Source organism: Hevea brasiliensis, chromosome 3 (assembly GCF_030052815.1).
Source record: "Hevea brasiliensis isolate MT/VB/25A 57/8 chromosome 3, ASM3005281v1, whole genome shotgun sequence".
Taxonomy (NCBI): Eukaryota; Viridiplantae; Streptophyta; class Magnoliopsida; order Malpighiales; family Euphorbiaceae; genus Hevea; species Hevea brasiliensis.
Genome location: NC_079495.1, coordinates 84,037,926 through 84,110,014, shown reverse-complemented (window position 1 = coordinate 84,110,014; position 72,089 = coordinate 84,037,926). Strand labels below are relative to the sequence as shown.

At 34.7% G+C, this 72,089-nt stretch overlaps 1 protein-coding gene and 1 long non-coding RNA gene across 5 annotated transcripts; one reads left to right on the top strand and one right to left on the bottom strand.

The window, feature by feature from the left end:
* The first annotated feature begins 25,157 nt into the window (after positions 1-25,157).
* LOC110632500 (cytochrome P450 97B2, chloroplastic) lies at positions 25,158-52,866 on the top strand. 4 transcript variants are annotated; one of them, XM_021780753.2, is made up of 14 exons: positions 25,171-25,638; positions 26,341-26,518; positions 26,873-26,980; positions 27,798-27,882; positions 28,115-28,353; positions 32,263-32,436; positions 32,991-33,038; positions 48,740-48,799; positions 49,272-49,358; positions 49,497-49,585; positions 50,061-50,152; positions 51,993-52,054; positions 52,283-52,432; positions 52,524-52,866. In XM_021780753.2, exons 1-14 carry the CDS (start codon positions 25,472-25,474, stop codon positions 52,746-52,748), a joined length of 1,764 nt encoding a protein of 587 aa, XP_021636445.1. In that variant the 5' UTR covers positions 25,171-25,471; the 3' UTR covers positions 52,749-52,866. The 4 variants fall into 4 exon arrangements, 3 of the variants coding, with proteins under 3 accessions (XP_021636447.1, XP_021636446.1, XP_021636445.1); XR_002490672.2 differs by lacking the exon at positions 52,524-52,866 and having other exon boundaries at positions 25,158-25,638; positions 51,787-52,054; positions 52,283-52,378; XM_021780755.2 differs by lacking the exon at positions 32,263-32,436 and having other exon boundaries at positions 25,165-25,638.
* On the bottom strand, positions 52,283-53,930 carry LOC131178677 (uncharacterized). Its single transcript, XR_009147621.1, has 2 exons — positions 52,947-53,930; positions 52,283-52,769 (listed from the first exon to the last, which is right to left on the bottom strand). It is a non-coding gene; the product is annotated as an uncharacterized LOC131178677 (long non-coding RNA).
* Positions 53,931-72,089: the final 18,159 nt, after the last annotated feature.

The window sequence follows — 72,089 nt, the reverse complement described above, 5'->3', positions numbered from 1 at the left end:
TCTCTCTAGAAAACTCTGATTTAGGCAACTCTTGGTGGTGGTGGTGCTGGCATTACCCCGGCCATTTGTCTAAAGAAATCGGCCATTTGCTGGAACATGGCCTGTGGAGGCCGAGGTGCTCGCTTGAGTGGCGGAGCGTGTTCTCCCTACCCCCGCCTCAGTGCCGCAGTGGAGCATGACTCTCCACTTCCTCCTCGACTGCTCTCTGAGATGAAGGGTCCATATCCTATTCAAAATAAGAAAGATAAACAGATCTGCATTAGTGTCACCTCGACTCTTACAAATGCAATGCATGGTATGGACTCAATCTAGGCCCAGAAACGCCTAAACCGTGCTCTGATACCACTAAATGTGACACCCCTTACCCGTGTACAGTATACCCGAGTAAGTATTGCCACACGGTGTACTGGCACACTCTAATATACCTTACTTAATTTATATCATGCTTTTGAATATAATTTATGAAATATAATTTATTTAAGCCATTTATCGAAATTATTATTTATTTGAGGTTCCGAAAATTTTAAAGAAAATCCGGCGGAGTACCGGCTAAAAATGGAGAAAACCATTCTTCGGAACCTGTGAAAAATACTTCCAATATTCATGTCTCATCATCTCAAACTCCAATATCAAAATCTCAACACTTTTCAATTTCAGTTCTCAATCATCATTTCTCAGGGTACTCATATATAAACAACAATTAAATACTCAAATTACTTCCATACATAACCATAAATCTTTATTATTTACATGAACCTCAAAATACATTACATAAATCCAAATACATATGAGAAAATAAAAATTTAGTTACAAAATGACAAAATGACACCTAGTGCCCTACCAATGCACTGCAGGTGGTGAGGTGACACAGACACTGTGCAGAACTGCAGGATGGACTCACCTAGTCTGCGGTCTACTGGGCTCACGATCAGTATCTTCAGTACCTATGCGTGGCAAAAGTAACGCGCTAAGCAATAATGCTTAGTGGTGCAATAATAAAATAAAAGAAAATAGCAAAAAAATAAATATGTAGCGACTGTATATGTTTTATTTGTTTGGTATTTGTATATCATTTACTTTGTCCACTTTTATTTATTTGGTTGCCCAAGTAACCTACACTAGATGACTGGACTGGATAAACGGGTAAACTGGCATTGGGTATCAAGTACCTTAGGCCGTCACACCATCGGTCACATATGCATCTCCGGCAAATGTAAACGCCTAATAAGTCAGTAAATACATCGTGCACAAGGCCAAATCTCAATACAAGGTCGAATGGCTAAAAGCCATGAAATCGCTGAATGGCATATTGCCATGTGCGATCGCTAATCGAACCCTATTGGCATGCCAAACTATCCAAACCAATCTTGTTAGGTATACTAGGGCATTTGAAACTTTTAAATTCTTCAATTTGTGCATTTCAAGTTTTGGTGTCACTATTCACCTCATTGGTCTACAAAAATGTTGACTTTTGGATAGAAAATATGTACATTGACTTTGGCACTCCCAACATACCACATTTGGCATTCAAAACTTGTTGGCATTAAGCATTTATACCATTTCAAAGTTTAAACCAAGGGAAGCAGAATTTTCAGTTTTTGTAACTCAATTTTACTGTTCCATTGGACATTGTTGCAGTGGGATTTTGAAGAAATGGCAAACATGAAAGTTGTTCCTTATTTTGTCTAGTTCAATTTCCTTTTTTGAATCACTCTATTTGGAGTTTTGTAGCTCCAGATATGGTCCAAAAATCACAGCTGGCCGGATTGCCAAAACTGCAGAATTACCAAATCTACAGTAACATGAACAGTGACTGTGACTGCCATTTGGGTTAGGTTCTGGACATAATTTGGGGTAGGTTTCTTCATGAAAGTTGTTTTTCTATGTCTTAACTTGTTTCTGTAAAAATTTCAGGTCAATCGACCATTGCTACAGTGAGTTATGGCCAAATGAACAGTTACTGTTCATTTGGTCATTTCTGCAGGTGCTGTTGCAGGGTATCCGGATTGGGGCCAACTTTTGGTCCTCTTGCTTTGGTCTTTTGGGCATGGTTTCTTCAGCAAAAATGTGCCATTATAAGTCTAGTTTCATGTCCAATTGGCCAAACACCAATTGGACCAACACAGCCAAAGATATGGCAGTCCAAGTGGGCTGGAATCACAGCCTCATTGCTGCTGTCACTAGGCAGCCTACCAATTGGGTTTGTAACTCTTTAGTTCACTTCAAATTATGACTAACTTACCTTAAATGGTCACTAATTGACCATTAGAATGTTCACTAATCATTTCATAAGCAAACCCTAATTTTGGTCAAGTCTCCAAGTTCTCAAAGTTTAAGTTATGCAATAAACTTACAATTTCAACTTAAATCATGTCCCTAAACATGAATTGAGTGAGAGAGAATAAATTGGGCACTAACCTTAGGAAGGCAGAATTTTCCCTTCAATTTCCTTCACTTTCTTTAATTTTCTTGGCAGCCAAACACTTTCCCAAGAGGTAAAATCAAGTTTTTGTGAAGAAGACTAAAGGTTTTATGGTGATTTTTCAAGAGAATTTCTAGTGAGAAGTTTGGAATAACAATGGTGAAGGGAGAGGGAAGAGAGAAACGGCTGAAGAAGATGTGGAATTGCAGAAATTGTTTTCATTTTTTTGTCATTTTATCACTTTTTAATTTGGCTTGTTGAGTTGTGATTGGTGGAAGCCTTCCAAATGACATCATGTGATGTCATATTTAGGTTTTTCTTTCATTTTCTTTTCTTCTTTTCTCTACTCATTTTCAATTTAATTTTTAGCAATATTTATTCATATTTTAGATCATAATAATTATTTACTTAACTGGACAAGTCGGCCAAAAATCGTCTCTGAAGGCGAAATGACCAAAATGCCCTCCGTTTGGCTTAACGGGTCAAAATTGTCTGTACCGATTGAAAATTTTTTCTAAATATTTTCTTGGCATTCTAATGCCATAGGAACCTCAATGACCCTTCTCTGGAGTCCCAAAAATTATTTTATGAATTTTTCCCCGGGTCTAGAGCTCCTAGTTGCGAGAACCGCAACTTCTCACTAGGTTACCCATCGCTAGGGCACCAGCTCATTTAACTTAGTTGTATTTTATTTCTAAAATTTTTTCTAAATTTTTATTATTAATATTTGAGTTAATTATGGTCCCTCACTTTAATTTAAATATTTTTCCGGACGTTCTAGCTGTCCGGACCGACACTGGTCACCGGAACAGTAGAATGTACGGAGTTGCTACCGGGAGGGTGTTACATCTATATCCACCAACCATACACCCACAACTCAATCATATCACACAGCCCCTCCTGGGCCCATCCAAACAGTCATCAATCACAATATGTAAAATTACAGTTTAGTCCTTATAATTGACCCTTTTTGCAAAAACTACCGAAATAAACTCTAAAAATTCTAAAACTTTGCCCTACAATCCTTAGCAATATTACTAAGCTAATGCCAAAAGAATCATAATTTTTTGAGCTATCATGAATATTTTATAGATTTTTAATCCCACTCAAGCACTAGAAAATTACGAAAAAGCAAGGTTCGGGTTTACCTATGCCGATTCCGATCTCAGGAACGCACTCGGGACATCTGACAACAGTGGAGTAGCTAAAATCTTGGCCCAATTCAGAGACTTTTTCGGTAGCCTGCCTGTCTGGCTAGAAATTTACAGACCCGAGCAACTGCCACCTGGGATGACGGCCGGCCGTGGGGAGGCACCGGGGCGGCGCCCCGGCAAGGTGGGGAGGCTGTAGTGTGGCCTGGCGGTGAGGAAGGAGAGAGAAAATGGGAGAGAGAGAGAAGAAGAGGAAACGCGCGCAGGAAGAAAAAGAAGAAGAAGAAGGACCTGGCCCGATTCGGCTGGTCCGATCTGGTCTGGTTCGATTCGACCGGTTCGATTCAGGATACCCAAAATTAAATTTTTACTCTGCCTTGGGACAAAAAATGAGGCCCAAAAATTTCGAAAAAATTCTAGAAAACTCAGAAAAATTCGTAGACTCCAAATATATTTTTAGTTTTTCCACGTGGTCTTTAAATTAATTTTTAAAAATCATCAAAGTTTTATATTTTCGGGAAATCAAACCCGATTTCTAAAATCAGAAAAATTTCAAATAATTTTCTAAAATTTAAATAAAATTAAAATATCAATATTTTTCCAAAAATAATAAATTTAAAAATTAGGGGTGTTACAGTTGTACATCACTACAAAGCAATCTATAACCTCACTAATTATTATTAATGAGGGAGGTGGCTAGCTAGCTATATGAGTACTCATCGAACTCGACCTCGACTGGTAAACCAGAGAGGGAGGATCACATAATCGAACTCAACCCCATAAAAAGAGGAGGAACACAGTAAGAGACTGTCATGCTAACTGTGTAACACCCTAGGCAAATCCCACATCGGCAAAACACGGGAGAGATGCTGGGTTTATAAGTTGGCGGTTCGTAATCTCTATTGATGCCTTTTAAAACCGTGAGGGCTTCGGCCTAGAGCGAACAATATCACTAGTGGGCTGAGCCATTACATTTGTGGTATCAGAGCCGCTCCGCGTGCAACCTTGAGCGATGGTGGGGCAAACCTCAGCGAGGACACTGAGTCCCATAAGGGGGGTGGATTGTAACACCCTAGGCAAATCCCATATTGGCAAAACACAGAAGAGATGCTGGGTTTATAAGTTGACGGTTTGTAATCCCTATTAACGCGTTTTAAAACTGTGAGGGCTTCGACCCAGAGTGGACAATATCACTAGTGGGCCAGGCCGTTACAAACTGTGGTTTAAAAACAATTTTCAAAAGTTTCCCAACCAATAATCACATTTGCAAAACAATAATCACATTAAAATTATCATAAAACCCAAAAAGGGTTGACAACACTCAAATTTCTCAAACACTTCAAAAATCATTCAAAATCGGCCCACCCCCTTGCTACAATGATATAAAAGGGCCAACATCCATCTTTCCATATTCACAAATTCATTTCATAAAATTTAAGTTCACAAATGCAAGGGAAAATCATAAGTCATTCATATAAATCCATTCAAATCAATTTCGAGGTTTAAAACATAGAAAAAGGGTTAGTTGTGCACAAACCTCAATAGATTTCCATTCTCTAGATTTACTTTTCCTTATCTTCCAAATTCTCCTTTTTTACTGAAACACACAAATAAAATGTCTCAATACTAATCTCAATTATCTCTAAAAGTTATTCAATGAATGCCTAATGAATTCCCTAAGTTGGCTATGAAATTTCAAAAATTTCTAGTTCTAGGCCGTTTGAAACCTTGACTTTTCAACCGTATTTTAGCCTAGTTCCAATCATAATTTGGTAAAGTGTTCGTCATGAAAATTGTTCCTCTATGTTTTATTTTTATTTTCCAATTAGAATCACTCAACTTGAAGTTCTGAATCTCAAGTTATGACCAAATTACTAAACATTGTTCTAGGTGCCATATCCTGAGATTCCAGTTTTTTCCAGATTTGTATCCCAAATTTTCATTGTATATCCGGGTATCTTAAGCTCAAAATTTGGCCCTAGTCCCTAAAGAAATATTTTAGGGCTTTATCTTAGGTTTCCAAATCATTTTAGATCACTTCAATTGGAGTTTTGTAGAGGAAGTTATGGCTTGATAATCATTCGAAGGTCACAGAGCCAATTTGCAAAGGAGCAGAAATTTCAAATTTAGGATTCCTGAATTATCCCAACAATTCCTCTACCTTGCCCTAAGAACCGGGTTTTGGTCAAAACATAAAATTTTTAGTTCTATATCTTATGAGAATTTTAGCTTTAGAATCACCTAATTTTCATTTTTGTAGCCCAAGTTATGGCAGTTTTTCCAAAACTGGTCAGATGGCTCATTGTTCAGGATTTCCAGATTAGTCCAGAATCAGGGCAGATTTGCTAGACCAAATTTGTCTAGCAATTTGATCAACTTAAAGTCATAATTTGGCTTTATGTTCTCCATAAGAATTGTTCTCCTATGTCTAAGGTTTCCATTGGATTGAGAATCACCTAATTTGGCGTTTTCTAGAGTAAGTTATGCCTAATTTACTAAGTACTATTCATTTAGTCATTTTTTGTCAGGTCCAGAATTGTAATCCGAATTCAAGGCTCATTTAGGGTAACTTATGGTCATTTTTTAGGCATGGTGTCTTCATGAAAAATTTATCTCTATGTCTTATGTTTCATTTTCAATTAGTTTCACACCAATTGGAGCTGTGTAGCTTAACTTATAGGCTATTAAGCACACTAGACTCAAGTGTCTAGATTCCAACAATTCAACACACTACCAATCCATTCATCCCTTTCATCAATTCAACAACAATTCTCAACCAAAGCATGCGAAATGACGATAATTAGCTCTTATAACATCAATTGCATAACATACCACAAAAGCCCTAATTTCCTATAAACCCTAATTCTTCATCTCCTCAAATTTATACACATTATGCAATCCAAACACACCAATCAAACATACATCACTACCCAAGCTTGAATTCAAGTTTAATTTTATTAACTTACTCAAAACCTTAATTTACCTAGGTTGGCCGAAAAACCAAATATATTTTTAGTTTTTCCACATGGTCTTTAAATTAATTTTTAAAAATCATCAAAGTTTTATATTTTCGGGAAATCAAACCCGATTTCTAAAATCAGAAAAATTTCAAATAATTTTCTAAAATTTAAATAAAATTAAAATTTCAATATTTTTTCAAAAATAATAAATTTAAAAATTAGGGGTGTTACAGTTGTACATCACTACAAAGCAATCTATAACCTCACTAATTATTATTAATGAGGGAGGTGGCTAGCTAGCTATATGAGTACTCATCGAAACTCGACCTCAACTGGTAAACCAGAGAGGGAGGATCACATAATCGAACTCAACCCCATAAAAAGAGGAGGAACACAGTAAGAGACTGTCATGCTAACTGTGTAACACCCTAGGCAAATCCCACATAGACAAAACACGGGAGAGATGCTGGGTTTATAAGTTGGCAGTTCGTAATCCCTATTAACGCATTTTAAAACCGTGAGGGCTTCGGCCCAGAGCGAACAATATCACTAGTGAGCCGAGCCATTACATTTGTGGTATCAGAGCCGCTCCGCGTGCAACCTTGAGCGATGGTGGGGCAAACCTCAGCGAGGACACTGAGTCCCATAAGGGAGGTGGATTGTAACACCCTAGGCAAATCCCACATCGGCAAAACACGAAAGAGATGCTGGGTTTATAAGTTAGCGGTTTGTAATCCTTATTGACGCATTTTAAAACTGTGAGGGCTTCGGCCCAGAGCGGACAATATCACTAGTGGGCCGGGCCGTTACAAACTGTGGTTTAAAAACAAATTTCAAAAGTTTCCCAACCAATAATCACATTTGCAAAACAACAATCACATTAAAATTATCATAAAACCCAAAAAGGGTTGACAACACTCAAATTTCTCAAACACTTCAAAAATCATTCAAAATCGGCCCACCCCCTTGCTACAATGATATAAAAGGGCCAACATCCGTCTTTCCACATTCACAAATTCATTTCATAAAATTTAAGTTCACAAATGCAAGGGGAAATCATAAGTCATTCATATAAATCCATTCAAATCAATTTCGAGGTTTAAAACATAGAAAAAGGGTTAGTTGTGCACAAACCTCAATAGATTTCCATTCTCTAGATTTACTTTTCCTTATCTTCCAAATTCTCCTTTTCTAGTGAAACACACAAATAAAATGTCTCAATACTAATCTCAATTATCTCTAAAAGTTATTCAATGAATGCCTAATGAATTCCCTAAGTTGGCTATGAAATTTCAAAAATTTCTGGTTCTAGGCTGTTTGAAACCTTGACTTTTCAACCGTATTTTAGGCTAGTTCCAATCATAATTTGGTAAAGTGTTCTTCATGAAAATTGTTCCTCTATGTTTTATTTTTATTTTCCAATTAGAATCACTCAACTTGAAGTTCTGAATCTCAAGTTATGACCAAATTACTAAACACTATTCTAGGTGTCATATCCTGAGATTCCAATTTTTTCCAGATTTGTATCCCAAATTTTCATTGTATATCCGGGTATCTTAAGCTCAAAATTTGGCCCTGGTCCCTAAAGAAATATTTTAGGTCTTTATCTTAGGTTTCCAAATCATTTTAGATCACTTCAATTGGAGTTTTGTAGAGGAAGTTATGGCCTGATAATCATTCGGAGGTCACAGAGCCAATTTGCCAAGGAGCAGAAATTCCAGATTTAGGATTCCTGAATTATCCCAACAATTCCTCTACCTTGCCCTAAGAACCGGGTTTTGGTCAAAACATAAAATTTTTAGTTCTATGTCTTATGAGAATTTTAGCTTTAGAATCACCTAATTTTCATTTTTGTAGCCCAAGTTATGGCAGTTTTTCCAAAACTGGTCAGATGGCTCATTGTTCAGGATTTCCAGATTAGTCCAGAATCAGGGCAGATTTGCTAGACCAAATTTATCTAGCAATTTGATCAACTTAAGGTCATAATTTAGCTTTATATTCTCCATAAGAATTGTTCTCCTATGTCTAAGGTTTCCATTGGATTAAGAATCACCTAATTTGGAGTTTTCTAGAGTAAATTATGCCTAATTTACTAAGTACTATTCATTTAGTCATTTTTTGTCAGGTCCAGAATTATAATCCAAATTCAAGGCTCATTTAGGGTAACTTATGGTCATTTTCTAGGCATGGTGTCTTCATGAAAAACTTATCTCTATGTCTTATGTTTCATTTTCAATTAGTTTCACACCAATTGGAGCTGTGTAGCTTAACTTATAGGCTATTAAGCACACTAGACTCAAGTGTCTAGATTCCAATAATTCAACACACTACCAATCCATTCATCCCTTTCATCAATTCAACAACAATTCTCAACCAAAGCATGAGAAATGACGATAATTAGCTCTTATAACATCAATTGCATAACATACCACAAAAGCCCTAATTTCCTATAAACCCTAATTCTTCATCTCCTCAAATTTATACACATTATGCAATCCAAACACACCAATCAAACATACATCACTACCCAAGCTTGAATTCAAGTTTAATTTTATTAACTTACTTAAAACCTTAATTTACCTAGGTTGGCCGAAAATCCACTCTCAAGGTTCATGCATGGTTTTCATCTTTTCTTAAGTTATTACTACGTATTTGAACTTAAATTCAATAAATACATAAGAAAGAAGCTTAGGAAGCAACTCACCTCAATTGACCACTTTTCTATCTTCCCAAAACTCTTCAATTTTCTTGGTTCTTTGGCTTCCAATCTTCCACTCAAGCTTAATTATCAAGTTTTTTTTGAAGTGGCTATGAAATTTATGGAATAAAACTAGGGTTTTATGAGCTTTGAATTTTTCATCAATTGGGAAAGAAAGAAAATGAGAAGAGAAAGAGTGAGGAGTTCGGCCAACTAAGGAAGAAGGAAAAATTATTTTGATTTTTATTGAAATTTGTCCTCTTATACTTAGAATTATCCATAACAAAAATTGAATTTAGTTTTAATTTTTTTATTATGCTATGCTAATGTCATTATGATGTCATAAATGTAAATGAAATTTGAATTCTCATTTCTTTCCTTTCTTTTCCACACACCATTCCTTATTTTTAATTCCTTTTCAATATTTTGATCTCATACAATTTAATGGACATTTAGGTCAAAAGTCACCTCTTGAAGTGAATTGACCAAGCTGCCCCTCATCGGGTTATAGTATTTTTTTTTCCATAATACTGTTTAAGTCCTAAGGTTCTGATTCACTTAATTGTACTTGTTCCCTTTTTATTTCTATGATTTTCTAGTTCCCAATAGTTTCACAATTAACCTTAAATTATGGATTCCATGGGGTCCCACATAATTCTAGGGTAGCTACTGAGCTCGCAGTCGCTTCCTGGGTCGGTCACCCATCATTAGAACTCTAGGCTCATTTAACCTAATGGTGCTCCATTTCTTTTATTTTTATCCAAATTCATTTGATCTATATCAATTTTATTTGTGGCTTTTCTATGTGATTTAAGTATAATTCTAGACATTCTAACTGTCCGAACAAACATTAGTCATCAGAACAGTAGAATGTACAGAACTACTGAGGGTGTTATAAAATAGATTTTGCATCTTGGCCAAATTGCTAGGGAAAGTTACAACCCCAATTCTGAAAATTTTGAATCTTTCCTAAATGGCTTGAAATATGAAAATAACTTGATGTAAACGGTCTAACGATCACATGAACTACATGAACAAGTCATTGGGACTTACGTTCCCACCATGAATAATGTACTAATGCTATGAGCATGAATAACACATGAAATGAAATAATAAGTATAAAGATGTTAAAATTGCCCTTGTATGCCTATACTTATGTGTATGAGTTAGATTGATTGACATGTCAATTATGGACTACAGATGCAGTACTGCCCTTGGCTTTTGAGCCTACTTCATGAGTGATCATTGATAGACAATGTATGTCTGATATGATTATTCTTCTGGCTTTTGCACCTACCCGTTGGCTTTATGCCCTACATGATTTTACTAGCTTCATGCCTGCCCGCTGGCTTTATGCCTGACAGATGTATACATGATAGGCACATGGATGTCTAACAAGTATACTCCCGTGAATCCAGTTTAAACAGTCTATTATAGGTTGCTTGGGCAATGAAATGAATTAATTTGATTGAATATCATACAAATAAGTGGAAAAGATCAATAAACTGTAAAATACTAATAAATCCTGAAATACGTTTCTATTGTGGTATTATACATATGAAATATGTACTTTTATTTATTTAGTTTATTTTTATTATATTATTGCACCACTAAGTAATATGCTTAGCGTATTGGTTTTCCACGCATAGGTACTGGAGACGGAGCTCAGTAGTGATCAGATCTGTAGTAGGAGAGTGGTCACCTCAACTGTTCATTTTGGTAGGGCCCATGGATATCAGATATATGTATTCATTTTGAGCATTATAAATAGGAAAGTTTGTAATTAATTTTGAGATTGTAAATGAGTCATGTAACTTGTATACTTGAACTCTAAAAATGAAATGAGTTGATTTCTACATGAATGATTTTGAAAAGTTTATATGAGTGGATGAAGACATGATATGATATTGATATGATGACATATGAGTTGAAATGATTGAAATTTATGATGAGATTTATAAATAGGAAATTGATTTTAACAGATCAAATATTAATAAACAGGGAAAACTCCGTCAGTTTCTCCATAAAAATATGGTAATTTAAAATAAAATGACATTAAAACTAATAATGAATAAGACAAGATAAAATAAAGTGCTCCGGCACAGAATGTGACATTTCTTGCTCGGTTACATTATAGACCGGGTGAGGGGTGTTACATTTAGTGTAAAGCTCTCACCGTAGGTAGTCCGTATATTCTAATGTTCCAATGACTAATGTCTATTCGAACAGTCAAGATGTCTGGAACTACACTTAAACTATAATGAGGAGACATAAATTGATGGAATAAATATTAAGAAAATATAGGAAAAATTTTGAGAAAATAAGATAAAATTAAGAGAATTTATTAATTGGTACAAAAATAATAAAAATAACCCGATATGCACTATGAATGGCATTTTAGTCATTTCACTCCCAGAGTTGAATTTTGACCTAAATGTTAAAAAAAAAAATTTGAGAGAATGGAATAATTAACATAAATTAAAATTTATGAAATGAATTAGGAAGAAGAAGAAGAGAAAAGAAAAAGAAAAGAAAAGAAAAGGGCTAATGACATTTTAAAAATTAAAGTACAATAAAAAAAAAAAATATATATATATATATATACACACACACACACACACACATAAGGGTCAAAATCTACCTATCACAAGTCATCTTCTTCCTCCACTTCTTCTCTCTCCTTGGCCGGCTGCTTGGTTCCTCTCTTCCACCATTTTTATTCAAGCTTAAAGCTTGATTTTCTCCTCACTCACTCACCAAAACTCATGGTCCCCTTCATTAAAAATTAAACCCACATCATAAGGAAGCTATTAATAGTAATAAGAAGAGGTAGAAGGGAAGTTTAAGAAGTCACCAAAAAGGTTAGTGCTCTAACTACTATTCTTTCTTCTATAAGTATAAGAAGAATGCTAAACTAAGTATAAATTTCATGAAAATTAAAAGAAAAATCTTGAGAAAAGAGAGACTTGATTTTAGGCAGCCTTAAAAAGAAGATGAATTTGATGGTTTTGATGGTTTTAAATTGGTTAGGGAAGTGAATTAATAAAGTTTAATGTGTTAGAATTTGATTTGCATGGGTGTATGTTGATTTGGCAAATTTGAAATTAGGGTTTGTGTACATGGATTGGGAATTTGGTGAAATTGTTAGAATTTGACTTGGTTGAGATGAGATTGTTGCTTATAGAAGTGCTATGTATGCCAATTGAAGTAAGGAAGTTGGAGGAGATTGAATATTTGGGAGTGCCATTTTCTGTGGGTTTGGGACTCAATGAGTCCAGCTTGAGTTTTGAGCCATAACTGATTGTGTGTTGCTCCAATTGGTATGAGGCCAATTGGAGGTAAAACTAGACCCAAAACACTCTATTTTCCATGAAGAAACTATGCCTAAATTCTGTCCAAAACTTGACCTAAACACTGTTCCAAATCCAGATAACCCTGCACAAAACCCAGAAAATGACCAAATGAGCAGTACATATTCATTTGGTCATAAATCCCTCTATACTAGTCCAAATGACCTAAATTTATACCATTGGAAAGACTAGATATAGGGCTACAATTTTCATGAGGACCATTGAACCCAAAAATGCCTAAAATCAAATAAATTGCTAGCCCAAGTTGAGTCACAAAACTGTCCAGAATTAGGTTGTCCAGAAACTGCTGGACATAAACTTACCTGACCAGTTTTGGCAAAATGGCCATAACTTGGCCTACAAAAACTCAAATGTAATGAAACCAGTGGCAAAATGTCCACAAGACACAGATCTACAAAATTGGTATTTTGACCAAAACCCAAAAATTAAGAGGACTAGGTTAAATTATTAGAACAAGTTAATACATCAAAACTTGGAATCTGACTAAACTTCCTTTGACCCCAGTATAGTCTTTTAGTCATATCTCCCACTAGAAAAATCCAATTGAGATGAGCCATACCTTTCCAGAAACCTAAGAAATAGGGCTAAAACTTTATTCTAGGAACCTTTCTCAAATTATGAATTTAAGAACCTCAAAAAGTGACCTGCAGTCATTGACTTGACCTGAACACCTATTGGCACAAGGTACATGAGTCCAGGTCAGTTAATTAGCCCTAAATAATTCCACAAAACTTGAAAAACTGTGAATAAAAATTCTAAGTGACCACAAGACATAGGGAAACAATTTCTATGAAGATCACTATGCCTAAAAGTGATTACAACATGTTCCATTAATTAGGTAAACTTTAAGTCTAAAAGCTGCTTAGTTAAGGAATCAGAATCTGGAAATAAATTAGTTATGGTTATCCAACCATAACTTGACTCCTAAAAATCAAATTGACATGATTCAAAAGGGAAAATAAAGATAAGACATAGAGGAATAACTTCCATGAAGGAAGTGTGGCCAAACAGTGGCTATAAACTGATCAAATGGATATGTGAAAGTAAGACTCAAAAACTGAAACCAAAGAAAGGTCCATGAGATAAATTATCTTATGGTAGGAAATCAACCATAACAAGCCATTAAACACTAAATCACATGAAAGGGGTATGTGGGACCTATTTTCCCACTTTATAGTGATATGAACATTTCAAATAAATAAGTAATAATGTGTAATTACCCATAGTATACCTAGACTTATTTATTTAATTTGGATGAGTTGGTATACCAATTAAAGACTACAGATAGTAGTACTACCCATAGGAATAATCATTAACAGATAAAATATGTCTGGTATGATTATTCTACAGGCTTTATGCTTACCCGTTGGCTATTATGCCTAACATTATATTTGGCTTAAATGCCTGCCCGTAGGCTTCATGCATGACATGACCAATGTATACTGGATAGACATATGGCTGTCTAACTAGTATACTCCCGTGTATCCAATTTTTATAATTTATTATAGGTTTCTTGGGCATTGATAAAAATTAATTAAGAATTAATATATAATAAGTAAACAGAAAAGATTCCGATAATTTCAAAATTTTCCAAAGTACAATGAAAATGCAAAAGACCTAGAAATTATGAATTGCCATATAAAATTATTATTTCTATTGTTATCATAAATTATACACCACTAAGCGTTATGCTTAGAGCGTTAATTTTTCATCGCGTAGGTATTGGAGACTAGTCCCAATAACCGCAGCAACAGCAACAGTAGTGCTCATACAGAGGCTGATCAGATTTGCCAGTGTCTACTAGTCACCTCGACAGTTATAATTTTGTTGGTAGGTCCCATGTATGTCTAGATTTTGTCTTTTTGGTTCATTGTACATAAACCCATGATGTATTTCATTTTGGATTGTAATTAAACCTTGAGATTGTAATGTAAACTTGTAAATTATTATCTATGAATTTCTATATGAATGTAATAGATGATACCTTTTGGAGATCTCATAAATAATTGTGAATGATAAGATACAGTAGAATATGATATGAAAATATGTGAAATGAATATGAACATGTTAACAGGTAATTAGTGGAACCCACCAGATACTAATAAAACAGAGGCTCTGTTTGGGTTTCTATAAAAAAAAAAAAAAATTCTGCACATGGATTACCTATTTTAGATGATATTAAAATTTTACAATGGACATGAAAAGACAAGATAGGGTGCTCTGGCACCGAATGTGGCACTTATTGCTCAGCTATACAGTAGACGGGTAAGGGGCGTCACATTTAGTGGTATCAGAGCATAGGTTTAGGAGGTCCTAGACCTAGATAGTTAGAAATACATAGAGTGCAATACATGCATGGACATTCAATTAAGAGTCGAGATAACACTAATGCAGATCTGTTTTTCCTATCTATTTTAGGTTAAGGTATGGACCCTGAGTCACAAAGGGTAGTAGAGGAAGAGGTAGCAGTTCCTTAGCTATTTACATCAGGTAAATTTCGAAGACGAAATTTTCTTTAGAGGGGAAGATTGTAATGTCCTGAACTTTCGAGCTCTGAATAACACCATTTTCAGTCAATGAATAGTACTATTCAAAGCCAAATTATGACTTTAACTCAACCAAATTGCTAGACTAAGTTAGTACATAAAATCTGTTCTGATTCTTGACCAAAACCTGAAATCCTAGATATTGAGCTATCTAACCAGTTTTGGAAAAAATGACATAACTCAAGCTACAAAATTGCAAATGCAGTGATTCTAAAGCCAAAATTTTCATAAGACATAGAACTAAAACTTTTCTCTTTTGACCAGAACCTAGAACTTAAGACAACTTAGAGAAATTGTTAAGAAAATTTAGTAGTGACAAAGCTGGAAATTCTAAAATCTAGCAGACTTGTCTCATGACCTCCGGATACTTAATAGGTCATAGCTTCTCTTAGAAAACTCCAAATAAAGTGAATTAAAAAGATTTGGAAACCTAAGACAAAGACCTAAAACTTTGTTTTGGGCGCCTAAAGGCAATTCTGAGCCTAAGATACTCAAAATCTAGTTGCAAAAACTTGTTGAATTTCAAGTAACATGAAAAGTGCAGGGTTAGTACCCTAAAACAATATTTGATAAATTAGCCATAACTAGAGCTACAAAACTTAAAATAGAATGATTTAAAAAGGAAAATAAAGTTAAGACAAAGGGAAATAAAGCTAAGACATAAAGGAACAACTTCCATGAAGAAAGTGTGACCAAACAGATTTTGCATCTCGGCCAATTTGCTAGGGAAATTTACAACTCCAATTCTGGAAATTTTGAATCTTTCCCAAATGACTTGAAATATGAAAATAACTTGATGTAAATGGTATAATGATCACATGAACTACATGAACAAGTTATTAGGACGTATGTTCCCACCATGAATAATGTACTAATGCTATGAGCATGAATAACACATGAAATGAAATAATAAGTATAAAGATGTTAAAATTGCCATTGTATACCTAGACTTATGTGCATGAGTTGGATTGATTGACATGTCAATTAGGGACTACAGATGCAGTACTGCCCTTGGCTTTTGAACCTATTTCATAAGTGATCATTGATAGATAATGTATGTCTGATATGATTATTCTTCTGGCTTTTATGCCTGCCTGTTGGCCTTATGCCCTACATGATTTTACTGGCTTCATGGCTGTCTATTGGCTTTATGTCTGACAGATGTATACATGATAAGCACATGGGTGTCTAATTAGTATACTCCCATGTATCCAGTTAAACAATCTGTTATAGGTTGCTTGGGCAATGAAATGAATTAATTTGATTAAATATCATACAAATAAGTGGAAAAGACCAATAAACTGTAAAACACTGATAAATTATGAAATGCATTTCTATTGTGGTATTATGCATATGAAATATGTACTTCTATTTATTTAGTTTATTTTTATTATATTATTGCACCACTAAGTAATATGCTTAGGGCGTTGGTTTTTCACGCGTAGATGCTGGAGACAGAGCCCAGCAGTGATCAGATCTGCAGTAGGAGAGTGGTCACCTCAGCTGTTCATTTTGTTAGAGCTCATGGATATCAGATATATGTATTCATTTTGAGCATTATAAATAGGAAGTTTGTAATTAATTTTGAGATTGTATATGAGTCATGTAACTTGTATAATTGAACTCTAAAAATGAAATGAGATGATTTCTACATGAATGATTTTGAAAAGTTTATATGATTGGATGAAGACATGATATGATATTGATATGATGAAATATGAGTTGAAATGATTGAAATTTATGATGAGATTTATAAACAGGAAATTGATTTTAAAAGATCAAATATTAATAAACGGGGGAAACTCCGTCAGTTTCTCCATAAAAATATGGTAATTTAAAAAAAAATGACATTAAAACTAATAATGAATAAGACAAGATAAGATAAGTTACTCCGACACAAAATGTGACATTCCTTGCTCGGCTACACTGTAGACCGGGTGAGGGGTGTTACAGAGAGAGTATTCAAGGCTTTGTCCAACCAGAAAAGCAAACGAAAAGTTTTAAATTTTCAAACCCTATTTCATTTTTCTTTACTGTTCATGAAAAATCTAAACCCTATCCCTTTGAAATCAAAAGTTTCCTTCTCTTTTTCTTCAAGTTGCATGCAAGAATATAACAACTCAAATATGGACCATAACTGGCGTTTGAGCACTGGGAGGCGTAAAGGCCACAAGAACACATAGCAAGCTTGATTTTGACCTTTCCTTCATCTATCTTGTAATATATCACATATTTGGGTCAGACCCATTGACATGTTATTCATAAAACATCATTTCTTTTATCATTCCCCCATTTAATAACAGATTCCACTTTCATTTCATAGAGCTCGTCTCATAGTGCCTGGACAAGACCTTTCATCAAATTCAATCACATTCTTTCTTTTAAAGCTTGAATTTGTATAAATGAGTGATGTTGTTCTCTTCTTCTACAGGTATGAAAGGATGGATATTGGGGCTTTGATTTGCAAGACAACAGTAAGGCACACGAGGTGGGTTAGTTAACCACCACTCCGATGCTGAAATTAGTATTAGGAATTGGACTATTTATGGATGAGAATCTAATTAAGAGATTGATGTGCATACCTGATTGCCTTTACATAGGCTTAGGTATAAATTTTTGTTAGAATTAAGAGACTATACCAGAGTAAGACTTAAAGTCTAATTTGCTTGGGAGTCCTATTGACATTGGAACTATAAATACTACGAGGATCACGGGATCCTTATCTCTTAGTAAACATTCTAAGTATATAAATGATACGATGGGCGAGCATTATTACTTGAATGGCTAGGGTGAGTGTTCGAGCTATGTATGGTGGCTTAGGCCTTATCCGGGTATCCCTACTCGTTGGTCAGTTACTTGCCCATGAGCACTATTTTGAGGGTTGTAGTATCATTAGCCCCCTAGTGTATCCAAGTCTTTTAGGCTTGGCTCTTGACTATTGGGACTCATTCTACTCAAATAAGTGGCTGGAGTTCTGCCACGTGGCATTGTATAATGATACAAAGTGAAAAGCCTTAAAAAAGTTGTTCATTTGGAGTTCATGCCCTAATCATGTCAGTACGGTGCTTTATATACATCGATTAAGGTTCCAAGGGCAATTACATTTATTACTCACATATATATGTGTAAAGATGAACCTCTTTGTTCATTTTGCCTTTTCTGGTTCTCTTTGTTCTCTTTCTTCTTCTTTTCTGCTATGACGCTTCATTGGAATTAGGTTTTTGCTACCGAAACTTCATTTTTCTACTATGTAGTTGAGGTAAAAGTACATATTTCCTCTACCTTTTTCTTTGTTTCTGTCTATTTTCTATTCAAAATAAGTGTTGCTAACTAACACCCTAAGACAATTAATATGTGTAAATTGGTCTTTTTATTCTCTTGTGCCTTCATTAGTTACTTTTAAAACCATATACTTTCTCACAAAATCATAAATCTCTCTAATATAATCTTATCACAAAAGTATTGTGGCAAGTACATTACCAAAATAATCAAAATTATATATCTCAAAATAACTCCACAAAATGGTATAAAATATTCAAACTGGAAAAATAAATATTATTTACTATAGTTTCAAATTTGAATATTATATATTTTAAGTACATTTAGATATTAGACATTGTGTTACTTTAAATTATTTAATTTTTATGTATATATTTCAATAATAAACTAAATTATATTAAATAATAAATCAATAATTATATATTTATTTAAAAATAACATAATTAATAAATTATATCTTTACTTGAATGATAACATAAATTAGATATACATCATTACTAGCAGAATACCCGTGCTATGCACGGTGTGTGTGTGTATATATAAAAGATAGAGAAAATTCATATCAGATTTAATTAAGTCATTAAATCATTATTATTAAATCATTTTAAAATAATAAAAATAAAATAATATCAAAGTAAATTAAAATTTAATAAATGTATAAAAGAGAGAGAGAAAACTTTTAACTATTAATTTTCCTACAAAGTAAATATGGGCTTGATTTTATTGCCATTGACATTTTTAAATTAAAAATTAGGGAACATGATAATGTGTGATAATTATATTTAGCAATTATATATTACAACTGTTTAGAAAATATAGAAAAAAAAAACTTAATATTGACTTTTCTCTTTTAAAAAAAGTTAAAAATTAATGGATAGACATTACTTTTAATAATTAGACATATTTAAAAGAAAATTCAATCATTATTTCTCAAAAAATTCAAATATGCTTGGTTATAATTTGGAGATATTTTAAAGGAAATTAAATTTTCATTTGTGGCAAAAACTTTTTAATAAATATTTCATAATAGAAATATATATATATACATATATATTGTAAGTTACCTTATAATAGTGGCTACTTATTATAGTATTAATATGGTAATTATTAAATAATTTATAACTTAAATATAATAGAGAATATCACGTCACAATACTATGAAGGAGAATATTACGTATTAGTCACATAACAATAATGTAAAAGAGAATGTCACGTATCAGACTCTTTTATTAATTATTTTTATTATTTTTATCTCTCAAACTTTTTAATAAAAATTTCATAATAGAAATAATTTATATATATATAGAGTATTAGTAAGGTAACTATTAAATAATTTATTTCAAATTAAAAATTAGAAAACCTCATTATAAGTGATAATTATATTAAGTAATTAATACTTTTCTGTTATTTAAATTTAGAAGATTAAATTAATTAAGAATTGTATTTAAAAAATTAAATTGTACAATAATTATATATTAGAACTGTTTAGTAAATATAGAAAAATTACCATTAATAAATTTAATTCAAATCCTGTTTCTTTTTAAATTTGTTTTATAAAAATCTGAACTACCTCTTTATCAGAAAGTGAAAATAGAATATATATAAAATTATTATATATGTTTATCGGGTATAATTAATAAATTAGTCTAATTAACTCTTAGGTTTTCATATCTCTAATTAAATTGAGCTTTCTAACCATTTGTAATAATAATAATTGTGACACCCCTTACCCAACTACAGTGTAGCCGAGCAAGTTATGCCACTCAGTGTGCCGGAGCACCAATTCATATTTCTATTACAATTTATCCCTTTTAAATCATTTGTTTACAATTTTTGATAAATCTAAACTTTAATGCAATTTTTATAGAAAATCCGGCAGAGTGCCAACTGTAAATTGGAAAAACAGTTCTTCTGAACCTGTTTAAAAAAAAAAAAACACTTCCAATAATTTCCAATCAATCACAAACTCCATTTGTATCACATCAATTTACAACAATTTCTTAACAATTCCTCCATTTGTCATTCATTCATTTCACATCATCATTAGACTCAAATCATAAATAAATTTTATATGTTATTTATAATCACAAATTACAAGTACTTACATTAATACAAAATTATATTACATTTGTTTCAAATACACATGATAAAATAAGAGTTTAATTACAAAATTTACAAAAATCACAAAATACCAAATGGGACCTAGTGTCCTACCAATGCACTGTAGTCTATGAGGTGACACGGATACTATGCAGAATTTTGAACGGCCTTACCCAATCTGTGGTCTACTGGGCCCTCTGTCCAAATCTTCAGTACCTACGCGTTGCAAAAGCGACGCGCTAAGCATAAAGCTTAGTGGTGCCAATAATACAAGAAAATATAATATGCAAATAAAAATAATAATTTCCTAGCTATTGTGTTCATAAGAAATAAATAATTACTAACTTATTGTTTAGTCGAGGGCTAATTACGTTTTATGATATTAACTTCTTCATGCATTTTGTTAATTATTTTCTTCATGATCTTGAGCTTCTTTGTATTTTATTGTAATCATTCTTGATATTTAATTTTCATATTTTCTTTAATAATCAGTTTAATTACAGTTATACTTTTCCATGCCTAAGTAACCTATACAAATTGACCGGACTGGATAAACAGGTAAACTAGCACAGGGTACCAGGTACCTCGGGTCGTCACACCATCGGCCACAATGTGTCTCCCGGTGTGCAAACAGAATGGCTAATAAGCCATAAAAGCAATAAGGCATAAAGCCAAGTAAAACATCATAATCAGTATAGCCATAGGCTATCACATCACAGAATGGCAATGAAGCCATACATCATACGCAGTACTGCTATCAAAACCCTATTGGCATGCCAAAATATCCAAACCAATCACATTAGGCCTACTAGGGCATTTTGCACTTTTAAGTTTCACAATTTTTGAATTTCAAGTTTGAATGTTACTATTCATTTCATTAGTCAACTAAAATGTTGACTTTTGCATAGACAATAGATACATTAGTTTTAATACTCCCAACATACCACATTTTGCATTCAAATTTTGTTGGTATTGGTTGCTAATACCATTTTTAAGCTTAATGTTAAGTAAGCAGAATTTTCAGTTTTCATGCCTCATTTTTACTGTTTCATTAGTCATTTTTGCAGCTGGAATTTAGTAAAATGATCAACATGAAAGTTGTTCCTTATTTTGTCTAGTTGAATTTCCTTTTTTGAATCACTCCATTTGGAGTTTTGTAGCTCAAGTTATGGTCCAAAAACCACAACTGGCCGGATTGGAATTTTTCTGGACTGACCATATCTACAGTGCAGTGAATAGTGACTGCAACTCCCTTGTTGGATAGGTTCTGGTCATAATTTGGGGCAGGTTTCTTCATGAAAGTTGTTGGTCTATATCTTAGCTTGTTGCTGGTAAAATTTTAGGTCAATTGGACCTTTCTACATTGAGTTATGGCCAATTGTTCATTTGGTTATTTTGCAGAAACAGATTGCAGATCACCCGGATTGGGGTAAGCTTTTGGTCCACTTGGTTTGGTTTTATGGGCATGGTTTCTTCACCAAAGTTGTGCCATTATGTGTCTAGTTTCATGTACAATTGGCCTTGCACCAATTGAACCTCTATAATTCAAGTTATGGCTGCCCAAACCTGCTGGACTCATGTCCAATTCTGCAGGTCACCATGGGCAGCCACACCAAACCCAAATCCCATCACTCAACACACTTCATTTTTTATTTAAACAGAACTAAATGGTCACTAATTGACTATTAATACCTATTTTTATTATCACATGGTCAAAGTCCCATTTCTTCACCCCAAACCCTAACTCTACCATTTCAATTCTCTATATACATGCAATCAATGAATCAAAGTATCTAATTTATGTTCAATGGCAGCCATGTACAACTATTACTCAATCTAATCAATGAAACCCTAATGCATCCTAAGGCTGCCAAAATTGGTGGAATTTATTCATGCAAACTTGTTTCAATTCTCTTAATTTCACCCTCATTTCATACTCCACATGATATATATATACAAAGTTTTAAGGATGAATTAGCACTAACCTTTTTGAAACCAAACTTGAGCTTGTTATTCTTCAAGATTTCTCCTAGAACCATAATAATCATAATCAATTATAACTTCACTTTCCTAAATTAAATATTCAATAAAAATTCAGCAGCATTTCCCCTTAAATTGGACTAAACTCCTATCATAAAACTCAAATCCAGAAACCATTAATACCCAATCTGGCAGCTTGTGCATTCAAATATATATACTGATCTAACCGTTAGATAAATCCCAAAATTTAACCATATATTCAAGACATCCCTATACAATATCAGTAAAAATTTTAGCACCAAATCATCTCTATATCATGAGATATCAAAACATTCATTCAACCCTTCAAAATCTGAATTTTTGCAAAAATCAGTCTTACTCAGACAGCTCATGCAAAACAATTTAGATCTCATAAACCACAAGTCTAAAATTCACCAAATTTTAACACAGCAGCCTCAACATCCCAAATATCATTTGTACCAAATTTCATAATTTTATAAGCATCCTAACTATTTATTTTTCTCAAATTTCAGTAGCCAAAATTCAGAATTCAACCTACAGACAGCCTGTGTTCAACAATATATTTCTCCAAATCCAACCGTTGAACAATCACCAAATTTTTACTATAACTTCCACACATACATACCTCAAACATATCCAAAAATCAGCCGTAGATGTTAAGCCAAACTCAGCTGGACGGAAAAGAAACATGCTGCCCTGTTGAACCCCTGTTTCTGCTACTGTTCATCTCCTTCTCCTTCTTCCTTTCTTTCTTTCTTTTCCTTTTTTTTCTCTCTTTCTCTCTTGATTCGGCTGATTGGGGAAGATGAAGCAGATTTCTTTGTTTTTATCTCATTTTTGCTTCATTTTTATCCCTTTTATTTATTTTGTCAAGTGGTGATTGGGTGGGAGTGCTTAGTGACATAAGCATGAGGTCAAAATTGAAATTTTAATTCATTTTCTTTTCTTTTCTTTTCTTTTCTTTTATACTTAATTTCAATTTAATTTTTAGTAATATATATTCATATTTTATGTCATAATAATTATTTACTTAACTGAACAAGTCGGCCAAAAATCATCTCTGAAGACGAAATGACCAAAATGCCCTCCGTTTGGCTTAACGAGCCAAAATTGTCTGTACCGATTGAAAAATTTTTCTAAGTATTTTCTTGGCATTCTAATGCCATAAGAACCTCAATGACTCTTCTCTGGAGTCTCAAAAATTATTTTATAATTTTTTCCCCGGGTCTAGGGCTCCTAGTTGCGAGAACCGCAACTTCTCACTAGGTTACACATCGCTAGGGCACCGGCTCATTTAACTTGGTTGTATTTTTTTTCTAAAATTTTTCCTAAATTTTCCTTATTAATATTTGAGTTAATTTTGGTTCCTCACTTTAGTTTAATATTTTTCCGGACATTCTAGCTGTCCGGACCGACACTGGTCACCGGAACAGTAGACTGTACGGACTAGCTAAAGTGAGGATGTTACAATAATAATAATAATAATAATAATAATAATAATAATAATAATAATAATAATAATAATAATAATAATAATAATAATAATAATAATAGTATTAAAGTGTAATAATTAAATAATTTATAATTTATATGTACATAAATGAAAAATTAATAACTTAATCATAATTATATATATATAATTTAAAATTTTTTCTAAATAATAATAAAACAATATAACAAGATTAATATTAATCAAAGTAATAATATTAATTATTTGTTAATTATAATAAAAAATATAAAAAAAATAAAAATTAAATATTATTATAAATTTCTTGTTTACTATAACTATGAAAATAAAATTTTATTTCATTTTTCTATAATCTATTATATATATAGCATTCAATATATAATTGAAAATATGTTTTATTAAATACGAATTAAAATAAAATAAATAAAAATAAAATAACATTAAAATAAATTAAAATTTATTAAATATATAAAAAGAAGAGAGAAAAAAGTATTTAATTTATGTGATTATTTTTATATTATAATTTTAAATTTTTTATTAATTTAATATATAATTAAATAAAATAATTAAAAATTTAAGAATCATTAAATAATAAATTTATAAAATTATTAAAATATATTTAATATTTTTAATTAGTTAACCATAAAAATTATAATAATAATGATAATAGTAAAAATATTTAAAGAGAAATTAAAAAGAATTAAATAAAAAATAAAATTAAATATTTAGAATAAAACTAATAATTATTTACATTAATTATTATAATTATTAAATACAATAATTTTATATGGTAAGTATCATATGTCAACACTAAAATTTAGAATTCCACATAGCAGCACTAAAAAAAAATTTTTATACTTTATAATGGCACGTGATAGCACTAAGATTTAGAATGTCTAATAACAAGAAAATACTTTTCTAATATATATATATATATAAATTAATTATTTTATATATCAACATTAATAATTAAATATAAATTTATTAAATATTAATTAACAACAATAACTACATTCAAACGGTAAACTAAACAGGGTAATCTTTCGACGGTCTGGATCGGGCTACCTCAAATAAATGGCCGACAAAAATCTGAATTAAAGGAGGAGCACGAAGGCGTGATAGGGACCAATTGAAGAAGACTAAAGGTTCGGGGCTCTTTGATAAGCTGTTGGAGGTGCGAAGCGGCTTTACCTCTGGCCTGCTTTTTGACAGAACCGTGTTAGCCAAACAAATTTTACGTTTTTTCCTCTTTGAATTTTTTTTTCCTGAGCAATTGTTACCGAACACAACCTAAATAATTAATTTATAGTAATAATCCCTACGAAGTGCAAAGTGGAGTAGTGGACAAATCACTTATGGAAGCGGACGTTAGCAAGAGGTGCATACAACGAGGGCACAGTGAAGTGGAATGCACATGCCATCATCTCCCTGTATATTAGTTATCCAAAGGTCACTAGACTCGAAACCAAAAGCAAATGAAGACATCCTTGACATCAACCACCACTTCCTTCTTGCAGCTCTGCTCAGTTGCCGGTAATGGCACCTGTTTTCACAGAAATGATTCTGGGCTTCTGGGCATCTCAAAATTCCCATCTCGTTGTCATTTCCTCGATTCAAAGGCGAAAGTTTTTCCTGTTATTAGGTACTGCCCGTATTCCTTTTTCTTTTTTCTTTTTTTTTTTTGGTCTGGTTGGTTATTGAGAAATTGATGGAAAATGTGAAGGAAAAGTATAAGTTTTATGGAAAGATATGCTTAACTCATTTTAAAATTTTATGATTACTGGGTGTTGTAATTCTGAATTAGAATGAAGAGATGTCACTCTTGACTTTCCTTTGTTAGTGAAAGAGAGAGTTCTCCTTCTTCTTTTTTTATTTTTTTAATTTGTGTTTATGGTTGGTCTATTCTCTTGAAGTTGAGCATGTTTCCAATCTCTCTCTCTCTGTTTCTTTCTGGTTGTCATTTATGTCTGTTTTGCTTGCTCAGAAACATTTGCAGATTAAACTAGGCTTGGGATTGAACCTAAAACACATGTTTAAATTCCCATACACCTAATACTGCCTTCGCTCTCCTCAAAATTTACTCTTGCAGAGACAGACTATAAGCCTAAGCTACGCATTTATATTAGTTTAGATACTCCTTCACAACACAAAGAACTGTTCTCTCAACAAGAAAACGTAATCTTCTTAATCAAAATTACTTAGAACCTTATTGTATTGACCCACAACATTGTTGTTCAATAATGTTTGGCATTTAGAAAAGTATTTCAATTAAATTTATTTTATTGGATCAGAATTCAATGATTTCACTATGTTACTAATGAATTTATGTGAAATTATAATCTAGATGCCAATCGACAAATACTGATGAGCCAAAAACAAGGAACCTTCTGGACAATGCAAGCAACCTACTTACCAGTTTGTTAAGTGGGGGAGGTCTAGGTTCTATGCCTATAGCAGAAGGCGCAGTATCTGATCTGTTTGGTCGTCCACTCTTCTTCTCACTGTATGATTGGTTCTTAGAGGTACGCAGTTACTTTCCCTTTCCATTATTTGTCTACGGATGATGCTTCTGTATTCTCTTTTGATCCAGTATTACATGTGGTCTTTCATAACTATGTTGTCACAAATAAGTCTATGGATGATGTTTCACTTCAAAACCTCCTTCTCCTGGTAATACATCTGGTCCTGATAATAACTTTGTTGATTGGTAGGGGACTTTATCAATCTTTTACTTGCATGGATTGATATTTGTATGCTGCTGATGAACTGAGATCATATTGTTTCCTCTTCATTTCTCTTGTCACGAATTATTATGTGTCTTTGTTGATAGTTGTGAATGGCTCGAGTCCAACTTATCATTCGCTTTAATGTGGCAGCATGGATCTGTTTATAAACTTGCTTTTGGTCCAAAAGCCTTTGTTGTCATATCTGACCCCATTGTTGCTAGACATATTCTTCGAGAAAATGCATTTTCTTATGATAAGGTACTGTTTCGTACTTTTTTCACTTAACAATCAGCTCCTCATGCTATGTTGTTTCTCGTTGCATTTAAACTTCCAATGTCTGTGTATATAATATTATAATGTTCATTTAAAGATATGCATTTAAATTCATGTGATCTTTGATTGGAAGAACCTAGTGTAACGATGAGATCAAAATGCTAGGAAGTATCAGTTTAGGATATATTTTGGCACAAGAACATGGAAGAGAGTGAGGATGTGAAGTTGCTTTCCTTTTTGAGCCACAACAATGTTTTTACTGAGCTTTTTGCTTGAGGTGGGAGATTGCTTGATCTGACAAATTTGTATCTGATTTTTCCAACTTTGCTGCATGATTGAGGCATTAAGCAAGAGGTTTAGGGGTAATCTTAAGACCTTCTACTATTGCTTTTTACTCTTATGATACAGCTAAGCCTATGTGAACGAAAAATGAAGGGAAAGAATAGTAGGATAAGAAATAGGGAGAAAAGAATACTATCTTAACTACTAAAGCTTCCATTTTGTTATCATTTTTCCACTTTAGCCTAAACAAAAGAAGAAAAAGAAGAAGGAAATTAAGAAAAAAAAAAAAGAAGAAAAAGAAAAGTCTCTTCTGGGGTCATAGTAGAGGATAATTATTTGATAAAAGCAGCAGTGGAACCTTGAACAAATGTTATTGAAATAACTTGCATGTTTGACAATTTTGCGATTTTCCAAACTTCATATAAATCATGTTTTAGCACTTTACTCTGTGCCATTCTCTTTTACTGGAATCGTCATATATTTTCTCTTTTACTGAAATTGTTCTTTTTTTTTTTTTTAGGGAGTTCTTGCTGATATCCTAGAGCCAATAATGGGGAAAGGACTTATACCTGCTGATCTGGGCATATGGAAGCAAAGGAGAAGAGGTGATGAATCTGTAATTAAGTTTGCTTGGACTTTTCACCTTGCTTATGATTGAGATTCAAGGTATCTGTACAATATTCTCAACACCATTGACCAGTCATATGTCATCTTGAAATGTTCTTGAAATTTGGTCCAATTCATAGCTGCAGTGCTAATCATTTGTTTAGTTCGTATGTTTTTCATAAACAAGACATTGTAGTAATGATTTGTTGGATTTTCTTTTGGTTTATGCAGTAATTGCTCCTGGGTTTCATTCCTTATATTTGGAAGCTATGGTCAAGATATTTACTGATTGTTCAGAAAGATCGACATTGAAATTTGAGCAACTGCTAGAAAGGGAAGATTCTCTTGGCAGGAATGTGATTGAGTTAGATCTTGAAGCAGAATTTTCAAATTTAGCACTTGATATCATTGGGCTAGGGGTCTTCAACTATGACTTTGGTTCTGTTACAAAAGAATCACCTGTGATTAAGGTTTGATAAAGTTCTGCCTTGATTCATCATTTCATTTTGTTGCATGCCCTTCCTTTTTCTTCACGTTCTTTCTTCTCTCTATGTTTATTGGAAAAACAACATTTCTGCTTTTCAATGGTTTTATGCAAACGAACAGTTCGGGTAAATCACATAATCCCCTTAACATTTGGAAAAAAAAAAAAAACACTTGTGTTATCACTATTTTCAAATTGAATTATATGCTCCTTAACTTTTTAAAATTTGTTTCACTTTAATTCTTTCATTAAATATAATAGACAAAAAATCCGTGAATTTTAAATGAAATAATCTTGCGGTCCCTGAGTTTTTAATGAAACAAAATTATCCATGAGTTTTCATATATTATATATTTTAGCACAAACTAAAGTGTAATATGTGAAAAGATGAAAACTCATGGATTAAAGGTCATTTTACTTAGATACTAAGGGAGTCAACTTTAACTAAATGATTGTGTGAAAATGATTTGTTGTTTCATAAGATAGGAGTGCATGATTATCTCATGAATGTGACTGTTTCAAGTATGTCATGCTTTTACAGTTTTACTGTCAATCAATATTTATTTAATGTGTTGATAGTATTGATATGTTTTGTATTTAATTAATTTGTTTTGTGTCATTTTGCTTATCTCCTATAGAAATTCACAGTAGCATGCGCTGATACTGTTGCACTTTAGTTGATGTGATCCAATACTGACACCATTACTGGTACCACTACTTTAAATCCTATCATTAACCCAAAAGTCAATTGTTTTTTCTACATTTAACTCTAAAACTCTTCAAGTATTGTTTGATACTACCTCCCATAAAGATTGGGTGCTATTTCTTTTAGGATATCCCAAACTATATGCCTACTTCACGAAGTAAAAAATTTGTTTCAGTTTCATGTACAATTATCAATTATTTTGATATAGTGAGAGTAAACAAAGGTTTTGGGAAGATATAGATGATCTAATGCAAAGCATACGGCATGAAGAGACTGTTTTCATCGGTGGAGATTTGAATGGACATGTAGGAAGTGATAGGCAAAGCTATGAGAATGTTCATGGAGGTTTTGGATTTGGCAACTAAAATGAGGTGGGAAAAAACATTCTGGATTTTGCTATGGCATACGACCTAATGCTAGCAAATACCTACTTTATAAAAAGAGAGTCACATTTAGTGACTTTAAAAAATGGGCAACATAGAAGCCAAATTGATTTCCTCTATGTAAGGATTATAAGGTCATTTCGGGAGAGGCTTTAACAAGTCAACATCGGTTAGTGGTCTTAGATGTCAAGTTTAGGAACAATTCAAGTAAGGTTAGAACAAATAGTGTAGCCCGAACAAAGTGGTGGGAGTTCAAAGGAGTAAAGCAAGTGAAGTTCAAAAATGAGCTTCTTGAGTCCGAAGCATGGAAGCTGGATATGGAGGCTAATGATATGTGGATACAGATGGCATCAAAGATTAGAGAAGTAGCTAGAAAAGTATTTGGAGAGTTTAGAAGACATGGACCACCCTCAAAAGAGAGATGGTGGTGGAATGAGGAAGTACAAAAGGCAGTGAAGAGAAAGAGAGAATGGTATAAGAAATTACGTAAGTATGATAATAATGAGGCATATGAACAGTACAAGATAGCAAAGAAAGAAGCAAAAAAGGCAGTTAGTCAAGCAAGAGCGCAGGCCTTTGAAAAGTTATATGAGAAATTTGGAACTAAAGAAGGAAAGAAATATATTTATTGGTTAGCAAAGAGGAGAGAAAAGAAATGTCAATATCTCAATCAAGTTAGGTGCATTAAGGATAAAGAAGGAAAAATGTTGGTGAAAGATGAGGACATTAAAGAAAGATGGAGAAATTATTTTGATGATCTCTTTAATAATAGTCAAAATGGTAATAGCGTGAATATAGACTACAGAGCAATAGAAAAGAATGTAAATTATACTAGAAGGATTAGATATTTAGAAGTAAAAGAAGATCTTAAGAGAATGAAAGTGGGTAAAACCTGTGGATTCGATGGAATACCAATTGAAGTGTGGAAGTGTTTGGGAGATATGGGAGTGGCATGGTTAACTAAATTATTTACTAAGATTCTAAATTCAAAGAAAATGCCTGATGAATGGAGGAGTATTTTAGTAACTATTTTTAAAAATAAGGGAGACATACAGAGTTGCTCAAACTATAGAGGAATTAAACTCATGAGCCATACTATGAAGTTGTGGGAGAGAGTTGTGGAAAATCGACTACGTTATGATACTTCTATCTCTCCCAATTAATTTGGCTTTATGCATGGTCATTCAACTATGGAAGCGATCTTTCTCATCAGAAGCTTGATGGAAAAATATAGAGATGCGAGGAAAGATTTACACATGGTTTTTATCGATTTGGAGAAGGCTTATGATAGTGTTCCAAGAGATATTTTCTGGAGAGTGTTAGAATAAAAGGGGGTATCTATTAGGTACATATAAGTGTTGAAAGACATGTATGAAGGAGCAACTATTATTGTGCGTATAGTGGGAGGGGAAACAAGAGGTTTTCCTATCTTAGTTGGATTACACCAAGGTTCAGCTGTAAGCCCTTACCTTTTTACATTAGTTTTAGATGAATTAACGAAACATAGATAAGAGAGTATCCCTTAGTGCATGATGTTTGCGGATGATATAGTTTTGATAGATGAGACGCAAAAAGGAGTTAATAGAAAGTTAGAGTTTTGGAGAAGCACTCTAGAGTCAAAGGGCTTTAATTTAAGTAGAACGGAGACAGAATACATGCATTGCAAGTTCAATGAATGCCGAACTGGTGATAGGGAAGGAGTTAGTTTGGATAGAGTGATACTGTCCCAAAGTAATCACTTTAAATATCTCGGCTCAGTCCTTCAAGTAGATGGGAGATGCGAGGAGGATGTTAGTCATGGGATTAAAGCCGGATGGTTGAAGTGGAGATGTGCCATGGGAGTTTTATGTGATCGCAAGATTCTCAATAAGTTGAAAGGAAAATTTTACAGTATAGCCATACGACCAGCCATGTTATATGGTAATGAGTGTTGGACACTGAAGGAGTCGTATGTGTTTGAGATAAGAGCTGCGGATATGAGAATGTTAAGGTGGATGAGTGGCCATACTAGACTAGATAAAGTCTATAACGAGAGTATTAGAGAAAAAGTAGGAGTGGTACCAATTGAGAATAAGTTGAGAGAAGGGAGATTGAGGTGGTTTGGTCATGTGAAACGTAGACATACGGAGGTTCCAGTTAGACAAGTAGGTAGACCTAAACTGACTTGGAGGAGAGTAGCACAACATGACTTAGAAGCATTACACATTTCCGAGGATTTAACCCAAAATCGTTTAGAGTGGAGAAAGAGAATCCATATAGCCGACCTCAAATTTTTGGAATAAAAGCTTAGTTGAGTTGAGTTTAATTGTTATAAGTTTGTTAAATTGCCGTGTACCTATGTGAATGTTAGCATATATCTTGCTTGTAATGGATATTGCTTTTTTGATTTTCTTTATATTGTTTTGGACATCAATTTCATTGGACAACTACATCGAATTTGATGATTTTGGTGTGCATATCATGCAGATTTATGTCAAGGAGTGTATCATTTTTGAATGTCAAATTCCTTGCCTGCAAAAATAAATGTCTGAAATTCGTATGGTGTTTGTCTATATCCTGTACCTTTACATCTAGTGGTGCCATATCAACATTAGTAGTTTGGCTGACATATTGAGTTCTGATGACAGAGACTGCTAATTCAATTTCATTTGAAATATTTCTACAAGCATTGATAATAAAATTGTTACACTATTGACTACAGATTGACATGATTTTCTCCTCACATTAAATATCATGATTTTGCATTTATGTAGGCTGCATCGAATGCCCAAGTTTAATGGTTGCTTCTTTTAAAAACTTATTACAGGCAGTATATGGTACACTTTTTGAAGCTGAGCATAGATCCACTTTCTATGTTCCTTACTGGAAAATTCCTTTGGCAAGGTGGATCGTCCCGAGACAGCGGAAGTTTCAAAATGACCTTAAAATTATTAATGACTGTCTTGATGAACTCATAAAAAATGCAAAAGAGACCAGGCAGGTTAGAAAAATTTTCAACCTACATGATTAGAGGTGAAGATCAATGATTATCTACTAATTTAACTAATTAATATCATATTGTTTTTAAAACTCCATTCTAATTCACTTTCACATCTATTGTTATTACTATCATTTTGGAAGAAAAGATAGCTAATAGCTTTTGTGAAAATAAAATTCAATAAATTAAAATTATTCTAAATTGTTTGATTTCATTAAAATCAAAGCCAGCATATAAATATATCATGTTGGTATGGTTTTTAGGTTGGTGTTATTTTGATGCCAAATATTTGGAATAAACATTTTTTATTCTAGAGAAGAATAAAAGAATTGAATAGAATGTAAGAGGGGAGGAAGAGGAAAATTTAAGTGAAGAAAAAGAAGTTGAATGAACTTTTCCAAACTGGTATCATTTATGCAAGTGTTTTATATGTTGTAATGATGAATGTTATCAATTTGTCCTAAAATTGAGTCACTTCTTGTGGGTGCAAAACTATCCATATGTTTAGCTGGTTAGAGTCTATTTCTATATCTGAGTTTGGTTAAATTTTTTGACAGGAAACAGATGTTGAGAAGTTGCAGCAAAGGGACTACTCAAATCTTAAGGTGGGTATTTTTTTTTTTCTGAAAATAATGCACTTAATATGTGAGAAAATAGAACAGAAGAAGAATATTGAGAATGATTGAAGAGCTTGATTATTCCCTCAAGCCAATGGTGTCAATTTAGAATTTGTATTGGACAACTAAATAAAAAATACAATCCTAATTAAATACGTAATTATAGCCACGATTCTAGCACCTAAATATATTCACATAATCACTACAGATTCACATATCCTAGCTATTTATGGTACATATCTTAACACTCCCCCTCAAGCTGGAGCGTACAAATCATATGCTCTAAGCTTGTTACAAATATATTCAATCCGAGAGCCTCCGAGAGATTTTGTCAGGATATCTGCTAATTGGTCATTTGAGCTAACAAAGCTAGTGGCATTACACCCAGATTCAATCTTTTATCTGATGAAATGACAATCCACCTCTATATGTTTTGTTCTCTCATGAAACACTGGATTAGAGGCAATGTGAAGTGCAGCTTGATTGTCACAGATTAGCTGCATTTGTTTAAGTTCCCCATACTTCAACTCTTGGAGAAGTTGTTTCAACCATATAAGTTCACAAGTTGCCAAAGCCATAGCTCGATATTCTGCTTCTGCACTTGACCTAGCAGCCACATCTTGCTTCTTACTTTTCCAAGAAATCAAATTACCTCCAATCATAATGCAATATCCTGAAGTAGATCGTCTGTCTGAAGGAGAACCTGCCCAATCTGCATCCGAGTAACTAATAATCTGTGAATGACCCCTGTCTTCATATAATAGGCTTGTCCTGGAGCTCTTTTAATATATCTGAGTATCCGAATAATTGCATCCCAATGACTACTACATGGTACTTGAAGGATCCTCCAATGGCTCCCCCTGTCCAGGTGACACACCAAACCAGACTTCCCCTGAGCAATAAACCCTGGTGGTTGCTCCATATAAACTTTCTTTGCTAGCTTGCCATGTAAAAAAGCCTTTTTGATATCCAGTTGATAAAGTGGCCAGTGATGGATGGCAGCTAAGGAAATAAGAAGGCGAACCGAGGCAATCTTAGCCACGGGAGAGAAGGTATCACTGTAATCGAGGCCAAAGATCTGAGTATAGTCCTTTGCAATAAGGCGAGCTTCAAGTCTATCAATTTGGCCATCAGGCCCCACCTTGCCTGTATAAACCCATCGATAGCCAACAGTAGATTTACCTTCGATAGTAGCACCAAATCCCAAGTGCCATTGTTATGGAGAGCGGTCATCTCTTCAATCATTGCATTACACCATCCTGGATGTTCCAAAGCTTCTTTAACAGTCTTAGGTATAGATATATTAGACAAAGTGGTGACAAAAGCATAGTAGGAAGGAGACAAACGATGATAACTCACAAAATTATAAATAGGATGAGGATTCGAGATGAATGAATACCTTTTCGGATGGCAATGGGAGTAGCAGCATCGTTTGTTGAAGGCGAGACCGGAATAGGTGAAGATGAAGGAGGGCGAGAGTCACCAGGAGTCGGTGTTGTACCTATATCAAGCAAAGCAGCATCAATGGTGTTAGTGGGAGGATGAGGACAACGTGAGTAGACCTGTGGAGGTGGTGGACTGATTGGTGGTGGAGGAAGAGTAGGAATTGGTAAGGCGGTGAAAATAAAAACCTTGGATGCGGTGTTGGAGGAAAAATAGGGAGATGTTTCAAAGAAGGTTACATCAGCCGACACAAAGTATTTATTTGTAAGTGGATTGTAGCATTTGAAACCTTTTTGAAGTCTAGAATATCCCAAAAAGACGCATTTTATTGATTTGGGCTGAAGTTTGTCTTTGCCAGGAGTGTGATCATGAACAAAACAAATACAACCAAATACACGCAGGGACAACTGATGGGCATCTTGGTCGAGAAACAAAATGGAATGAGGACTCTGATTCTGCAAAACAGAAGAAGGCATTCGGTTAATTATGTAACAAGCGGTAAGAATAGCATCTCCCTAAAAACGAAGAGGAATATTATGGTGAATGAGAAAAGTGCAGGCAGTCTCAACTAGATGACGATTCTTTTGTTCGGCAACCCCATTTTGTTGAGGGGTATAAGCACATGAAGTTTGGTGAGTAATATCCTGAGAAGATAAGAAATGAGTAAAGGGAGTAGACAAATGTTCTTTTGCATTGTCACTACGAAGTATTTTAATAGAAACACCAAATTGATTACGTATTTCAGTAGAGAATTTTTGAAATATAAAGAATAATTCAGAACGAGTCTTCATTAAAAATAACCAAGTGCAACGAGAATAATCATCAACAAAAGTAACAAAATAATGAAATCTCAAAGTTGTACTGACACGGCTTGGACCCCAAATGTCTGAATGGACAATTTCAAACATGGACTTAGCCCTATTATTGACTCGCTTGGGAAAGAAAACACGACTTTGTTTCCCAAGTTAACAGGACTCACATTCAAAAGAAGATAAGCTAGAAAGACTAAGAACTAATTTTTGCAATTTGGCAAGACTCGGATGACCCAGACGATTGTAAAGAAGATTAGCGGAAGTGGTAGAGGCAAGAGCAACTGGAGAATTTGAAGTAGAAAGATGGTACAACCCTTGTGACTCACATCCTACTTCAATCATCTTCCTTGTACTCCGGTCCTGCACAACAACAGAGTCAGCTGTAAAGGTGACAGAACAATTGAGATTTTTAATCAATTTACTAATGGAGATTAAATTATATGGGCATTCTAGAGTGAACAAAACTGTGGTTAAAGGAAGAGATTGAAAGATTTTTACTTCTCCTATGCCCTTAACTAAAGTTTGTGAACCATTAGCCAAAGTAACTTTAGACAAAACCGGAGGAGAAACTAGAGATGCGAAAAGACTTTTGTTACCAGATATATGATCAGAAGCACCAGAGTCTAGGATCTATGGACCAGTGAGCGAAAACTGTGTTAAACAAGCAAAGGAATTACTAGAATGAGCACTGCTAGAAGATTGCTGTTTGGCTGTTTGATATTGCAAATACTCCTTGTAATCAGCTCTAGTTAATAGGATAGAATCTGACACCTGTTCCTTTCCATCAGGTAATGGAAGAATATTATTTTCACCGGATTGAGCCATTTGAGCAGTTGATTGGCCCACATTATTTGACTGAATGGGGCGTGGTGGTCGACCATGAAAGGCCCAACAAGTGTCTCGAGTGTGATTACTCTGATCACAATAAGTGCAATGGAGCTTTTTACCCTTGTCTCTCTGATAAGTACCCTGCCTCGGTTGGTTTCTACTTTGTGCAGCTAAAACGGAAGATTCAATTTCGGAGAAATTATTCTTATTGAGTGAGATGCGTAGAAGCCTGGCGGACACATCCTCTAGAGTAGGAATAATCGGACTAGTTAATATCTGGTCTCTAATAGAATCAAGGTCAGGTCTTAGCCCAATCAATGCCAAAACCATGAAGAACCTGTCCCGCTGTTGCTAAGAAATATTATCAGTACATAGCATGATAGAATTAAATTCATCTTTCAGTGATTCTAACTGTCCCAAATAACTAAACATATCTTATTGATTTTGCTGTAGATGAACCATATTTGATACTACCTTATTGTAGAAAACAGAGAATTTAGAAAATTTTCTTTTATATTTCTTTATACTAAAATGATTTACAAGCATTCTAATATATATACAAAGGCTATGACTAACTAGGAAACTAATAATAGCCAATAAATACAATGATTCCTAATTATATTCTAATTTACAGCTAATTTACACTGATTAAGGGATTTACACTAATTGAGGGATTCTAACACTCCTCCTCAAGTTGGTTCGTATATGTTGCATATGCGCAACTTGCAAACTAGGGTATGAAACCCCTTACAACTTAATCCCTTAGTGAACACATCAGCTAACTGGTCTTTCGACCCTACTTAAGAGATACCTAAGAAATCATTGACAACTTTTTCTTGTATGAAGTGTTTGTCAATCTCTATATGCTTGGTCCGATCATGCTGAATTGGATTGTGAACTATATTGATGGCAGCTTTGTTATCACAGAACAGAGACAAACCATTAGTTTCCAGCAATTTTAATTCCTCCATCAACTTTCGTAACCACAATAGTTTACAAATACCTTGAGCCATTGCTCTAAACTCAGCCTCTGCACTGGATTTAGCTGTCACATTTTGCTTCTTGCTTCTCCAAGTGACTAGATTACCACCAACAAAAGTACAGTAACCAGATGTCGATCTCCTATCATCAAGAGATCCACCCCAATCTGCATCTGTAAAGGCCTTAATCTGAAGATGGCCATGCTTTGAGAAAAGAAGTCCTTTCTCAGGAGCAGATTTTAAGTATCGCAAGATGCGAAAAATAGCCTCCAAATGAGGTTTACAAGGATCATGCATATACTGACTCACTAGACCCACTGCATATGCTATATCTGGTCTGGTATGTGAAAGGTAAATTAGTCTGCCAACCAACCTCTGATATCTCCCAATATCCACAGATTCTCCAACTCCAGCTTGCAATTTGTGATTTGCCTTAACGGAGATTCTGCTGGTTTACAACCTAGCATTCTTGTTTCCTTCAACAGATCTAGTATGTACTTCCTTTGAGAAATGTAGAAAGAGATGATTCTCCTTAATTTCAATTAATCTGTACATGGGTATATATATACAATTGATTCCTATAATTGTGTTCTACTAATTAGGAAGAAAGCCTAAATAAAAAATCCTAAATAGGAATACAGAATACAGAATATATAGAGAAATAATATAGTGATTGACTTTCCATAACACTCCCCCTCAAGTTGGAGCATAGATGTTAATCATGCCCAACTTGTTACAAATGTAATCAATCCTAGCTCCATTCAGAACTTTTGTGAAAAAATCTACTAGCTGCTCTCCAATTTTTATGTGTCTTGTTGAGATGATCTGTTGTTGAATCTTTTCACGAACAAAGTGACAATCAATTTCAATATGTTTGGTCCACTCATGAAACACCAGATTAGAAGCAATATGGAGAGCAGCTTGATTACTACACCACAATTTCGTAGGCAGGGAGGTCTTAAAACCTGTCTCATTTAGTAATTGAAGTATCCACATTTCCTCACATACTGATTGTGCCATGGCTCTGTATTCCGATTCAGCACTAGATCGAGAAACTACACTCTGCTTCTTACTTCTCTAAGACACCAAATTTCCTCCAACAAAAATGCAATATCCAGTAGTTGACCTCTTGTCAACCTTAGATCCAGCTCAGTCGGCATCTGAAAAACATTCAACATTCAAATGCCTATGTACCATTTACTGTAAATACCCATTTGCAACCAATAGCTTTCTTACCAGTGGGCAAAGGCAATAGTTTCCATGTACCATTAGCATCTAAAGCCTCCATTTCCTCTTTCATAGCAGCACACCAGCCAGGATGAGACAGTGCTTCACCAACAGTATTAGGGATAGGAACAGAGTCTAAAGAAGTAACAAAACACCGAGAACGAGAAGACGATTATAAGAAATAAAAGAAGAGATAGGGTAAGTGCATGAACGCTTACCTTTACGAAGAGCAATGGGTAAGTCTAGGTCAGAATTATGATCAGTATGAGGTACAGGATCTCCCAACGAAGTAGCTGGTGGAGGATCTGAGTCAGGAATCTTCAATATCCTGGAATAAACATGAACAACGGGACGTCGAGTAGGTCTAGAGACAGAAGGAACAGGCTGTGGGAGAGCACTAGACATTAGTTGGACAATATATATTAAGAAATCATCCTCCTCCCCTTGACTCTCATACACAGATGATTGAGGAAAGAATGGAGTGGACTCAAAAAATGTGACATATGCAGAAACAAGATAACGATTAAGAGTAGGAGAGAAATAGCGGTACCCTTTTTGGAGCCGAGAGTACCCAAGGAAGACACATTTGAGAGACTTCAGATCCAATTTAGTAACCTGTGGACGAACATCACGCACAAAACAGGTACAACAAAAAATACGAGGTTCAACAGGGAACAAAGATTTTGTAGGAAACAAAACAGTTTAAGGAATATCCTCATTAAGGACAGAAGACGGCATACGATTGATAAAAAAACATGCCGTAAAAACTGCATCCGCCCAAAAGTGTTTAGGAACTTTCATATGAAAAAGAAGAGCACGAGTTACCTCAAGAAGATGCCGATTTTTTCTTTCGGTCGCGCCATTTTGGGATGGAGTATCAACACAGGAAGACTGATGAAGAATACCATTTTGTGTTATATAAGACTAAAATTTTGCTGAAAAATATTCTTTGGCATTGTCACTTTTTAATATGCGCACAGAAATATTAAATTGAGTTTTGATTTCATTACAAAAGGCACAAAAGATAGAAAACAACTCAGAACGATTCTTCATTAGATATAACCATGTAACACGAGAGTAATCATCAACAAAAGTAACAAAATAACGAAATCTAGTTTTAAAAGTAACAGAACAAGGACCCCAAATATCAGAATGAACTAACTCAAAAGGGGATGAAGCCCGTTTATTGACTCAGATACAGAAGGCAAATGATGATGTTTTGCAAACTGATACGACTCACATTCTAGTATTGATAAAGACTGAAACTGAAGATACAGCTTCTTCATAGTAGACAAAGAAGGACGAGCCAATCTACAATGAGCTTCAAGAGGTGTTAAGGTACTGGAGCAAATAAGCGACCGCGGTACATGATTTTCCAAAATATAGAGACCACCTGACTCACGTCATCTACCAATAATCTGCTTCGTCGTAAGATCCTGAAACAAACATTGGTAAGGAAAAAAGAAAACAGAACAATTTAAGGTACGAGTAATTTTACTAACAGAAAGTAGATTAAAAGAGAATTTTGGTAGATACAAAACAGATGACAAAGAAATTGATGAAGTCGGGTTCGCAGTTCCAGAACCCATGACACAAGAAGTAGAACCATCAGCTAAAGTAACAGTAGAATAAGTGAGATTAGACTGAAAAGTAGGTAGAAGATAAGAATTACCTGTCATGTGATCTGTCGCACCAGAATCAATAACCCATTTGGATGAGGAAGATACAAGGCATGTAGTGGATTTACTTGACTCAGCGATCGCAGTGACAGGAGAACTAGTAGGCTTTAGAGATGCCTGATACTAGGAAAACTGTGCAAAATTCTCTGCAGATACCAAAACAGTTTTCTTAGAGGAAGATACTGTAGAATCCTCTGCTGTCATATTTGCCATATGTGATCGCTGATTTTTCCTCTGAAGTTGCGGACAATTATATTTTGTATGGCTAGGCTTATGGCAATAATAACAAATGACTCCTCTTGAGTCCTGATTAGAACTAGCCTCCCCATTACACTGATTATCTCTGTTGCCTCTAATTTCTCATTTACTTCCTCTTTTATTACCCTGTTGTCTATTTGGATTACGGCTAATAAGAGCACTACTGGCAGGCTGTGAAGATTGAGTACTCTTTGTACAAAGGACCCGTGTGAACGTTTCATGCAAAGCGAAAATCTCAGAACTGGAGAGAATCTAAGATTTAGCAGTCTCATACTCTGAAGGAAGGTTTGCAAGAAAACTCATGACAGCCAGTTGCTCCCGTTGGGCTTGCTGAACTTTCACATCAGGACTAAAAGGCAATAATACATTAAGTTCCTCATATACCCGTTTAAAATCCATAAAATAAGCCGTGAGAGACTTATCCTCTTTCTTAGTACAGTAGAATGCCTTACAAATATCATAAATACGGGAGATATTCCCTTTACCAGAATACAAAAAATCTAAGTAATCCATCAATTCCTTAACAAATTCACAGTGATTAATTAAACTAATTACCTCACTGTGAATCGAGTTCCGAAGCTGCAAAAACAACCGAACATCCTCCCTTAGCCAAGTTTGCCGTGTATCATCAGTAGGTGGGTCTTTAGTAAGGTGATCATCCTTATCAATGCTATGCAAATAGACCCTAACAGTCTTACTCCACTTCAGGTAATTCGAACCATTAAGTTTGTGTTCCGTGATCTTAGTTATCACCGGAATCACATCAGAAATAACATTCTTATTGTCTGCCATTTGTTGAGACAAAGAAAACTAACCGAAAAGCTAATTTAAAGTGCTTACAATCGCAAAATAACCCAAAATCATAAATCAAACAAATATTGAAATAGGATCTGAGAGCCAAACCTCAGAAGTCCTTTAATGGTGTACTGGATTAGGCAACAGCACACAGTGGTGGAATGAGGGGGTTGAGGTGACGCTTGTGATGCTGATTGGAGTCGAAACGGCCGGCGGACGTGCCTCCACATGTCGACGAGTGAAGAAACGGTGAGAACCTGAGTTGGGCACGTGAGCCTTACGCGCTTGGATTCCGGCAACCAGATCAGAGGGGACGGCTGGTCGGTGGTCAAGGTCTCTCCTGAGCTGGGTGGTGAGAACAAATAGTCACCCTAGATAGATGACCTAGGGTAACAGTGGGTTTCAGTCAAGAAACAGACGGGAAAGAAATTCCAGATTTAGATTCCTTAATGAACTTGCTTTGATACCATGTAGAAAGAGATGATTCTCTTTAATTTCAATTAATCTGTACATAGGTATATATATATACAATTGATTCTTATAATTGTGTTTTACTAATTGGGAAGGAATCCTAAATAATTGTGTTCTACTAATTAGGAAGAAATTCTAAATAGGAATACAGAATGCAGAATATATAGAGAAATAATATAGTGATTGACTTTCCATAACAAGAATAAAGATTCCTTTATCTGATTTGGTAATCTCTATTCCAAGAAAGTACTTTAGCCTTCTCAAATCTTTGATTTCAAACTCCTATGCTAGTTGTTCCTTTAGGTGAATCATTTCTTCCCTATCATCACCAGTTACCACAATATCATCCACATAGACAATAAGCAGAGTGATTTTAACCCTATAGTGTTTTATAAACAAGGTGTGATCAGCATTGCTTTGGCAGTATCCAAAAGAAGCTATAGCCTTACTAAACCTGTCAAACCATGCCTTAGGTGACTGTTTTAAACCATACAGTGCTTTCTTCAATCTGTAAACTTTTCTTTTAGTCTTCCCATTCTCAAACCCTGGAGGGATTTTCATATATACTTCTTCTTCCAAATCACCATGTAGAAAGTCATTTTTTACATCAAACTATTGCAAATCCCACTCAAGATTTATTGCACACGATAATAAAATTTTCATGGTATTCATGTTAGCAACAGGATCAAACATTTTCTGGTAATCTATCCTATACGTTTGTGTGAAGCCTTTTGTTACCAGCCTAGCCTTATACCTTTCAATTGAACCATCTGCTCTATGTTTCATAGTGAACACCTACTTGCATTTAACTGGTTTTTTCCCCATTGGAAGAGTAACAAGTTCTCATGTCTCATTCTTTGTTAGAGCTTTCATCTCCTCCACTATGGCTGTTTTCCATTTTGGATCAAGACATGCTTTCTTTCAATCCTGTGGGATAGAAACAGAGGAAACAGACAATAGAAAGGCTCTATAGGATGGAAACAAAGAATTATAGGCAATTAAGTTAGAGATGAGATGCTTAGTACAGGTTCTAACACATTTTCTGAGAGCAATAGGAATATCAAGATCATTATTAGAAGAAGGAAGAATAGACTGAGAATTAAAATTAGACTCTTCAGGAACCAAAGGAGACTCATCACATACCTCAAGATGTTCAGGAATTGAATCCAGAGATTCCGGTTGATCAGCAGTCTCCTGCTCGATGACTATATCTGTCTCATTGCGCTGAGTATAGATTCTCAAATATGGTCCATTCAGTCTCCCTCGAGATTTAGGTGACTCCCCCTGAGTATCATTATTAGGTATGGGCTTTAGACCCAGATTTTCCATTTGAAGTTGAAAGTTGGGAGAGCACAAAGAAGAAGGGAAAGACGCATTTTCTTCCTTCCTATGCTCCCCCTAAAAAGGTGGATGAAAATAAGATTCAGATTCCCTAAAGATAACATTCATGCTCACAAAATATTTCCGTGTAGGAGGGTGGTTACACCTATACCACTTCTGAGTACTAGAATAACCAACAAAAACACACTTGAAGGCTCGAGGTTCTAACTTCCCCCTATTAGGCTGATGAACAAAGTAAACACAACCAAAGTCCTTTAGAGGAACAGTGTATGAATTTTCACCTTGCAAAACCTTTAAAGGACTCTTAAACTCCAAAGTCCGAAGTCGCATCTTGTTAATAAGATATGCGGTAGAAAGAATTGCATCTCCCTAGTAAGATTTGGGAATATTAATTGTAAACATAAGAGATCTAGCAACCTCAAGTAAATATCTATTTTTTCTCTCAGACACTCCATTTTGAGCACTAGTGTTAACACAATTAGTCTGATGCAAAATTCCGTGTGACTTCAAATATTCTTGAAAAACTTCATTCATATACTTTGTGCCATTATTAGTTCTCAGTATTTTAACATGAGCATCAAACTGGGTGCTAATCATTTTTGCTAAACTGCTGAGAACATAAAAATATTTTAGTTTTCCCTTTCATCAAATATACCCAAGTTAACCTGCTGCAACAATCAATAAAGGTCACAAACCATCTATAACTTGATAAAGACACAGTTTGAGTAAGCCCCTACACACCAGAATGGATAATCATAAAATGAACTGAAGCTTTATTATTTGTTGCAGGATAAGATTGTCTAGTATGTTTGGCAAACTCACAAGCATCACCTACTAATAATTCAGTTTTGCATTGCTTAAACCAAAGAGGATAAAGTTTCTCTAAAATAGTAAATGAAGGATGTCAAAGTCTCCTATGCCACTGAAAAATTTCTTCCTCAGCACCCATAGACTGTCCCAACATGGCCTGATCAACACAATCATTCAATAGATATAGCTCATCTTGCAGTCTATCATTGTCAATCGTTCTCCTTGTTATCAACTCCTGAAACACACAGTGAGTGGGAAAAAATTCAATTTTGCAAGTTGAGAACTTTTGTGATAGAACTGACAGACAAAAGGTTAATAGGAAAGCTAGGCACATGTAAGACAGAACTAAGACTTATAGTAGGAGTGCATTTAACAGAACCTGTTCTAGAAACATTAGATAAGGATCCATCCGCAATGCGGACTTTTTCCTTGCCTGAACATGAAGAATAGGATATGAATTTATTCAAAAAGCCTGTCATATGTTTGTTTGCTCCAGAATCTATAACTCAAAATGAATTATTATCATTGGCAAGAAAAGCATTACCTGAGTTGACGAAGTTAAAAGAGGCAACTATAGTGGATTGTGATTCAAGCTGTGATAGGAATCGTCTCAGAGTCTGTGCCTCTTCATTGGAAAATATCCCAGTGATCGCAGTATTTTCAGAAACACTCACAGCCTCAGATATATTTACTTGTGATCTAGCAGAGCCCTTCCTTTTTCCTCCACACCCTTTAGTTGGGCGGCCGTGCAGCTTCCAACATTGTTCTTTGGTGTGCCGAGATTTCTCACAGTAGTCACAATGCAAGTGATCCTTATCTGATGGACCATATGACTGTTCTCGTAAGGAGTTAGCAGTCAGCCCAGCCTTATCAACAGCTGTAGAATTGATCATGACACTCTTTCTGCTCTCCTCCTGCTGAACATAAGAGTATGTCTGCCTTAAGGTAGACAAAGGATCTTTACCAAGCACTTGGACCCGAATTTGATCATACTCCACATTTAGCCTAGCAAAAAAATCATATATGCGCTCATTCTCAACCAATTTCTGGAACTTAACTGCATCAGCCGGACATGAAGCCTGAAAGTCCTGATAGAAATCCAACTCTTGCCATAGACCACTCAGTAATGCATAATACTGAGCAACAGTCAACTCACCTTGTTTCATTCCATGAACCTTGTTCCTAAGCTCATAAACTTGTGCATCATTCCCAACATGAGAATAATTCTGAGAAACAGCACTCTAAATGGTAGCGGTACTGTCTAACAGTAAATACCCACGAGCTATATGAGATTGCATAGAATTGATGAGTCATGACATAATAAGAGAGTTCTCCGACTCCCATTGGTTGTAAGTAGAATTAGTACTTTCTGGCTTTTTTCTATCTCCAGTGATATACCACTGCATTTCTCTAGCTTGAATGAACAGAAGACAAGATCTAGACCATGCCAAATAATTAGTTTCATCCAACTTTACAGGACTAATTTGTAAAGAGGGATTATCACCAACAAATATAGCCTTTGTTTCAGAGGCTTTTTTCTTTTCATCAGTCATTTTTCAATTAAAAAAAATAGGTACTGAGATAGAAAGCAAGATACTGGGCAAAGGAAGGTACCCAAAAAAATAAATGTGCAAACCAAGTGTGGAAACACGTTGGTCAGAGGCACGCCGGACAGGAAAGGTTGTCGGCAAGAGGCGCGGTCAGAGAAATCACAAAGAAAAAAGGGTGCACGCGTTGGCGAGTGAAGAATGATGCGAGACTTCTAGAGGCACGTGAGCTCATGCACTTCATCGGACGGCGGCGGGACTCCGGGCGTAGGTCGATCGGCTGGTGTCCTTCCTCCTCAAATGGGTGGTGATAGTCACCTCCCTTCCTAAAACGACGTAGAAGCTTGACCAAAAAAAAAAATTATCCAGAAATACACTGTTCACGCCAATAAATTTTGGCATTGCTCTGATACCATGTAGAAAATAGAGAATTTGAAAAATTTTCTTTTATATTTCTTTATACTAAAATAATTTACAAGCATTCTAATTTATATACAAAGGCTAGGACTAACTAGGAAACTAATAATAGCTAATAAATATAATGATTCCTAATTATATTCTAATTTACAGCTAATTTACACTGATTAAGGGATTTACACTAATTGAGGGATTCTAACACTTATAAATACGTTGCACATCATTTGTATATAAGGTTTTCGCCTTAGTTCAAACTTTGCAACAGGTTTTACAAGGCTGAAAAATATTAAGTAATTTTGGGTCTAGAGAATGCCATAAGAGACTACATAATTGAGCATCAATCTTAGTCCAATTAGCTCTATTTGTTAAAGCTATATCTATGGCATTTAACCAAGTGGTCATCATACCCTTGCCCCATAAACCATGATTCTACTGATGCAGCCCAAGACATATAATTTTGACTTCCTACTAGTTTAACAGTAGTAATAGCTGGTGAATTACCAATGGAAGAAAATATGGGTTTGAGAATCTTAGAACCTGTGTTGGATATGGATGTGAGAATCTCAGAACCTGTGTTGGAGGCTGTATTGGAAGATTCCTCAATCTCAGACATGTTGGCAAGAGAAGCATACTGAAATGTTGCTCAGAAATACGTCAGAAAAGCCTACTGTATGAAGAGGTAGTGACAAAAAAGTGAGAAACAAGTGATGTGACTAGTGTGGTTGAGATCGCCTGATGCCGGCGAGTTGACGGGAAGAAGCGCCGGTGAGAGACGGTTGTTGGAGAGGGCTCACGCGCCGGCGCGTGTGACGGCGGGCTGATGGAGCGTGAAGGCGTGTGTATCGGAGTCTTTCGCCGGCGATCAGTGGAGAGGCCGATCCTGGGCTGGGTAATCCACTAGGCTATGCTGTGACAGCCACGAATTCCCAGAAAATGACCGGAAAAAGAGGGAAAGTTCTTCCCTATGAGGACTTTGTTTCAGATTTCAAATCAGACGCACCGAAGGCTCTGATACCATGTGAGAAAATATAACAGAAGAAGAATATTGAGAATGATTAAAGAGCTTGATTATTTTCTCAAGTCAATGGTGTCAATTTATAATATGTATTGGACAACTAAATAGGAAATACAATCCTAATTAAATACATAATAATTATAGCCACGATTCTAGCACCTAAATATATTCACTCAATCACTATAGATATACATATCCTAGCTATTTATGGTACATATCTTAACATAATAGAACTAGGTGGTGATGAAGCGTGAGGGCTGCATGTGTTTGAGTTATTCAAAAGGCATGCCAAGGCCAATTCCGAAGTTTGATTTGGCACATGTCAAATGATGAGAAGTTCAGTTGGCAGCTTGAGTTGGCTTTAGTAGTTAAATCAAGTCTTATTGTTATGGTTTAACTTAAGTTGCCATGATTTTAGTGTTTTCATTCCCATTTCTAACCTCCATAAATGCAATCAAATAAACTCAACCAAGCTTAGTTTCAACATTGAAGTTGGTTTCACGGGATATTTTCTATTTCACTTTTCATGTGCTCTTACATATATATATATATATATATATATATATATATATATATATTTATATTTCACTTTTCATGTGCTCTTTTATATATACTCTTGCACTAGCCTTATTAAATTCCATTTGTGCCTCCATTCTTGATTGCTTATATTGTTCATAAGCATCATTCCATTTTAGTCTCTTTACAAATTTCACCTCTTTATTCTATCCATAAGCTTCCCTTGAGGGTGACCCATCGTCTTTCAACTCACCTGGGACTTAAGTTGCTACTTTTTCTTTGCCACTATCTATGGCTGAATGTTATTTGCATCCATTGCACAGTCCCATATTCCTCATTAGTTCATTCCTGAACCCCGCCTATTTCTCTCTTTGTGGATTTCATAACTTTCTCTGTGTCTCCCATTCATTAACTACTTGCCCGTCTATTAATATTCAAATCCAGAACCATGAACCTATGTTGGACAATAAGTTCCTTCTATAGTATAACTATACTTGCACAAGTCTCAATTAGCTATTCTTGTGAGGGAAAACTCTATTTTATTGCTATTTTGTCAACTTTTTTATGTAGTCAAATATGATTCCTTCTTTGTTAAGAGGGTGTTTGCTAAGGCTCCATAGGTGGAGGAAAACTCCAAAATAGCTTTTTCTTCCTTGTTCCTACTCCATAAAATCCTTTTTTCGTTGCATCCCATGTGCCCATTAAGATCTTATCCAATAAAGATATTTTCATTATGAGGTGTTCTAGGTTTCTGCTTATTACCTTGTCCAACCCAGTATAAGGTGCATTAGCATCAACAACATTAATCACTTCTCCTCCAAGAACAATATTAATTAAGAAAACCAGATTTCCATTCATAAACCACTTCATCTTTTAAACTCTGTTTCGATAATAATGATTTCTCTGTTTCCATTCTTTTCCTTCCGCATATTCCAAGATTTGTAGTGCGTATTGCCATTCTTGCATTGCTATTTCATCCATTTTATCTCCTAAATATACCAATACTTTCTTATCAACCAAAGAAAATATTTGGGTTGTAAATCTTAATGCAAACTAAAGTAAAAAATCCAAACTTTTCATTTCAAATCTCTATATTGAAATGCTTCCTAAATGTTTAGATTACTTTAAGTTTATAAATATGATTATAATTCTTTTCTTATGAATGAATTATAGAGAATTTCCCTACAATTGTGCTTCTTTGTGATTTTATGACACAAATTCAACACTGATACTCGTGAGGCAAATTGAATGCTGAATGTGATACCTAAGGAATGAGGCTTAGAGTCTTTTATTTTTCCTCTACTTTTTTGCTGCGGACAGATTGAAATTCCTGCAGCTACCCAACTTCCATATTTTTTTTAATTCAAATTCAACCATAAATTTGAATTGCAATTTTTTAGCACATAAAACCCGAGTAGACCATCTAAGCTCCCGTTTCTATCTTTCATATAAGCCTAATAATGGCCACTAAATTTGACTTTGCCCCACTGATTACAATGTTAATCTTTACAAGTTTTTGAACTCTGGCACTGTAACTTTACCACTTGCAGGATGCAAGTCTCTTGCGATTTCTTGTTGATATGAGAGGAGCTGATGCTGATGATGGTCAGGTAAAATATCCTCTAATACTTGATGTCAGTGCTTAGACCAATAAGTTATTGTTTTCTTTTCTTGCCATGCTATGGAGGGTCGACTTGTATATGTTGTGTATAATGGCGTTCCTATTTAGTTAGTATAGAACATAATTATAGGGATTTATATTCCTAATTAGTTAGCACAATTAGAGGAATAAATGTGTATAATTAGGTATCCAATTATTCTTGAGATATAGGAAAAAAAATTCTCTTCAATGTACATGCCACAAACTTGACTTGATCAGATACAGCTCAAGTGCTTGTTCTACCACATCATTACATGTGATCAAAAGCCTCTGTAGATGGTATGCTTTTGGAGTGTTATTGCTTTGTTTGCATGTGCAACATTTGGCATGTATTGGGAATCCTTGGTTCAATTACTACTGGTTTGCCTGGTCTTTTATTCCCTTTTTTTTTTTTATTTATCTTTTACATTTTACTTTACCAGCTAAGAGATGACCTGATGACGATGCTTATCGCTGGCCATGAAACAACAGCTGCTGTTCTTACTTGGTCTATTTTCCTTCTTGCACAGGTATATTGATTCTTCATAACCAAATTCAGTAGTCTTGTCATTATCATCGTAAATAATGTGGAATTCTTAATCTAATAATTTCTGTTGCTCAATAAGTTTTATCTGCTATCTGATGCATATTAATTTCAAAAATTGTAGAATCCCTCCAAAATGAAAAAAGCTCAAGCAGAGATTGATACAGTGCTGGGTCAGGGGAGGCCAACTTTTGATTTGCTTAAGAAATTAGAGTATGTCTTCCAATCATTTACTTCTATGATCTCGCTTCAATTGCTGATGGCTGTATTCTGAAAATACCTAGGTGTATTTTCCTTTTCAATGTTACATAAATAAACATATATGTGGAGACACAATCCTGCACATATCGGAGAGAACCAATAAAAAATAGAAGGCTTCGGGGATACAGAGTTTTCTTTGTCCAAGGTTCTACATTTCATTATTGGGGATGACATAACTCTCTGAAGCCATGTCATCATTTGCCATACCTAGCACTATTCTTGCTGAATTAGAGATATAATTGAGCTTCTCTGGATAATTGGGAGCCTAGTTTAAGGAGGAATGCCCAAGCTTGTTTAATACCTTGGCTGAAACTGCATAACATGATAAATGTCCCAATGGAGGTCAAAGTGCACAATTATTTGTTTAAATTAGGGTTGCTTGCACTGCTATTAGTAGCTGAAATATGATTATGTATAATTCTTTCAGGTACATAAGACTTATTGTTGTAGAGGCTCTTCGTTTGTATCCTCAGCCTCCATTGTTAATTAGGCGTGCCCTCAAATCAGATGTTTTACCAGGTATTTCTCATTGGTATCACTTTAAAAAATAATGGTAATACCAATTTCTGAATTATATGTAGGGTTGTGTAATCGGTGGGTTCAGTTCCATATTGAACTGCACAAACTGAAAAACCAAAATTTTATAAAATAGAAATCTAACTGAACCGAAATGATAGAAGAACCAAATCAGTTTGGTTCGATTCACTGTTTTTGAACAGACCCATTACCCAGCAAGCATAATGATGTCTTTCCACTTCTCTCTTTCAATCCCACAAGCAGTAGAATAGAACATTTCAATCCCACAAAAACAAGAAGCAGAAGAATATCCATTTCAATAAATATTTCAACAAATTAATTAACTAACATAATATGTCAACTAAATTCTAAAAAAAAAAAAGCCCAAATTGCTAACATCCCAAATCAAGCAACACTAGTGTATTATAATCCAAATCAAACACATAAACTGGAAGCACTCTACCAAAATCCTCCTCAAGGATTCTTGCCATCCTCCTAAACTCCTTAACAGAATCAGAGGATTTGAGAACAGAGGCGAGAACTGCAAGTGAAGGAGTGAAGTGAAAAGAATTATGACTCTGAAGAAACGAAGACAAGAGCTGAAGAGCACAAGAAACAAAGAGAAGAAGGCGTGAAGAAAGGCGAGGCAAATTGACTATTGAGGTTGTTGAGGATGAAGATGAGGTGGATCTGATCTCTAAACTGAAGGCAATGGGAAGTTGGGACTTGGGAACAATCGGGATTTTGATTTGGGAAGGCTAAAATGTAACAGAGATGATCAGGTCTAAAGGAACATGGGCTTTGGAGGATATGGGCTCAACACTAAAATGTAAGTCATTAGGTCTAAGCGATATAAAATATAATAGTAGGCCTGAGTCCTTTTAATCGGTTGGTTTGGTTTTTAGTTGGTTTTTGACTAAAATAATTGAACCACAGACTAAAATTTATAAAAAAAATATAAACCGAACCGAACCATATAAATCAAAAAACAAACTAAATCAGTTTGGTTCAGTTTTTGGTTTTAACTGTTGAGTGCTCATCCCTAGTTGTATGCTTAATTTTGAAGAATTGGTTTTAATTTGTACAAGTATGGACTTGATTCTTGGTAAATAAACTATTCTATTGATGTTCTCTTAATGTCTGTTGAGCCTGTGATACAGTTGCAGAGAAATTGCAGCTGTGAAGGAAAATCTTGAACAACCAATATTGTATAGTTTAGGAAAATTACTAAAACTCTCTCAAAATAAAGCACTTTTAGTTGGTAAGTTTTTAATCAAGGCACAAAGCTTACCCAATATTTGCTAGGATGCTATGTAATAAAGAATTTAATAGAACGGGTAATGTAATATAATAGAATGTAATGGCCATTTTGTTAGCATGTTTTGTTGTAAACATAACTCCCATATTTAGTTTATTTGGTAACGTTGGTGGTGATGGCTGGTAGTCGATGCGAAGACGAGAAAATTAGGATTTACACGAAATGAAGAACCCTTTTATATGAAAACTTGCTTGAACTCTGAAGATGGGTGAATTACGTTAAGTACAAATTTATGGACTCGTAAGATAGTCATGTAAAGTCAACTAACACTTAATTTGGAATGGAAATTTCAAAGTGCCATTTATTTCTTCCAATTCAGAAGTGCATATCCTTGCTGCACGTGGGAATGACAGAGCTTCCTATGGTTGGGGAAATCAGAGAGTATCTATTATGGACATGGTTTTGGAATTGCTTTTGGCTTTATCAATGCCTTAAGTGATGTTTAATAATATGGTCTTCTTTGCTTGTGAAACATATGGATGTATCTATCAAAATTGCTTTAAGCAAAGTACTTGGATTGCACAGGAGGATACAAGGGGGACAAAGATGGTTATGCAATTCCTAGTGGGACTGATATTTTTATTTCTGTAAGTGCTTCCATTTCTATTTCTTTTTTTCTGATCTTTTGCATAGCTTGTGTGGGGAATAGTAGAAAAAGAAAGAAAAAAAAAAGTGGGAGATGGGCGGGAAGTACCTTGCGCATGAATGTTTAGCCTAGCTTTGTTGAGCATGCGCTTAGATAGAATTTGTTCTTGTCGGTTCTGCAGAACTTCTGCTTCCCTTCTATTTTTTCATTAAAATTCTTGTCCATTCAGCTATATAATCTTCATAGATCCCCATATTTTTGGGACTCGCCTAATGAATTTGAACCAGAAAGGTTTTTAGTGCAAAGAAAGAATGAAGAAATTGAAGGATGGGCTGGTTTTGATCCATCTAGGAGCCCAGGAGCATTATACCCAAATGAGGTCTCCTTCCATTTGCTTTCTGATTTTTAATAATAAATTATGGTGTTTTGCATTTTTTTTTTAACACGAATCTTATGGTTGTCATCATCAGATTATATCAGATTTTGCCTTCCTACCCTTCGGCGGTGGACCAAGGAAATGTGTTGGGGACCAATTTGCCCTTATGGAGTCAACCGTAGCACTGGCTATGTTGTTGCAGAAGTTTGATGTGGAGCTGAAGGCCTCTCCAGAATTAGTGGAATTGGTCACAGGGGCAACAATTCATACCAAGAATGGATTGTGGTGTAAATTGAGGAAGCGATCTAATGTTCATTGACATTCCAATAGTGTCGAGGTTCTGATAGAGCAAGGAACACAGAACAATGAAAATGTAATTGTGTTAATTACTAAGAACTGTAAGTAATACAGAGCAAATTCTCAGATTACAAACTCAAGCAATCCTTCTCACTACACTGGAATGCATAAAACAAGAACAAGATAAGAAACTTCTAAATAAATAGAGAATCAAGCTCACTAGGTCCAAGCAATTTATCTTTCTTGCTCTGCTTATAGATCTTCAGTTTTTTCATCCAATGACGAATCTCCAGGTGGCATCTCCTCTGTAATCCTCTTCAACAGAATTGGCTCCTTCATCCTTATTCTCTCCAGCTCATTTTTTTAGATGCTGCTGCTCCATATATGTTTCTTCGAAAACAAACTCCCGAGGCTTCTTGGCTTGGAAGCTTTCCAGCTAAGCCTTTCTCATCTTGATGTATAACATTGCCTCCTCTTTAAGAATTAGCCTTGTCCTCCAAGATGAAACTAGAATGCGATTTGGTTGCACTGCATGATTTGACACATAATTAAATGGATTTAAATTTAACATAAATAAGTTAAGAGTCATAAATGGGTTGCATGTTAAAAATAAGGGTTTTTAAACGGTTTGACCCGCTTAACTCGAGCAGGCATGTTATCTTAAATCTGAAGATTCAACAAAACTAACAAATTAATTATTTTTTAATTATGACTTGATTGTCATATTTAATAATAGGTCATTAAATGAGTTAAAACATCAGATAAATAGTGCAACGAATATTTGAACACTCTCCTCATGGGTCTCTGGTTGAGAAGATTTGTTCCTCTCTTGTTTACCGGTTCAAAGGAGCAGCAAGTCGAGATTCTGTGACTTTGCCAGCATTCACAGGTATTCCTTGCTTGCTACTGCTCTATCTGATTGTCTATGGTTTACATTGAACTCAAAGACCCATCCTCAAAATTAGAGCACACCAGTGTGAAGCACTTGTCTGTAAGAAACCTTATGTGACTGCTTTCGTGATCCCTTTTAATAGGTAATTTCCACTCATTGTCCATAAACTTTATAGGGATGTTTCATATCAGGCCCTAACTTTATTTGTTATAAAAAAAAATCTTTAAACTTTAGTTATAGCATCATAAAAGTCCCTATTTACTTGTTTTACCTATTATAGCAGGTTAATAGTTTACTAAAAGTTAAAATTACCTAAATACCCTCCTCCTAACATTCCTCATTCTCTTTAGTTTTTATTGTATATAATTAATTACAATAACTTGAATTTTTTTAATTTATTGCCTTCCGCCTAACATTCCTCATTCTCTTTACTTTTTATTGTATATAATTAATTACAATAACTTGAATTTCTTTAATTTATATTTTATTATTATAAATTTTGAGAAAAAAAAGAAAGGGGTCAGAACTTTTTTTTTTTTTTGGGTTTTTCCCTTAAAACACCCCCTTCCTCGACTACATTGGCAATTTTTGAGACCCCTTCAAAGGCAAAAGGTGATGATAGGACTGCTGAATAATCGGATCTTCATCTTTACGGTGCATTATAAGTAATTTAAATAAATAATATAAATTTAATTAAATAATTAGCAATATAAATAAAATAAATTAATTAAGTTTTAATTTTAAAATTAAACTTTCAATATTTTATATATATATTAAATCCCTAATAGTATTTTTATATTTTATTTAAAAATAGTCAAAATTTAAATATTATTATTAAATATTTTTAATTAATAAATAAAATTAATAAAACATTTTTATAAATAATAATATGTTTATAGTGTATTAATTATATACATTTTAAAAAAAATAAAAGAATGGGGGTGCTAATAGAAGGGTATTTAGATAATTTTAACATTTTATAAACCCTAAACCTGCTACAACAAGTAAAACAGGTAAAGAAGGATTTTTGTGATGCTAAAACTAAAGTTTAAGAATTTTTTTATAAAAAATAAAAGTTGAAGAATTGACATGAAGCACTCCTAAAATTCAGGAATGATGTATGCAAATTACCTCCTTTTCGTTCGCACAACTTTGCTTATGCCATCAGATAACTTTGCCTTGATAGCTATCTAAAGTTAGCATGTGCAATCTACTTAATCATTCTGTCATTTCTTGTGTCAGATACTCACTTAAATAGAGAATCTATCTAAATATAATAACCTAAATTTTTTTTATATAAAATATTTTATTTTTAGAGTTATTTTAATAATAATGATGATGTTAAATGGGATTTAAATATATGTTAATTATAAATAAATAAATAAGAGATTTATTTAAACATAGTATTTTAAAACTTAGTTGTGGTTTTATTACTATATTTATTTATGCCTTGATTGTATTATTAACCTAAAATATTAGATTTAATTTATAACTTAATTTAAGTTTATTTTAATGTGTATTATTGTTTTAAGCATATTATTATTATTTTGAAAATACTATTTCAAGTATGCTGTTATTATTATTATTATTATTATTATTATTATTATTATTATTATTATTATTATTATTATTAAAATTGTGCTTAATTTATATTATTTCACACCTTATCCCTTGTAAGGCATGATATGTTCCCGTAGTATACCTAATGAATTACCGAGCTACACCTACCGATAACCCATTAAATATGCTGCAAGAGATTTTAAACAAAACATAACTTTTTATCTTATTAATTCTTTTGCGGAAACTGCATGGGGATAGTTAAAACTTTAGCAAAACCCAATTATATAACCTGTTGAAATCATAGTAAATCAAGTAAAAGATTTTGCTCCTACCCATTTCACAAGCATAATAAATTCTATTATATTTCAAGTAGACATTCATTTGAGAAAATAAACTTAATATTATACAAGTTACATTTTTCATAAGTCTCAAAATTAAGTGTAAATATGTACAACTCAAAATGCTATAGCAATATAATGCTTTTTAATATAAACTGCTCAATGTCCGTACATCCATATATATAGTTATAAAATACATCAAAAAGAAATTACAGGAGTATACCTACTATATATACCCACAATCAATACAAAATGTTGCTTCCAAGTCTCTCACTCGGCAGCCTTTTCCTTTCCCTTACCTGCGACAGTATAAATAAGCTATCGCTGAGTATATCACTTAGTGGTGCACAACTAATAACTTTAAAACTTAAGGTAAAATACAACTTATCAAAATACAAAAAATCATATATTTGCATAATCATGATAGCATCACAAAACTTTCTGAGTCCATAAGAATCATTTATTGAAATCAGATTTCGAATGAGAAATCATACTTTACAATTCACCATTCACAAAGTATAAGTGTTGCCAACATCAACACACAGTTTAGACCAGACACAAAATTTCACGATTAATGCCGTGTTGTACACCACGACAAAGAAATCTCAACTCACTAACCGTTATTAATGAGGGAAGAGCTAATGAGTACTCATCTAGTCTCACCTCGCTAACCGTTATTAATTGGAGGCATAATCATAATCAAATATCAAACCCTAAGTAGCCGTTATCACTGGGGAGATTCGAAAGGGACTATCATGCTAACTGTGATTTCAAAACAATTTTCAAAAGTTCCCACTCAACAATTACATTTGCAAACCAATAAACACATTCAATTTATCATAAAATCCATATAGAGGTGGCAACACTCAAATTTCTAAAATGTAAGAGAAAAACTATATTTCATTCAAAGTAAACTCGTTCAAAGCAAACTCATTCAAATAAACTCATTCCAAACAATTTACAAGTTTAAAAACAAAGAAAAAGGTTAGTTGTGCACAAACCTTCAATGAACTCCTTTATCTTTACTTACTTCTCCTTGTTCGTCACAACCTCTTTTTCTACTGAAAATACACAAAGAGAATACCTCAATACTCATCTCAATTGCTACCAAGTACTCATTACATGAATGTCTAATGCATCCCAAGTTAGCTTTATAAATTTTAAAGAGTTTTGGATTTTGGACAGCTTGGTACCCTAATTTTGAACCCAATTTTTACCTAATTCCAATCATAATTTGGTGAGGTGTTCTTCATGAACATTGTCCCTCAAGGTCTCATCTTTATTTCCCTTTTTGAATCACCTCATTTAGAGTTGTGTAGCCCAAGTTATAGTCAAATTAAATTTATTGTTCACATGGACAGATTCTGACATATTTATTGACTTAAATTTGTCCAGCAATTTGATTGAGTTATATCCATAATTTGGCCTTAAGTTCCTCATATGAAATGTTCTACTAAGTTTTAGGTTTTCATCAGTTCAAGAATCACTTAATTTGGAGTTTTCTAGAGTGAGTTATGATAATTCAAAATTTACTGTTCACATGCCTAATTTCTGCAGGTTCCAGTTCTAATAGATTTATTGACCCAACTTTGCTCAGCAATTTGATTGGGTTAAGTTGAAAATTTGGTCCTAAGTTCTTCGTATGAAATGTTCTACTATATTTTAGATTTTCATCGGTTCAAGAATCACCTAAATTAGAGTTTTCTAGAGAGAGTTATGACTATGCAAATTTTACTGTTCATATGGTCAATTTGTAGATTTTCTGATTTTGGAAGATTTGGTGACTCAACTTTGCTTAGCAATTTGATTGAGTTAAGTTCATAATTTGGCCTTAAGTTCTTCATATGAAATTTTTTACTATGTTTTAGGTTTCCATTGGTTCAAGAATCACATAAATTGGAGTTTTCTAAAGAGAGTTATGACTATGCAAAATTTACTGTTTACGTGGTTCAAATTCTGCAGATTCGGAATCTCACTTTCAGTTTCAAGGTTCATATAGGGCAGTTTATAGTCATTTTCTGGGCAGGGTATCTTCATGAAAATTCTAGCCCTGTGTCTTAAGTTTCATTCCAATTAGTTTCATACCAATTGGAGTTGTGTAGCTCAACTTATGAGCTACCAAGCACACTAGACTCAGTGTACAAAAATTCTACCTAAGGTTCAATTTTCATTTCTTCAATTACTTTTACTAACCAACCTCAATTCACATTTAATTCATCCCAAATGACCATAATTTAACATTAAACACATCAATGATACTTCCTAGCACAAAATCCCCAATTTTTCAAATCCCTAGTTTGTAATTTCCCCAATCCATACCATTTCATTACTTCCATTCATCATATAAATGTCACTTCACACTCAAAGAACTTTAAATGATCACAAATTGCCATTATAAACACTAATTACACTTCATACAATAAAAGTCCCAATTTCCCATGAACCCTAATTTTTAATTTTCCAATTTATGCAAATCCCATGTAATTCCTCTACCCCAATCATGTATACTACTTCAATTAAACTTGAATTCATCATAAATTAAGTTAAAACACATCAAACCCTAGGTTTTCCCCAAGTTGGCTACTAATTTCCCTATCAAGATTCATGCATTTTTTTCATGCTTTCACATGTAAATTCATCGCACCCAAACTTGATTCAAACCATACTTAATTAATTAACCATAGAAGAGAGCTCACCTTACTTGATGAATTTTCCCAACTCCCAATTTCTCCTAATTTCTTGTTCTTCTTACGCAAATCTTTCACCCAAGACTAAAATTTCAAGTTTTCTTGTAGTGGGTTATGGAAAGTAGGAAGAAATTTCAAGGAATTAAGAGCTTGGAAGGATGAAGAATGGAGGGAGAGAGGGAACTATGGGGGCGGCACAATGGGAGAGAGAAAGGGAAGAATGCCTTTTTGATTTTTAGTGTAATTGTCTCCTTTATATATTTATCTCTAATTTAATTTTTATTTAATCCCTAATTTTAATTATGTCTTTGCTTATGTCATAATTGTAATTTAAATTTGAATTTTTCCTTTCTTTTCTTTTCTTTTCACCTTTATATTTGAACTTTTCCTCAATATTTCTTCATAATTCAATATTTTATTTTTATTTAATTTAATTGACATTTTGGTCAAAAATTAACTCTTAAACTGAATTGACCAAAATGTCCCTCATCGGGTCATAATCCATCTTCTTCATAATACCCAATGAGTCATTAGATTTTTTATTCCCTTTAATTTTTATTGTGTCTATCTCAATTAATTTTCTCTTTATTTTTCAATCCCAAAGGTGGCTCTGAATAGTACCATTCACAGATAAAAAAATTATACTATTCAGAGCTCAGAAGTCCGGGGTGTTACAATTCTCCCCTCCTTAAAAATAAAATTTTGTCCTCAAAATTTACTTGATCTCAGTCTCTGAATAGCTGTGGGTGCTGTCTCCTTATGTCCTCTTTACGCTGCCATGTAGCCTCCTGGCCTGAATGATGGTTCTACAGCACTTTTACTGAAGGTATCTGCTTGTTCCTCTGCTGCTTCACCTCATATGCTAAGATCCTTATGGGCTCTTCGTCATATGTCAGGTCTGGGTTTACCTCAATCTCCTCTACTGAAAAAATGTGAAAGGGGTCTGATCTATACCTCCTCAACATGGAGACATGAAAGGCATTGTGAATCTTTTCCAACTCTGATAACTCTGGAGGCAATGGAAGTCTGTATGCTAATGGACCCACTCTTTCCAGAACCTCATATGGCTCTATGAAGCGAGGACTTAGTTTCCCCTTTCTACCAAATCTCATGATCCTTTTCCATGGAGAAACTTTCAGGAACACCTTGTCACCCATACTATACTGAATATCTCTTCTCTTTAGATCAATGTAGGACTTCTGTCTATCCGATGCAACCTTGAGTTTGTCTCTAATGAGCTTAACCTTTTCTTCCATCTGCTGCATAAGTTTGGGGCCAATCAACTTCCTCTCACCCACTACATCCCAACACAAGGGAGTTCTATACTTTTTGTCATAAAGTGCTTCATATGGAGGCATTCCAATGCTTGATTGATAACTATTGTTGCAGGCAAATTCAATTAAAGGCAAGTGTGTATCCCAACTTCTTTCAAACTCAATCACACAAGCTCAAAGCATGTCCTCCAAAATCTAAATGATCCTTTCAAACTGGCCATCTGTCTATGGATGGAATGCTGTTATGAAGTTCAATCTAGTTCCTAGGGCTTTTTGGAGACTTCCCCAAAATCTAGAAGTAAACCCAGAATCTCTGTCAGACACAATAGACACTGGCACTCCATGTAACCTCACCACATTATCAATGTACAGTATGGCCAATCTTTCTAGGTTGTAATCCATCCTCACTGGCAAAAAGTGTGCAGACTTGGTCAATCTATCAACAATAACCCAAACTGCATCATGATTCTTTTGGGTACAGGGAAGTCCTGTCATAAAATCCATAGTGATCCTTTCCCATTTCCACTCGGGAATTGGCAATGGCTGTAGTAACCCTGCTGGCACTTGATGCTCTGCCTTTACTTGCTGACAAGTTAGCCATTTGGCAACATAATCTATAATGTCCTTCTTCATTCCCCTCCACCAATAGTGTTCTTTTATATTTCTGTACATTTTGGTTCCACCAGAGTGCATAGCAAAAGGTGAATCATGTGCTTCTTTTAAAATGGTCTGCCTCAGTTCAACATTATTAGGAATGCACATTTTGCCCTTATATAACAATAAGTCCTCATCATTTACCAACATCTCTGGTTTCTTGCCATCCCGAGTCTCTTCCATCAACTTCACATACTTATCATCATTCTGTGCAGCTGTTTTAATTTGCTCTATTAGCATTGGCTTCACTTGCCAAGTAGCTACCATCTGCCCATCTTCATCAGTCTCCAGATTAGCATGCAATGCCCTTAACTCATGCACCATGGACAAGGGAGAAACCCTTAAACTAGCCATAGTCTTGTGACTTAAAGCATCAGCTACAACATTAGCTTTTCCAGGTTGATAGTGTATCAAGCAATCATAATCTTTTATTAGCTCTAACCATCTCCTCTGCCTCAAATTTAACTCCTTTTGTGTGCCCAAGTACTTCAAACTTTTATGATCTGTGTATATATAACATCTCTCCCCATACAAGTAATGTCTCCAGATCCTCAAGGCAAAGACAATGGCTGCTAGCTCCAAGTTGTACATAGGATAATTCCTCTCATGTGGTTTAAGTTGGCGAGAAGCATAGGCAATGACATTCTATCTTGCATCAACACACAGTCCAATCCATTATGAGAAGCATCACTATATATAGTGTAGTCTTTACCCAGAGTAGGTAAAGTCAGGACTAGAGCTTCAGCCAAACACCATTTCAACTCATCAAAGCTTTCCTAGCATTTGTCAGTCCACTAAAATTTCACATCCTTTCGAAGCAACTTGGTCAGTGGAGATGCTAGCATGGAGAATCCCTTCACAAAACGATAGTAGTACCTGGCTAACCCAAGAAAACTGCGAACTTTAGTGACATTTCTAGGAGACTTCCAGTTAAGGATAACTTATACCTTGTTAGGATCCACCTGGATACCTTCTGCAGATACAATATGCCCCAAAAATGTAATCTCCTTCAGCCAAAACTCACATTTTGATAGTTTGGCATATAACTATTTCTCCCTCAAAGTCTGTAATACTATCCTTAAGTGCTTGTCATGTTCATTTGCATTCTTTGAGTAAACTAAAATATCATCTATGAATACCACTACAAACTGATCCAAATATGGCCTGAAGATAGTGTTCATTAGGCCCATAAATTCAGCTGGACCATTAGTCAACCCGAATGGCATCACCAAGAACTCATAGTGGCCATACTGAGTCCTAAAGGTAGTTTTAGGAATAGTCTGCTCCTGCATCCTCAACTGGTAGTATCCCGATCTCAAATCAATCTTGGAGAATACAGTTGCATCCTTCAGTTGATCAAATAGATCATCAATCCGTGGCAGAGGATATCTATCCTTTATGGTCATCTTATTCAACTGTCTGTAGTCTACACATAGGCGGAGAGTACCATCCTTCTTCTTCACAAACAATATTGGTGCTCCCCAAGGTGACACACTAGGGCGGATAAAACCATTATCTAGCAATTCCTGCAATTGCACCTTCAACTTCTTCAACTCAGCAGGTGCCATCCTATAAGGTGTGATGGAAATTGGTTCCACACTAGGCATAATCTCAATATCAAACTGTATCTCTCTTTCTAGAGGTAATCTCGGCAACTCTTCTGGAAAGACAACCAGAAAATCCTATACAGTAGGAATATCCCTTAATTCTAGACTCCCCACTTGGGTGTCTATCACATGGGCCAATATGCTTCACACCCTTTTCTAATCATCTTTCTAGCAAGTCTAGTTGAAATGATATTGGATGGTAATAACTGCCTCTCCCCGTGCATTACTACCTCTGCATACTCGGGAAGGCCAAAAATGACCATCTTCAGTCTACAGTCGATCATGGCATGATGCCTGGCTAACCAATCCATGCCCAAGATGATATCATAATCTCGGAAGGGCATTTCAATTAAATCTGACAGGAATGTATGTCCTTGGATCACCAAAGGACAACCCTTATATAACCTATTTACTCTGACCTCCTGACCTAATGGACTAGTCGCTAGCACATCAAAGTCCATTTTCAAGCAGGGAATAGTAGCAAAACAAGCAATGCTAGCACTAACATATGAGTGCGTGGAGCCTGGATCAAACAATACATAAATAGCTTGTTCAAAGATGGAGAAAGTACTAGCCACAATACCTGATGTCTCAGCCTTATCCCTCTGGCGCCTGGTGTACACCATGGCTGGTGCACCACTTTGTTTTGGCTGGCTTATTGTGCCCTGGTTGCCAAAAGGACTGCCTCTGTAACACCCATCACCTGTCTACAGTGTAGCCGAGCAAGGTGTGCTACATTCAGTGCCGGAGTACCCTATCCTGTCTTGTCATGTACAATATTAATTTAATGTCTATTTAATTATATTATATTATGTGTACATTTTTTTTTAATTCCATTTCATCAAATCATTTCTCATGTCAATTATTCATGCACCATATCATACCATTACTCATAAAATTTTCAAATAAATAAAATATTTCATTTCATTCATATAAAATCAAATACAATATTTACAATTCTATTTACAATCACAAAATGATTTACATCATTTAATCACATACAATACCCAAAATGCAAAATTTAACTATACATGAGCCCTACCAAAATGACAGTCTGAGGTGACAATCTACACTGCAGCAGATCTGATCAAAGCTCTGTCTAAGCTCTACTGCAGCTGCTGTTGGTCTCCTGTACCTACGCGATGGAAAAACCAATGCACTAAACATAACGCTTAGTGATGCATAAATTGAAATAAAAATAACTAAATAATTGAAATATTTATTCCACATATAACTTGGTAAAGAAATATAGATTTCAAGAGTTTATAGTCTTTTACATGTTTATAGAATTTTGGAAGCAATTAAGTTAATCAGGATCTTTTCTGTTCATTTATTCCATATTCAGTCTTATTACTCATATCTGTGATCTCTTCATGTAATTATTTAAATTTAAGGTTTATTACTAATATCTGTGCCCAAGTAACCTATAACAAACTATAAAGACTGGATACACAGAGTATACTAGTTAAACATTCGTGTGTCTAACATGTATACATCTGTCATGTCAGGCATAAAGCCAGCGGGTAGGCATGAAGCCAATAATAAAATTAGGCACAATGGCCAACGGGCAGGCATAAAGCCTGTAGAATAATCATATCAAACATATATTGTCTATCAATGATTATTCTTGTGGGCAGTACTACAATCTATAGTTCCTAATTGGTATACCAATCGATCCATGCTATATAAATAAGTCTAGGTATACTTTGGGCAAATTAGTATTATTAATTACTTATGATCTTATTATTTTATGTTATGTACTATTTGTGCTTTATAATAGTTTCATGTCAATTTATAGTGGAAAAATAGGTTCCCCCTTCATTTTCATGTAGCTTATACATTTCGCAATTTATTTAGGTAATTTACATGTCATGTATCAAATAATATCTTGAACCTTTCTTTAGGTCCAGATTTGGTGTCTTATCTTCTTCTAGCAAATTGGCCAAGATGTGGCCACTGTTTGGCTACACTTCCTTCATGGAAGTTGTCTCTCTATGTCTTGCCTTTGTTTTCCTTTTTGAATCATGTCATTTGGAGTTTTAGAACTCAAGTTATGGTCAAATAATCAAAACTGGTTCTTTAACTCATTCAAGTTCCAGAACCAGGCAGATTCTGGAGTCAAAATTTTCCTAATTATTTGGACATGTTACTGCCACTTTTAGGCCTAATATTCTTTATAGAAGTTGTTAACCTATGTCTTATGATTACTTAGAATTTTGAATTACAATTTTTTCAAGTCTTGTAGAATTAATTATAGCAAATTAACTGACCTGGACTCAGGTGCCCTGTGTCTACAGGATTCCAGGTTCAAGTCAGTGGCTTTGACTCTCATTTTAGGGTTCTTACACTCAAATTTTGAGAAAAGTTTCTAAATCAAAGTTGAAGCCCTATCTTTTAGGTTTCCAAAACAGTTTGGCTCATCCCATTTGGGATTTTCCTAGTGAAAGTTATAGTATAAACACTGTTCTGGGGTTAAGTGGTGGTTGAGGTAAATTCCAGGATTTAGTGTATTGAATTGGTCTAGTAATTTGACCCAATTCTCTTGGGATCTGGGTTCTGGTCAAAACACCAATATTTTAGATCTATGTCTTATAAAAATTTTGGCACTAGTTTCATTACTTTTGGAAATTTGTAGACCAAGTTATGGCATTTTTGCCAAAGGTCGGGTGAGCCTAAGTCCAGAATTTTTGGAAAGTTTGGTTCTGGACAATTTTGTTGACCTAAATTATGCTAGCAATTTAATTTGGTTAGAGGCAGATCTGGGTTCTATGTTCTTTACAAAAGTTGTGCTTCTATGTATAACCTTTCCAATGGTATAAAAATCAGGTCATTCTGACATTCCTAGAGTGAGTTATGGCCAATTAAACAATTACTGTTCATATAGTCATTTTTCCAGGTCTAAATTTTGGTCACCTGGATTCAAGCAAATTTTAGGTCAGGTTAGGGACAGATTTTGGGCATGGTCTCTTCATGAAAAATGAGGAATTTTGACCCTAGTTTCATCTCCAATTGGCCTCATACCAATTGGAGCGACACAATTCAATTTATGGTTGTCTAAACATACTAGACTCATTAGTCCAGAAATCTTGCATGAAAACACACTCCCAATTTTCAATTCCACCCAACTTTAAAACTTCAATTCACATTCATGGCACTTCAATTAGTCAACAATTGGTCTCAATATCATCAATTTCAAGTCACAATACAAAATTCCCAAATTTCATGCAAAACCCTAACTCCCATAATCATCTTCATGCAAACTCATACTAACTCATACCAAATTAACATATACACATTTAGTATTATCTCTAAGCAAATTTAGGACAATAAAAAACCATCAAACCCTAATTTCCCCATGGCTACCGAAATTTAGGTTTTTCATACCAGCATAATTTTCTTTCAATTTCATAAAATTTTAACTCAATTCAATGAGCTAACAATGCTTAAAGAAAGGAAAAGGTTGTATATTGCATTAACCTCACTTGTGTCCAACTTGACCTTGTTAAAACTTAAATTTTCCTTCACTTTTTGGCTGCCAATAGGTTCCTTAAGGTGTGTGATCAATTTGTATTGAAGTGATCTAGGGTTTTTATGGTGAGAAAGGGTGGGAATTCAAGCTTGGAAGCTTGAAAATGGAGGAAGCTCTCTCTTAGGGAATTCGGCCATGGTGGAAGACAAGGGAAGAAGATGAGTTGATTTATGTGATTTTGTCTCCATTTAATCTCTTCTTATCCCTTTTAATTGGTTGTTCAATTTCAATTGGTTAGAATTTTTTTTTAATGATGTCATTATGACATCATGCTTATGTCATAATTCTATTTCTTTTTCTTTTCTTTTCTTTTCCCATTTCCATTGCATATTTCATGATTTTAATTCATTTTATGTGTTTTAATCTCTCTCATTTCACTTGGCATTTAGGTCAAAATTTATCATTGAGGGTGAAATGACCAAAATGCCCTTCATGGTGCTTATTGGGTTTTATTCATTTATATCGATTAACTAAATGTTCTTGAATTTTTCTTTGACATTTTTCTTGTCATTTAGACCTCTTAAATCCATCAATTTAGTCCCATTATTTATTTCAAAGAGTTTCCCCACGGGTCTGGGGTCAACAATTATCTTCACAGTTGCTTCCCCAGTGTGGTCACCCATCGCTGCGACTCCAGCTCGTTTAACCGAGCTGTACTTCGCTTCTTTTACTTTTCTTTAATTTTACTTAGTCTTTATTTAGTCAATTTATGTTTCCTCACTATTGTTTGAGTGTAGTTCCAGACATCGTGGCTGTCCGAACAGATATTAGTCATCGGAATAGTAGAACGTACGGACTACCTATAGTGAGAGTGTTATAGCCTCAGCCTCTACTGATTATCTATGGTCCCCTAGAAGCAGAACCTTGAGCAGATCCCTCAGTGGTGGTAGGTGGCCCAGATCTGCGGGCACTAGTGCAATCCCTAGCAAAATGCCCACTTCCACCACACTTGTAATAGACTCCTATGGACTTATTGGATACTCCTCCATGAGTCTTGCCGTAGGTTTCACAGTTACGGATAGGGAAGGAACCCCTGGATGTCTACTGGCTGGATTTATGTGGCCTCTGCCCTGAGAATCTTCCCCTACCAAATCCTCTGCTGCTTGGTCTCCCAAAACTCTTTCTCTTACTCGGATTGCTACTTGATCTTTGACCTGAAGTCTTCCCACTTTTCTCTTTTTCTTTTGTTTCCTTTTTAACAGCCCCTTCTAACTCAAGCCTTTCTAATTCCAGGGCTTGGGATATCAGTTCTGAGAAGTTCTCATGTCGAAACCCAACCACTTGCATTCGTAAGCTAGGCCTCAATCCAGCTTCAAACTGCTTGCATCTGTCCCTGCTGGTGGTGAGTAAACTCCCAGCATAGTGACTCAGGCGAGAGTACTCTCTCTCATACTCTGTCACAGTCTTATCCCCTTGTTTCAAACTCAAAAACTCTTGAAGCTTCATATCCATATATGTATCCGGAACATAATTCTGTCGAAATTCCCTAAGGAAGTCTTCCCAAGTCAACACTGGGGGCTCTACTAGACCATGGGGAATGGTCTTCCACCATTCATAAGCGTCCCTTTGCAACAAAGAAATTAAGTATTTGAACTTCAGATCATCTGTGCAGTGTAATTTCTTGAATACTCTCTCCATTCTCTCAAGCCATTGTTTTGCTTCTAATGGGTCTACTGTACCCTTGAACTCTATTGCCCCATACTTCATTAACTTTTCATACTGTATGGCTAGAGGTGGTGGTTGCACTGGAGGTGCTTTTATTAGAGCTTGGACTGGTATATTGCTAGCCATTTGCTAAACTAGTGCAGCCTTCTACTGAGCGAACTGAGCAGGAAACTGCATGGGTGGGACGAGTGCAGCTGACCCATTGGCATTCTGAGGAGCCGGGGCCTCCCCCTGTACCTCAGCTGCTACAGATTGCTCTATTGTGTGATCCCCTCTTCCATGACGAATCATAAAGAATTTAACTTCCTGAACAACCAACACAAGGAGGTTATCCTCTTCAACAGAATTGGCTCCTTCATCCTTATTCTCTCTAGCCTATTTTTTTAGATGCTGCTGCTCCATATATTGTAACACCTCTATTTGCATAGCCTGGTAAATTATACTGTTTCGGTGACCGGTGTCGGTCCGGACAATTAAGACGACTAGAACTACATTTTAAGACATATAGAAAAGCCCTGATAAAAAATAAATAGTGATTACCAGATGGAAAAGTAAAAATAAGAAAAACAAAGCACAAAAAGTTAAATGAGCTGAGGGTCACTGCGACGGGTGACCTTATCGGGAAGTGACTGCGAAGTCAGTCCTAACTCAAATTTCGAACAAGAAAATGTGACGCCGCGGTCCTTGGACTATTGCGAACATAGTGGAAAGAGAAAATCAAGAAAAAGAGTTGTTAAGCAGGTCAAATAATTAGGTCAGGGATCCGGAAGAAATATCGAATAACTTGCAAACCGGATTGAACCAGCGAGGGGCAATTTGGTTAATTCACCCCTAGAGCTAACTCCTGACCTAACTGTCCAATAAAATTGGGGAAAAAAAAATTTTCGGGATCAAGAATTAAATTAAGCAATTAATGGAAAAATAATGCAAAAGAAAAAGAAATTGAAAAAGTATTATTACATCATTTGGATGACATCATGGGTGATGTCAAAATTGGTTTTATTTTTCCCATCAATTTTGACCAGTCAATTAAGTAAAAATACACATAAAATACCTAAAAAAGAAAAGAAAAATTATTTCTTGTCTTCTCCCCAAGTGTGGCCGGCTTGCTTGTCTCTCACCCCCTTGAAGAACTCCATGAAAGCTCTAGTTCAAGCTTTAAAACTCCCACTAAACCTTACCTTGCCCCCAAATTTCTCCATTAGAACTTGATAACCTCACTTGTGAAGGTGATTAAGCAAGAAAGAAAGAAGAAACAAGGAGTGAAATTGAAGAATTGAAGTTCAAAGTTTGAGGTAAGCAAATTAATTTGAAAATTGTGGTTTAATACTTATGCTTTTAGTTCAATCCACCTAGAAATCAACTTAAAAATCAAAGAAAGCAATTGTTGGGGGACTTTTAGGGATTGAATTATTTTGATGTATTTGAATGGCTGTTTAGGTTGAGTTATGTATCTAGAGTATGGATATATGTTTTGAATGCATTAGATTTGAACTTTATGTAATTAGGGTTCTTGAGTATTTTGACAATTGGGAAAAATTTGGAGAATTGGTCAATTGATGCCATTGACCTTACTTGAGTTGAGAAATGGTCAATTGTGACGATTTGTGGTGTGTGTGAATTGTTAGAACTAAGTTACAATTCAGATTGGTTAGTGATCAGATTGTGGCAGCTTGACCTAGGTCCCTTTCAGGGACAAAAACTGAAAATTTACCAACCCAATTGGTGTGAGGCCAATTGGGAATGAAACTAGACACATAATGGACCATTTTTTATTTAGGAGTCATACCCAGAAATGACCATAACTCAGTGAACAATTAGGTCAAACTCGGGTGCAGTGCACTACCACTATACCAAAATAATCAAATGAACAGTATGGCCATAACTGGAGCTATACAGGTCCAAATGGCCTGGTTTTGTGGCATTGGAAAGTTATGACTTAGCACTACAACTTTCATGAAGAAAACCAACCCAAATACTGCCCATAACCCAGTCATTTTGTCACCCAAAGTTAGTGATCCAAAACTACCAGAACCAAATTAGGTGCCTAGAAATCTGGGTTAAACTAATCCGGCCAGCCATGTTCAAATGGCCATAACATGGGCTACAAAACTCCAAATGGAGTGATTCAAAAAGAGAATTAAAGTTAAGACAATAAGGAACAAGTTTTATGCAGAATACTTTGCCAAATTCTAACAGCAACATGACCAATAGAACTGTACAAAATAAGATATCAAATATAAAAATTTTGAAATTGTACCTAAGAGACCTAAAATTTGAAGAAACAATCAAAACCGACAAATTTGGCAATCAAAACCAACAAATTTGGCACCCAAAATATGGTATGTGGGTATAATTGGATTTTCCATACCTATTAAACATAAGAAAGTCAACATATTGACATGAATAGTAACTCCGAAATGAAAATTTCCAAGAACGTTAGTTTAAGCATATTGGGGCTAGAATTGAGTATATATGAATTAATTATTGGATTTATTGTGAGATAAGATACTGAAATACTATAAATTGCGTGTTTCAGCTGAAAAAGACCTGGAAAAGGATAGGGCAAACTGAGTCAAGGCCTAGAGGTGACTCACATCAGGTTTGTGCACAATAACTTTTCACTTTTGATTTGCTATTAGAAAATTTATTTGAATACATTATTGGAGTATTTTATGCTAAACAATACTTTGAGAAATATTGTGTTGCCTACTTTGTAAATGGAAATTTGAAATGAAAATTGATAATGTTTTGCATGAAATGTTGAATAATATGATTTTGAAATTATTTTTGATTCACACTTGGCATAGCAGTCCCTTACTATGTTCCTCCTCCACTTGTGGGGTTGAGTTTGATATTTGATCATTTTCCTCCCTCTTTGGCTTGCCAGTTTGAGGTGAGTTTGGATGAGTACTCATTAGCTAGCTAGCCACCTCCCTCATTGATTTTGATTAGTGGGGTGAGTTTGCCTTGTCGTGGTATACAACACGGCATGTTTGAAAATTTTGTGTCATGGCCTAAGTTGTGTTATTGATTGACAACACTATGTTTATTAAATTGTTTGATCAAATTTATATTATATTAAGCTTTGAAAATTGTGATTTGTTATAAATGTGATTTGAAAAATTATGAAATGCGATTGTGAGATTTTTGAATTATGAATTATTCATAAATGTTTTATATTATGCATTTTATACTTTATTGTGCACCACTGAGTAATTTTATACTCAGCGATAGCTTTTTTTGCTGTCGCAGATAGAGGCAAGGAAAAAGCAGCAGAGTGAGCTGCTGATTTTGGATACTACTTAGATACTTTTGTATGGGTATTTAATTATACCCTTGTAATTAGTTGATGTAAATAATTTTGTAGTCATATGTACTTTTGTAACTGAGCAGTTGTATAGTTAATATGTAATCATATTGTCTTTTGGCTTTTTATGTCTGTGAATTAATTTATGAATGCAATCAAATAATTTGAATGTAATGGGAATGAATTTATTTAACTGTTTGGAAAATGTTATGAACTGTAGAGATTGGATGGATTTGTATTGATTGAGAGTTTTGGTGGTTGAATTGATGAAGTGCACTATTTGAAAGTGTTTTCATAGGTTTTGAAAAACTAGTTTTTTTCAATTTTAGATCGTACTCTGCCGAAATTTTTTCAAAATTTGCAGAAAAATAAAAATGGACAAAAATTATAACTAGTCTTAAAACTTCAAGTAAATGTTTTTAATACCTGCTATAAAAGCTCACCGCGTTCAAAAAGTAAAAAAATTGTTTTAAAATTCCTTGTAGTATATTTAATGGATTATCGGTAGATGGAGTCAGTAATTCATTAGGTATACTACGGGATCATATTATGCCTTACAGAGGAGTAAGATGTAACATGTTTTAGTGGTATCAGACCATGGTTTTGAAATGAATTTTGATTGTGCATGTGCATATTTCCTTTGATAAGTACAACTGCTCAAGTGTCCTAAATTGATACATATGACATATTTATGCCATGAATATGCACTAATGGAGGTCAACCTCCTTGTATTTGGTCTCAGGAAGTAGAAATTCTGGAAAACGGAATGGAAGAGGGAGATCATTTCGTAGAGCAATCTGTTGAGGCTGAGGCCCAAGAAGAAGCCCCAGCACTTCAGAATGTGAGTGGGTCAGCCACTCTAGCTCCTCCTCAAGCACCGTAATTTCTTGCTCAGTTTGCACAGCAGATGGCTGCGTTTTTTCAACAAATGGTGAGAAATGTGCCTCTACAAGCTTAGATGCAAGCACCAACAGCACAACTACAGCCCCCAGCTCGGCAATATGAAAAATTGATGAAATTTGGGGCTGCAGAGTTTAAGGGCACTGTGGATCCACTGGAAGCAGAACAGTGGCTAGAACGAATGGAAAGGGTAATAAGAAAGCTGCAATGTGCTGAGGAATTAAAATTTGAATGCTCAGTATCTCTTATGCAAGGGGATGCGTATGAATGGTAGAAGACCATCCCCCACAGCTTGGTTGAGCCACCTATTCTTACATGGGCAGATTTCTTGAGGAAATTCAGACAAAAATGGGTCCCTGACACTTATGTAGATAAGAAGCTGCAAGAGTTTTTAAGTCTGAGGTAAGGGGACAGGACCATAGCAGAGTATGAAAGAGACTTCTCTCGATTGAGTCACTATGCTGGAAGCTTGGTCACCACCCCCAGAGACCGATGCAAGAGGTTTAAGGCTGGGTTGAGACCTAACTTGAGAATGCAAGTGGTGGGGTTCAAACACCAAAATTTTTCTAAATTGATTTCACAAGCCCTGGAACTAGAAAGGATTGAGTTAGAAGGGTTAGTTAAAAAGAGCACACAAGAGAAAGAGAAAACAGAAAAAGTTACTGGTCAAGTTACAGAAAGTAGTTCGGGGAAGAGAAAACATTTTGGAGGATCTAGCTCCCGCGAATCGGGTAGAGGTAGATCTTCTGGACAGAAACCACCCCAATTCGATCAGCAAACTCAGCAGACACACACAAATACGCTGTCGGATCGAATTTGTGAGACTTGTGGTAAACCACATAGTGGAGTATGTTATAGAGCCATAGGAGCATGTTTTAATTATGGAGGGACTGGTCATTTTGCTAAGTATTGCGTAAGTCCACGCCGTTATGGATCGTTTACTACGT

What these genes read in the sequence shown, in the direction of transcription:
- LOC110632500 (XM_021780753.2), top strand. Translation starts at nt 25,472, where the DNA reads ATGAAGACATCCTTGACATCAACCACCACTTCCTTCTTGCAGCTCTGC. An exon ending in ATGCATTTTCTTATGATAAG is followed by an intron (nt 26,981 to 27,797) that starts GTACTGTTTCGT and finishes TTTTTTTTTTAG; the next exon opens with GGAGTTCTTGCTGATATCCT. An exon ending in GGGACTACTCAAATCTTAAG is followed by an intron (nt 33,039 to 48,739) that starts GTGGGTATTTTT and finishes TACCACTTGCAG; the next exon opens with GATGCAAGTCTCTTGCGATT.